Below are 72,089 nucleotides of genomic sequence, written 5' to 3' on the forward strand. Positions count from 1 at the left end.
TTGCTCTGTTGAGGAGTATGTTTTGGACTTCTGTGATGCGTGCCACTATGTTGATTTTAATGACGTGGCGCTTAAAGACATTTTTCGTTTTGGACTTAATGAACCGTTACGTTCTCGTTTGCCTGGGGGAAAAAGTCAGTTCTCGCTAGTACAATACATCAACCACGCACTGTTACTAAGCAGATCATCTTTTACCGTGGGGTTTGTGGACGACAAGCCCCACAAACCCACATCACCACCCACATCTGACTGTTTTCATGCCCCCACATTCATGTCTGGGATTATTTATGCTACGCCAGTGCCTGCTCCCACCATGTCTGCCAAGCCTGTCACGCCAGTGTCTCGTCTCGAGCCAGCCTCTTCGCTCACGAGCCCGCCAGCCGCTTCGCGCTCAAGCCCGGCCGCTTCACCATCAAGGCCACCGCGCCAGTGTCTCGCTCCGAGATGGGTGCCACGTCAGAGTCTCGCCCCAAGATGGCCGTCATGCCAGCGTCATGCCACGTCAGAGCCTCTTCATGCCACGCCAGAGTCTCGTCAGGCCACGCCAGAGTCTCGTCAGGCCACGCCAGAGTCTCGTCCTGCCACGCCAGAGCCTCGCCAGGCCACGCCAGAGCATCACCATGCCACGCCAGAGCATCGCCATACCACGCCAGAGCATCGCCATGCCACTCCAGAGCATCGCCATGCCACGCCAGAGCCTCGCCATGCCTCCTGCGGCTGCGGAGCTTGGTACACCACCAAACCACAGCCCTGGTCCTCCAGTACACCAGGACCCCACGCTCCAAGGCTCAAGTCCTCCCACGCTCCACGGCCCAGGTCCTCCCACGCTCCACGGCCTAGGTCCTCCCACGCTCCACGGCCTAGGTCCTCCCACGCTCCATGGCCCAGGTCCTCCCACGCTCCACGGCCCAGGTCCTCCCACGCTCCACGGCCAAGGTCCTCCCACGCTCCACGGCCAAGGTCCTCCCACGCTCCACGGCCCAGGTCCCCCCATGCACCACGGCCAAGCCCTTCCCATGCTCCACGGTCCAGGCCCGCCTCTGCCATGCCCTGTTCCCCTGCACTGGCCCACCATCCCTCCCCCCAAGACTGCCTCTGCTCCACCCTCCTGAACTATAGTTTTTGGTTTTGTTGTTGGGCGTCAGGAGCCGCCCTTTAAAGGGGGGTATTCTGTAATGTCATGTCTTGGTTTGGTTTTGTTTTATGTTCACAGTTTATGGTTTGTTTTCATTGTTATGCTTTGTTTGTTTTGCCATGTCTTTTGTATCATGTGATTTCCATTGCCCTCATGTGTTCATGTCATGTGCTTCCCCTGTCTCATGTGTCATGTTCTGATTGGTTGTTATTGTCATGTGATCTCAATTCTGTCTTTCCATTGGTCCATTGTCTTTCATTGTTCACAGGTGTTCCTTTTTTGTCATTAGTCCCTTTGTATAAATAGCCCTCATGTTTCATTGTATTCTTGTCTAGCTTTGTTGAATGTAACCTGCTGTTTGGAGAGTGTCAGTGTTCATAGTCACGTCATGTCAAGTCAAGTCTCGTCTTTGTTCATGTTTGTATTTGGATTTCGGATTATCACTAATAAACTGCACATGGGTTCAACACTACGCTCGCCTCCAGTGGACTTCATCCCCTACGTTACAGGAAATAACTAATTCTGGAGTTTCATTTAAAGAGGAAGAATAGAGAATATTCAAAAGGTGTCTAATATTATGAAAATAATGTCTATTTTTAATAAAGCCTGTTTGGTCTGTAGAAATTATAGTTGGAAGGACCACCTCCAGACATCTTGCTAGGACTTTAGCTAATAATTTCACATCTGAGCAAAGTAAGGAGATGTGGCAATAGTTACTGCACTGAGAAGGATCTTTATCTTTTTTGAGAATAAGAGAAATGATAGCCTACCTTAAGGAATGAGGGAGAATACCTGAGCTGTAAGACTCATTGAACATGTTAAGCAAAAGAGGTGATAATTTGTCAAAAAAAGTCTTGAAAAATTCAGCAGGAAAGCCATCCGGCCCTGGGCATTTGCCATTCTGCATTAGACTAAGAGCAGTTTTAATTTCATCCAATGTATGAGGGCCTATCAAATTTGAGGAGATATCAGGATCAATGCAAGGCATATTGAAGGAATTAAAAAAATTATCGAACTGGGCCACAGCTATGCTTTTCGAAGTATATAAGGAGGCATAAAAATTCCTGAACTCATCATTAATAGTTAGTGGATTAACTGAAGACCCAGCAGAGGTGGAAATTTGAATAATGAGATGTGAGGCTGCAGACTGACGCAACTGATGGGCAAGCAATTTACTTGATTTATCACCGAATTCATAATAATTGCAACGAGTCTTATGTAAAGCTTCAGTTGCCTCATTTGTAGTAAGTAAATCAAACTCTGTCTTTGTTGTGAGAAATTGAACAAAGTCATCTGAATTTGTAGAATTAACACAATTAGACTGGAGGACTGCCAAAGTATTCAAAAGATTAGCTCTCCTTTCTGTCATCATTTTTCTCTTATATGCTGAATATGAAATGATTTCTCCCCTTAAATAAGCCTTGCATGCCTCCCAAATTGTCTTAGCTGAAACATCAGGGGAAATATTTGTGGAGATAAAAAGATCAATACGATCGTTAATAACAGAAATAAAATTAGAATCATTGAGAAGCAGAGAGTTAAAACACCAAGGGGACCTGGACACTGAAAGGCTTGGTAAAGCGAGGTCAAATGTAACAGCAGCATGGTATGAAATAACAATATTATTATAGATACATGAGCTAACCAGTAGAAGCAATTTGTTATCAACAAGAAAATAATCAATGCGGGAGAAAGTATGATGTACAGGGGAAAAGAAAGAAAACTGTTTTGTGCTAGAATTAAAGAAACGCCAAACATCAGAAATAGCATATTGCTCCATGAATAACTGAATTATCCTGCTGGACTTAGACTGTGCACAGGGCTTAGATGAGGAGCGGTCAAGAACAGGGTCTAAGCAGCAGTTAAAATCCCCCCCAATCTCCCCCCTTTCTAATACTTAGATGGTCTGCAGGCCTGAGGTGTGTTTCCTGAATAAAGGCTATGCTAGTATTTAAATGTTTCAAATAATTAAGAACTTTATTTCGTTTCACAGGAGAATTCAATCCTTTGACATTCCAGCTTGTGAATTTCAGTGCACCACGAGGTGCCATCTTGTTATTCAACACAGGCGTGGATAATTAGTTCATTGAACATGATAAGATTTCTGAGACCCCCACACCCCCACATAAACATCCCAGCCAATAGTACATCTTGCTTGTAGCATAAGAATACAAAGTGCCATAATGATTGCACACAGATTGACAAAAGGTAGAAGGGGGAAAAAAAACAAAAAAAACAAACCCACCTTTCCACCACCCTCCCACCAACTGACAGGAACAGCAACTGGAGCCAATTTACCATAGCAACAAGTTTCCTAACTCCTTATCCTCCTATAAAAGGTACATAACCTCAGTAGTGATCTTTAGAGATTACTGACAGACAATCAAATGTAATGTAAAATCCAAGCACAAACTTTTAAAGAAAATAATAATAAAATTAAATTTTATGGGCAAAAGGACAGTAAAACTAGCTGTCCAAAATTAGCACAGTATGTATGAATTAAGCTTAATAAATCAATTATAAGGGACTTTGTGGTGAACAAGTTCAATATAAAACAACTCAACTTTGTTTAAACAAAAAAAAATTTCAACTTTCAAATTTAATGAACAATCCAATGTAAAAATCACTAAACAGCCCACATTATCCTTAAAACAAGAAAATAAATGCTGTAAATAAAATGAGATTTGAAGTCCTTACAGTTAGCAAGTTTGTCAAGTTTAGCCAAGTGTCCAGACTCAAATCCACGGGGCCGACGACCCAGCTATTTCCTAAAATAATGTGGGAAAAAACGCCAAAAAATGATCAAGACTGCTCATATACAGTCCGTCAAATTTACTATGAGTCCAAGCTCTGGATGAAGTTGTTGGCTTCCGCAACAGAAGCCAGCCATTTTTTCTCACTGTTTGGAAGTGTTATTCGCAGTCTAGCAGGGAACAGAAGCGCTGGCTTGAGTCCACGTTTGTACAATGACGACATCAAATCTTTATACTCTGCGCGAAGTTTCAAAACCTCAGGGCAGTAATCCTCATAGATACAAATTATGTGTCCTTCATACAGCAACTCACACTTTTTGCAAGATTCACGGATGACCAGGTCCTTCACTTGAAAGCAATGAAATTGCAAGATGACGGGTCGCGGTCTCTGCCCAGGCGTTGGTTTAGGTGCGAGGCTACAATGAGCTCTGTCTAGCTCGGGTGGCGAGGTTAACACCTGAGATCCAAGGACATTGACCAGAAACTGAGAAAAAAATGTACTCGGGCACGGCCCCTCGATTGACTCAGGTAAGCCCAGGATTCTAATATTTTGATTACCGAGTATTATTCAAGATTACCGATGCGAAGATCATGATCTGCCACTGTGGACTGAATGTTATCTAGCTTCATTCCCAAACTTTCGAAAGATGCTTTGAAGTCCACGGCGATAGATGCTCTGAGATCATCATGTAAAGCACTGATCTCGGTTAGCGTAACGCTAACACCCGGTGAAGAGGCGCCTTCTCTGTCTTTATCGACTTGTTTGCCCTGTCCTTTCGACATTTCAAGATCGATTGAAGTCACGAAACGGTTACAAAACAAATGCTGTCAGATTTCAACGAAAATGTTGAGGTTTATAAGGATAAACTTAAAAGTTTTGGAAGCGAGTCGCGCACACATCTACTCCTCATGCGCCATAAACGGAAACCCAAAAAAACAAGGGTGCTATATTTTAGCATGCTGCCCACTAGGCATTGGTGCTGGCTGTTCAGCCTTAGTTTGATAAATATTAGAACCCTGTTGTTTAAGATCCATGGTGGAAAGAGAATCCGATGGCAAAAATCCAGCTGTCAGAATCCGTTCCCCCACCCCCATAATGAGAGATGTTTATGTAGTGGATTAAAAAACTGGGTGTGGGTCTGGATGGAGTTTAACAGGCATCAGTTTAAAGATTTATTTTTTGGTGTTTTTGCCTTTTATTGTGATAGGACAATATGTAGATAGGAAGCAAAGAAGGAGAGAGAGAGGGGGACGGGATCAGGAAAATTCCATGAGCCGGGACTTGAACTCGGGTTGCCCAAAGCACAAGAGTATTATATGTCAGCATGCTACCCACTAGACTATTAGTGCCAACTACTTATCCTCAGTTTGATAAATATTAGAACCTCATTGTGTAAGAAATATGGGGGAACAGAGTCCAATTGCAAAAATCCAGTTGTCAGAATCCGTTCCCCCAGCCCCATAATGAGAGATGTTTATGTAGTGGATTAAAATATGCTGATTCTATTCTGAGTGTGAAAGGAGTTTAACTAGCATCAATTTAAATATTTATTTTTTGGCTTTTTTTTTTTTTTTATTGTAATAGGACAGTATGCAGACAGCAAGCAAAGTAAGAGAGAGAGGGGGATCAGAAAAAAGTCCACGAGCCAGGACTTGAACTCGGGTTGCCAGGAAGCACAAGGGTACTATATGTCAGCATGTTACCCACTAGGCTATTGGCATTAACTAACCATCCTCAGTTTGATAAATATTCGAACATCATTGTGTAAGATCCATGGGGGGAAAAGAAACAATCCTGCTGTCAGAATCCGTTCCCCCAACCCCATAATGAGAGATGCTGATTTAGTGACTTAAAAGACACTGATTCTATTCTTTGTGTGGATGGAGATTAACCAGCATCAGTTTAAAGATTTATTTTTTGGCATTTTGCCTTTAATTGTGATAGGATGTTGGGAGTAAGTATCAAAGTTATAAAAGTAATAAAACCTACTCAACTTTTTGATACTGGTGTTCCCATCATGCACTGGGGTATGAACAATTAATAAGGTTGCATTTTTCACTGTTTTCCAGTTGTATTTACACTGTTCTATCTTTGCTTTTGTTGTTAGGTTACTGTTCTATCTTTGCTTTTGTTGTTAGGTTGAGTAACTTACTAATTTGTGACATTATTCAAAATGACACATTCATACTCAGAAACTATCCACTGATTGTTATCGTTATTGTGTGCCAAGTATTGAGGTCTCTGTGTTCGATTGGGTACCTCCATACCTATAGCCTATTGTGTATATATGTTGTCTTATATTGTGACGAGCACTCCCAGAGGAATCAGCGTCGCCCTGGCAACCAACGGAAAACACCTGCACGTCCTTATCACCGGCTGATCGGTCACAGCTGCTCCCCATCAGCCAGCACACTCTTAAGGAGCACACGCTGCACTCAAACGGCGTTCTCGAACCGAATGCAAGGCTGGTCTAACCCCTGTCTCATCTCTTTACAGAAAGCAGCGAATGACCGACAGCCCAGCCACTTTGGAGCACGTTTGGACACCCACTTTCACCTCAACTGGCTTGGAAGAGCACAAAGAGCACACGGGAAGCACCGGCCACCAGAAAGCGAAGCAACACATTTCACCAGGCACCCCACAGTTCTCAATAAATCCACCCTCCGGGGTTTTTGATTTCACGTACCTTTTGTCGAGTGATTCTTCACCCCGTGACAGTGGTGGAGAATGCGGGCAAGAACAGTGAGGAATCACCGACAAGGTCACTGCTCCAACTCCTAATTTTTTTCCCTCTTCCTCTGTTTGTGTCACCAGCACCACGGTGGAGGACGTCTTACAACGCCTCGCTGAAGTAAGCATTCGCCAGCAGCAAATAGCGGAACACCTCGCCATTCGCCTGGGCAGGACGGAGGATGAACTCGCCGCCGTCCGGGCGGCCGCAGCCCAGCGCGTTCCGCTACCTGAGCCTCGGGCACAAGCTACCCACCTGTTACCCAAGATGACAGCTGAGGACGATGTGGAAGCCTTCCTTCAGGTCTTTGAAAACACCGCCCACCGTGAGGGATGGCCCGAGGACGAGTGGGCACGTGCGCTGGCACCCCTCCTCACCGGTGAAGCACAGAGGGCTTACTTCTCGCTCCCCTTGGCAAGTGCCGACAGTTATGCCGAAGTTAAGCGAGAGATCCTGGCGAGGCTGGGCCTCTCCCCTGTGTGCACCGCCCAACAGTTCCATGAGTGGGAATACAAGCCCCGGGTGCCAGCCCGTGCCCAGGCGGCTGAATTCAGCCGCATCGCCCAGCACTGGCTGCTGGAAGGGGACCCCACCGCAACCCAGGTAGCGGAACGAGTGGTGGTCGATCGCCTCCTGCGCGCACAACCTCGCGCCTACCGACAGGCCGTCGGCATGAGGAACCCACATGACGTCTGGGAACTAGTGGAGGCGATCGAGCTGGCGGATGCTGTCCATCACAGCGGAGCAGGGGACCGGCTGCCGCCATTTCCCCGGAGGGTGGTCCAGGAGCGACGCCCGCTCGAAGGCAGTTGAAGCAGTTGAGGACCACCGTCTACCACCCCCAAACCGATGGGCTCGTGGAGAGATTTAACCAGACCCTCAAGCAAATGCTCAGACGCGTGGCGGCGGAGGACAAGCGGGATTGGGACCTCATGATCCCCTACGTGCTCTTTGGGATCCACGAAGTTCCCCAGGCCTCAACTGGCTTCACCCCCTTCGAGCTCCTGTTTGGCCGGCAACCTCGAGGCCTCCTGGACGTGGCCCGGGAAGTGTGGGAGCAGCAGCCGGCCCCCCATCGTACCATCATTGAACACGTCCGGCAAATGAGGGAACGGATCGACCGAGTGATGCCGTTAGTCCGGGAACACCTCACCAGGACCCAACAGGTGCAGCAATGTCATTACGACCGGGCGGCCCAACCACGGGAGTTCCAACCGGGAGACCGCGTCATGGTCCTGGTCCCCAGCTCCGCATGCAAATTTCTGGCCTCCTGGAAAGGACCCTACTCGGTGGTGTAGAGGATTGGGCCAGTCACCTACCGCCTGAGACAGCCGGGACGCCGGCAGGCGGAGCAACTCTACCACATCAACCTCCTGAAGAAATGGGTGGGGACCCAGGATCAGGTAGCTGCCCTAAGCCTCACCGAGCCCGTGGTTGTGGATGTCAACCCCCACCTTTCGGCTGCCCAGAAAACGGAGCTGCAGCACCTGGTCAGTCAGTTCCAGGATGTGTTTTCCTCTCAGCCCGGGCAGACCAACGTGCTTCAACACCACATCCAGACGCCCCCAGGAGTCGTCGTTAGGCAACGGCCCTACCAAGTCCCGGAGGCTCGTCAGCAGGCTATTGAAGAAGAGGTCCAACAAATGCTAAAGTTGGGGGTAATAGAACCGTCCCGGAGTCCGTGGTCCAGCCCCATTGTGATGGTCCCAAAGCCGGATGGCACCCTCCGCTTTTGTAACGACTTCCGTCGCCTGAACGAAGTCTCCGAATTCGACGGGTACCCCATGCCTCGAGTGGACGAATTGCTGGACCGCCTAGGAAGGGCCCGGTACATCAGTACCCTGGACCTCACCAAGGGCTATTGGCAGGTACCGCTCTCCGACGTTGCCAAGCCGAAGACCGCCTTCTCCACTCCCAGTGGCCATTGGCAGTACCGGACCCTTCCCTTCTGCCTACACGGGGCTCCCGCAACGTTCCAGCGGATGATGGACATCCTCCTGTGGCCCCACCAGGCCTACGCGGCCGCTTACCTGGATGACGTCGTGGTCCACTCCGAGGCATGGGACGAACATCTGGATCATCTGCGGAGGGTGCTCTCGGAGCTCCGGCGGGCTGGACTTACCGCCAACCCCCGAAAATGCCACCTAGCTCTCTCTGAGGCCAAGTACCTGGGCTTCCAAGTCGGCCGAGGACTCATCCGGCCGCAAGACAAGAAAGTCGAGGCCATCCACGCTGCCCCAAGACCCCGGACAAAGACCCAGGTACGAGCCTTCTTGGAGTTGGCGGGTTATTACCGATGTTTAATCCCCAAATTCTCTTCTTTATCCGCCCCCCTGACAGACCTGACCAGGAAGGGGCAGCCGGAGAAAGTATGCTGGACCCCGTCGGCGGAAGAGGCCTTCTCCCAGGTTAAAGCAGCACTTACATCCTCGCCGGTACTCCGCGCCCCGGACTTTAGCTGCCCCTTCCTGCTGCAGACGGATGCCTCCGACACAGGACTGGGAGCAGTCGTCTCCCAAATTCAAGAAGGTGAGGAGCATCCGATCATTTACATCAGCAGGAAGCTGTCCCCTGCCGAAAGGAAGTACGCCACCGTGGAGAAGGAAGTCCTGGCCATCAGGTGGGCAGTCCTGGAGCTCTGGTACTACCTCCTGGGCCGCAAGTTCACCCTGGTAACCGACCACGCGCCCCTACAGTGGATGGCCCGCGCCAAGGACACCAACGCCAGGGTGACTCGCTGGTTCCTAGCGCTCCAGGACTTCCACTTTGAAGTTCGCCATCGGGCTGGGTCCGCCAACGCGAACGCCGATGGCCTCTCCCGGATCTGGACAGCTTACGCAGGTCTGTCAGGGGTCATTCCCCACCCTCCCCTAATTTCACCCCTACTCTCTAAATGTCTTCACAGGACCAGAACGATGCTTGGGGGGGGGAATGTGACGAGCACTCCCAGAGGAATCAGCGTCGCCCTGGCAACCAACGGAAAACAACTGCACGTCCTTATCACCGGCTGATCGGTCACAGCTGCTCCCCATCAGCCAGCACACTCTTAAGGAGCACACGCTGCACTCAAACGGCGTTCTCGAAGCGAATGCAAGGCTGGTCTAACCCCTGTCTCATCTCTTTACAGAAAGCAGCGAATGAGCGACAGCCCAGCCACTTTGGAGCACGTTTGGACACCCACTTTCACCTCAACTGGCTTGGAAGAGCACGAAGAGCACACGGGAAGCACCGGCCACCAGAAAGCGAAGCAACACATTTCACCAGGCACCCCACAGTTCTCAATAAATCCACCCTCCGGGGTTTTTGATTTCACGTACCTTTTGTCGAGTGATTCTTCACCCCGTGACAATATGAAATGTAACATGAAATCTACCGTATTGTTTACTTAAATGTTTCTAAGTAAATCATATGCTTTAAAAACATGGCTTAATGTAGTACTACATTGTTTGAGTAAATTGTACAAACAACTGTTGTGTTTATGCTGTATGATAAAGATCAGGACGCACGCATTAATTATATTAACAGGAAACTTTACTCTCCATTTTAAACACAGAACATGAGCTCTAGCTCGCCAGTCGTCACGGTAACATCCACATAGTCGAAATACCCATATCTAATTGGCAGATAGAACAACCAATAGGAATAAGGCATATATCAATTCAGACATGTGATTGGCTTTTGCTTAACACAGGAACACTACATCTCCCTTTTTTTTTCTTTGAAAGAATGCAATTTAAAGAGAACTACTGCACTCATACTGACCAAAGAAAACATTCTATTATGCCCGAACTGGAACGTAGTAGACTGCAAGACTGTAATACAAACTAACTGTATAATCACATATTCAGAAACTGTCACATATACAAAACACATGAATTGTAATGAACATTGTGTGTTTGAAAGGGCAGCGATCCGCCTACACCCTTGTACAATCACAGATCCAGAATAACTCTGGGCCTTATCTGGCGTCCATATCTGGTGATGTAAGTGCCAGATTTGGGTGGCTCATCAGTGTTAGTTGTATGTGTAATGTCATTGTGTGGTGGACTGTTAATTGGTGTTGCACATGGCTCAGTGCCATCATCAGAACTGTTGCTTCCAGGCTCTTTTGTGTCCAACAGGTGACGTCTGTTTCGTCGATATTCCTGACCATCAGCAGTATGCACATGATATGACCTTTCAGTGTTGGCTGCTCTGATAACGACAGCCGGCTTCCAGTATCCATGCTCCTGCATTCGAACCGCCTGTCCTTCCTTGAGCTGAGATAAGGGCCTAGCTGATCTGTTGTAGTAGCACTTTTGGAGCTGTTGTTTATGCAGTCTCTTCGCTCTGACATCCTTACAGCTGACGACTTTTGGCGAGAGTTGCTGGTTGGTATTGGGCAGGGTTGATTGCAGGCGACGACTCATCAACAGCTGAGCCGGGGACTTGAAACCATCGACAGGGCTGTTGCGATATTCCAGGAGACTGAGGTATGGGTCCCTTTTGTCAACTCTGGCTTTTTCCTGCAACATCTTTGCAGTCTGCACAGATTTCTCTGCTAGTCCATTACTTTGCGGGTGGTATGGACTTGTGGTGGTATGCGTAAACTCCCATGTTCTCGCAAATGTCTCAAACTCACCCAAGCTGTACTGGGGGCCGTTGTCTGAAATTACAGCTTCCGGAATGCCATGTCGTGCAAAAGAAGCTTTTAGTTTGTTTATCACAGCAGTTGAGGTTGTGCTGCTGAGCTTGTCCAGCTCAAAATATCTGCTGTAATAGTCAACTGTCACAAGATAGTCCTCATTGTTCCAGGTGAACAGATCAGTAGCCACGACTTGCCATGGCCTATCCGGAACTTTGTGAGTGATCATGGGCTCTTTAATGTTGGAGGGACGATGCATGAGACATACTGAGCATTTGCTGATGACGCTCTCTATTTCTTTCCCCATCCCAGGCCAGAACATGATATTGCGTGCTCTCTGCTTGCTCTTTTCGATGCCCATGTGACTGGCATGTATACGGGACAGCATGTCTGAGCGAAGGCTTGTGGGAACGACTATCTTTTCACCTTTGAAGATTATTCCATGTAGGTATGAGAGCTCATAACGGTGGTTCCAGAATTCTGACACACTTAAGGGACATTTTCTTCTCTCTTCTGGCCAACCTCGTTGTATGACTTTCTTTAGTGTCTGGAACTGTGGGTCCTTTTCAGTTTGAGCTCTGATCTCCTCCAACTTTGAGTCACTGACAGGAAGGCTACTGTACACTGTATGTACTTGAAGATCCATTCCTTCACTGAGGCTCGTATCTTGGTCGGAAAGTGACTTTCTGGACAACGTGTCTGCGACAGGGATGTCCTTGCCTGGTCGATGTACAATGATGAAGTTGTACTTCTGGAGCTGAAGGATCATCCTTTGTAGCCTTGGGGGAACCGATGCCAGGGGTTTTCGCATTATTGACTCAAGGGGTTTGTGGTCACTCTCAATGATGACTTGGCGGCCGTAGATGTATTGATGGAAACGCTTACAGCCAAACAATATGGCAAAGAGTTCTTTCTCAATTTGAGCGTAATTAATTTCGCTTTCAGAGAGAGACTTTGACGCATATGCGATGGGTCTTCCTTCCTGTAGTACTACTGCCCCGAGCCCGTACTTTGAGGCATCAACTTGCAACCTGAGCTCCTTGAGAGGATCAAAATAGGCTAAAACTGGACCTGGTTCACATGTGAGCAGCTCTTTTATTCTCTTGAAGACTTTGTCATGCTGGACGTCCCAGACAAACTCACTTGACTCCTTTAAGAGCTGTCGCAACGGTGCGTTGACATCAGAGAGGCCAGGTGCAAATTTGGAGAGGTAATTAATCATACCTAGCACTGTTTCAAGTTCTCCTTTATCTTTAGGTGGCTCCATGTCTCTCACAGCAGTGACCTTGGCAGGGTCAGGCTTTATTCCCTCAGCAGTGAGAAGATGTCCAAAATAGCTCACCTCTGTAGCACAGACGACGCTCTTTTCTGGATTGAGCTTGACTCCTCTCTCTCTTGAACGCTGTAACATAGCACGGAGGTGCTCATCGTGCTCGGCTTTAGTCCTCCCGAAAATAAGAATGTCGTCGACTATAGCCATGACTCCATTTAGGCCTTCATACTTTTCATCAATTTTCCGTTGAAACTCATCTTGGGCTGAAATCAGTCCGAAGGGAAGGCGTCGGAAACGGTAGCGCCCAAAGACTGTGTTAAAGGTGGTAAGTCTTGATGATTCCTCAGTAAGCTTAATAGCCCAATAGCCTGATCGAGCATCTAGAACACTGAAATATTGGGCACCAGATAGCCTGGATGTTATATCTTCAAGAGTGGGTAGAGGGTAATGTGGCCGCTTGATGGCCTTGTTAAGGTCCCTCGGGTCTAGACACACCCTTAACTGACCAGTGCGTGGTTTTTCGGCCACAACCATGGAATTAACCCATTCAGTTGGTTCTGTGACTTTGACGATGACATCCTGTCGCTCCATGCTCTCAAGCTCCTCTTTAAGACGACTGCGTAATGCGTGAGGAATGCATCTGGGTGGATGGACTACTGGGGTTGCGTGCGGGTCCAGGTGTATGGTACACTCGCCAGGAAACAGTCCAATCCCCCTGAAGACATCTGCAAACTCATCCAAGACTGGTGCTTTCGTCTGTGTCTCTGTAACTGACAGTACAAGCTTTATGAGGCCAAAGTCTATGCATCCTTTCAGACCTATGACAGGGGGCGCACTTGTGTCGACTACATAAAATGTCATAACCATCTCAATGTCTTTATGCTTGCATTTCAGGTCGCATTTGCCTTTTACCACCAGGCGTTCACCACCATAGCCACACAGGGGGCGAGATGTTGGCTGCAGAGAGCGTTGGGTGCTCAATTTTGTGTACTCATACAGAGGAATGACATTCGCTGAGGAGCCAGTGTCCAGCTTGAACTTAATTTCATTTTCTTGATTTGGACCAATTTGAATGTTCACAAAAACTTGTTCGGTGTCTGAGCCCTGTTTGCCCTGTGTCAGTGAGTCAATAAACAGCTCATCACACTCTTCAATCTGGTCTGTTTTGTCATTACTTATTGTGTGGACAGTTTTCTCACAGCTGGAGCGGCAGACTTTTGCAAAGTGGCTTATTTTCCCACAAATTTTGCACACTTTCCCTCTTGCAGGACAGTAAGATTGATCAGCATGCGGTTTGTTTCCACAATATCTGCATACTTTAGGGCTTGCTGGAGTTGCATTTCTGGGTTCTCTCAAGTTATCACTGTATTTCTTTGTATATTTTGCATTACGTTGCTTTGGAACAGCACCTCTTGATGGATTGCGCGAAATTGCGTGCACTGCATGTTCACGTGAAGCACTCATGTTGCTTGAAATAGTTTTTAACTGTGCTTGAGCCAACTCGTGAGATCTAGCGACATCTATCGCTTTTTCAAGCGTTAACTCGGAGCCCACATTCAAAAGTTTCTCTCTCACTTTTGGTGAATGTATCCCGAATACAACGCGGTCGCGGATCATCTCATCACTGTTTGCATAATTACAGTCTTTGACAAGCAGCCGTAGGTCTGTCACAAACTGCTCGAAGGGCTCGCGTTCTCCCTGCACCTTTTCGTGGAACTTATAACGTGCAAATATCACGTTGGCTTTGGGCTCAACATATGCACTGAAGCGGTCATAATACGACTTGAAAATCTTTGCTTCGTCTGCAGACAGCGACCATGTATTGAAAATGTTGCGGCCCTTCCCTAGTGAAAAAAAAGTATACTAAGTATACTTGCAGCAAGACTAATTATTAGTATATTTCAAGTGTGTTAATGATTAGTTCATTTAAAGTGTGCTATTTTGAAACAACTAATTTTGTACTAAGTATATTTAAGTTGAAATTAAGAAGTATTACAATACAACTTTAAGTATATTTAGTATACTTATGTGTGCTAAATTGGAACAACTTCAAGTATACTTAGTACACTTTAAGTATATGTCTGTGTAGGAATTAATTACATGCTTAATTAGTGATATTAAAGTGTACTTAAGTTGGGTTATAAGTATACTTTATTTGTGTTAAAAGTATATTTTTTTTGTTATAATATACGTTGTATTATAAGTATACTTTATTTCTGTTATAAGTATACTTTTATTTGTGTTATAAGTATACTTTATTTCTGTTATGAGTACACTTTGTGTTATAAGTACACTTTATTTGTGATTTAAGTACATTACAAAATAATTACGAGTGTCTTCAGAAAACACAAGCAATATACACTGAATATACTACTTTACAGGTAATAGTATATACTGTATGCTCAGTACCTTTGGCTTATTCCAAATATTAAACATTACACACTTTGCAGTCAATAACAATACACTTTGTTATTACTTATACTTTGTTTAATATAGTCAACATGTAAAGTGGATCAAAAATCATCTTTCATCAAAGCTGCCCTAAAACCTTCTTCATATGATAACTTTGCTGAACTTTTTTGATCCACTTCAAATGTTGACTAATGTACTTTGAATTGTAAGTTGAATGCATTTGTTTTCAAGGCCATTAAAATAAATAAAATGTAACAACATCACTAATGAAGAGACATATTTCATTGACAAATCCAATAGTTTTTATTTAAACTTAGATTCAGCAAAACTTACCATGTTTTTCATTAAAGAAACAAAAAATATATATATTGGACCATGGTGACCCTCTATACACAAATACAAATTACACATTATATTCCATTTTCTGATGAGCTTCTCATTGTGTCTGATGGCACAATGATGACAGCAGAGACTCGTGAAGAACAGCGCTGTTGACAGAATATACCAAAGATATAAGACAGCATGTTCAACTCTTTATTCACGTTTACAATAGTCTGTCTAAATCCTACATTGACCCAATACTATTTTTGAACAGTAAATGAGGATTAGCAGCAGGGAACTGTATCAGTATGGCATGTCGATATTGTTTTCGGTACATAGTCAAGCATAAAACACTTTATGAATTAATATCGTACAGAATACGGGCCGATTTTACCAATCATCTGAATGTTTTGGTGCTGCATACAAACATGTGCCATAAACCACCACACAAAAACTCAAAAAGGAGATATCAAGCCGAAATATTGCTCTCCGTTTGTTAAAGAAAAGAAAATAAAGTTTGTTAACTGGTAGACTACAACTCACCTCCCAATAGCAGCACTTTTCTCCGGTTCTTTCAGGATCGCGTAGGCCATTAGATTAGCCGGTTGTCGTCGCCATCAAGATCAGTCTGCGATGTCACTTGATTGAACTGGTCAGAATCCCCAAGATTGAGCGATGTATTGCGCTTTCAGTGTTTTATTAAATAAATTATACATTGCGACATTATACTTCACCTGAGTGACAGAGCGAGGGGATTCAGACAACGACCGTGACGTCAGCAGCTCTGATTGGCTGAAGGCAGTGAGCAACAAAATCTGATTGGTCACAGACCAAGTTGAAGAGACATTTGAATTCCGATAAGTTTAACCACTCGACATATTTTTTTTTCGCATTACTTGTGCTGCTGGTGTGTTGTTTAATATAGATTTGTGTGTACGATTGTAAAATGATTCTGCCAGTGTAAACTTAATAAACATTTACACATATTTGGAAATTGTATAGGCTACACTGCATATACTAAATGGGCTTGTAATGCATTCATACTGAAATAAATAGCACAAGTAATATAATGAATTCCAAGGATGAAGAAATAAACTTAAAAATATACTCAAATTTAACATTAGATACACTACAACTTCAGGATATTAAATAATGTATTTTTTAAATATACTTTCAGTGCATTGTTACAATGATCATTTTCAACACACTGTTAAAATATACCTCAAATATATTTTTATAAAGTGCAAATAAATACACTTTTAAAAAATAAACTGAACTTACACTTCAAGTATATTTTTCTAAAATATATTTTTAGAAAATATACTAAAGTACAATTATTTTAAAGTGTGTTAAAAGTTGCATTGTGAAAATATGATACTAATATACTTTTTATATATTTAATGATAGTACATTTTTTGTTAGTATATTTGCAGTGTACTATAGAAAAAGGGAATATATTTAAAATACAATAAAGTATACTTTTTTTTCACTAGGGTTTTCTCCGACCGATAGAAGATAACTACATTCCTCGTCCTCACCCTTTTTCTTAAGGGGACCGCTGAACATCAACTCTGCGTGCTGTTGAAACTTGCGCCATGCTTCGGGCAGGTTAGTCGCCTCCCAGTTCATCGTGGGCGTCGGAACTCCAGCTGTATCCATCTTTGTAATGTAATCCGTTTACTCTGACACCATGTTGTGTTTATGCTGTATGATACAGATCAGGACGCACGCATTACTTATATTAACAGGAAACTTTACTCTCCATTTTAAACACAGAACATGAGCTCTAGCTCGCCAGTCGTCACGGTAACATCCACATAGTCGAAATACCCATATCTAATTGGCAGATAGAACAACCAATAGGAATAAGGCATATATCAATTCAGACATGTGATTGGCTTTTGCTTAACATAGGAACAACAACGAGTGAGTAAAATGTATTTGATACAGAGTATTGCAAAAGTAAACTTTAAATGAGTAAATAGAATTACTCAAACTCTATCTGACTCTAAGTTTTAAACTCTAAGTTTAATTAGTTTATTCTCTTTGTTAATTAACTTAACTTTGTAGTTTTTACTTAATTCCACACATGTGAAATGTAGGCTACTTAAAAAATATTAGTGCAAAAAATTTGCAAAAGAAAAATTAAATAAAGTAAATTGTCTTTGTTTTTTCAGTGTTTACTACATTATATTTATTAATGATTGAGTTGTAGCCTTGATTCTAATCCAAATGAGATTCTTTGGTATTATTTTAACATTGCTGAATGTGAGCGACAGACTCACCAAGAATGGTGCACAATCACACCAGAGTGCAATGCTGGTTTTATGAATATAAAACAATGCCATGTTAAAGTAATTTTGAGTTTCAATGCTTTGAAAATGTCATTGTCTGATCTGTGATTCAATAAAATGAAAGAATCGTTTAAAGGTCCAAATACTTTAAGTTAATAAGTATTCAAGCAAGTGAATGGAAGAATTCATGCCTCAAAAGAACAAATGTCCAACACAACAGCAAACACAGACCGAGGGCAAAGAAAAGACAGACTGAGTATGTGCAGAATGTCTTTTATTTCTTTCATAATTCATTTTTGAATGCAGGGGTCCTTGGTTTTTCCATGGCTGCTTTCATACCATAGTTAACAGGGTTAACGTTTTATTCAGCATTTATGTGACATTTACTCTAAACAAATTCCAAAAGGCATATGACAGAAGGAAATAGGTGTTGAAGTCATACTTAGTTCAACATCGTGTTTCTCAAAAGTGCAGAAGGTCAGAATAAAAGACCCCTCAAATCTCACTTTTCTTCCCATATAATGGACTCGGAAGCCTTTATGCGAGAGACTCTCTTCTCGCGGTTCTGCTGAAGTCTGCGGAGGACAGGGGCGCTTCCACTCTCCCCCGCCCAGGGCGAAGAGCTCGAGACCGGCACGGCAGCGGGTGAATCTGAGGAAACATTGACTTAAAGTTTTAGTTAAGTGGCTGTCAGGGGCGGCGCCAGCCGATTTTGCCGGGGCTTCAGCCCCGAATGTTTTGAGTCAAGCCCCGAATGTAATGACAGTCACTGAGCAAATATGAAACTGGACAATAGCCTATGCAAACCCCCGAAATCATAAGTTGTTTTATTTCATTGTGCTTTGGCTTTGCATATACTGCATACAGCCTGTAAAAATAGACCTTAAAAATAATCTAGCCTATAGACCAATTTGGTGTTTGCAAACAGCGATGACGTTTTTTGTGGGCGGAGCCTAGCTGGTTGCAGAAAATGACAGTTGAGCAGTAGAAGTCTATGGAAGCCACGAAATAAAAGAATAAAAAAAGTTAATTTTGAGTTTATATCTCACAATTCTGACTTTTATTTCTCGCAAATCTGAGTTTACATCTCACATTTCTTACAAAGAAAAACAGAATTGTGAGATATACTCGTTATTCTGTCTTTTCTGAATTGCAATTTATCCCGCAATTCTGACTTTTTCCCCCTCAGAATTGTGAAATAAACTCAAAATTGCGAGTTATAAAGTCCGAACTGGGAGTAATAAACACGCAAATGCAAGAAAAAAAAAAGTCAGAATTGTGAAATAAAAATTATTATGTTTAAAAGTTATCTATGTAAAATATTATAGGTTTAAATTATTTTAATTATAATTATTTCATGCTGTAACTGCTATGTATGTATGTCCTCTGAACTGCATATGTGAATATTATGTAGACTTACTGTTTACATCAAATTCCTGCTTTAATAGTAGACTAATCCTTGCAGGTGTCATCAGTCCAGGCTGTGAAACGTCTCTGTTTATCTTCAAAGGACGTTTTCAACGATGGTTTTCTTTAAAAATGAAGGCTATATTTTTTGCATTCCGATTCCAACATCCAGAGGCACAACAAAACATTTTTCTCTTATTCTGTGGATTTTGCACATTTTCCTTCAATTGCTACCGCTATTTTTCTGCAACCAGCATGCGCGCGCAGCTGCAAGTGACGTAATTGTGACGTCTGCTCCAAAGTGGTCTATAGAATACATTTCTTTGCTGTCGGTAGCCTATGGGCTACACCGTTTCTTCCTCTCTGTTGAATATGCAGCAGGTAGGGGAGGAGCTAGCACAGTCAACCGCAAGAGTGCGAGACAGTCAGCGAGCAGGAATTTCAGGTTTGCGGTTTCTTAACAGTGCTCTCAAAATATAATTTTTCTAAACAGATCTCTCTATTAAAATACGTTAAGCAGTTCAATACCGCTTTTCTACAGTATCCGACCATACACCGGCAGCGCTTTCTCTCTCTCGCACATTTGCGCACGCGATCAGCTGGTGATCTGGTGATCAAAATAAAAGCTCAAGGATTTATCTTTTAAAAAGAAATGAGTACACAAGTATTGTAAAAAAGATGTTTGAACCCTTTTTAATGTCCAGGTACAAGTCAATGCTGTTTCTTTGTTCAATTTGCACACTGTACATGGGTTGAAGCTCTTAATTTTGAGTTTCCAGAGTGCACCAGATTGATGCATTTAACCTTAAAATGTACAAAATTTTCTTCCGGGGGGCATGCCCCCGGACCCCCCTAGAGCTGGTACATCCAACAAAGTTTTACAAATTACAGTGTCAAATAATGTACATTTTCTAAACAAGAATACGACAACAAAAGCTCCTTTCGTGTCAGTAAAGCTGTTAATAGAAAATTAAAATGTCTTTGGACAAATATAGATTTGGGCTAAGCCCCGAATGTTTACAATGTCTGGCTCCGCCCCTGGTGGCTGTGTTATAATGCAGCTCACACAAACATTCATAACCGATCAATAAACGAGGAGGCAGCTTTTAAGCACCACTGTGAAGGATAATTGCTTCGAAGTGCAACCAATTTAACCAGTAAATCTGATTCTGATACAAAAACCCTTTTAAAGTTTACTTATAAACTATACGATACTAATAAACTTCTATTTTTTTTTCATCTTTATCCCAAAATACAGTAAAAATATCTGAAAATTCTAAGATAACCTGAGAAGCAATATTGCATAAAACATTATTATCTTTTTTTCAGAGAGTGTATTTTAAGTTTGGAATATATTTTTCAGTTGTTTTAAGCATAAACCTCACTTCATGTGGACTTAATATTTTATTTCTTATTTACTTGAATACACTTGTGCCATTTGCAGGTTTAGCCTACTAATGAACTCTTTATGTCGAAATTAAGACTAGTTAATTTTTTAGCTTTAGACTATCTTCCGTACACATCCATTTACGGCGAAAGAGTAACCTCTGACCCAATGCATGGTGTATTGATGAAAGCGGAAGCACAGAGGATAGAGTAAAACAAAACGCTGGTCATGAGTTAGAAGTATAAAACAAGAATTTTTAAAGAGAAATGTTGGAGGATTTCGATATAAGAGAAGAGGAACTTGAGTTTGTTGCTCAGCCCTATTTGTTTGAACCGCATGAGGCGTCTAAGCTTACGATACTCCTACATCCCACGTCGTGTCAGAGGTCACTCTTTTGGTGTAAAACGATGAGTACGGCCATCTGCCGGAAGCAAGTTATTATAGTTTATAAGGTTTTAAATATAGATATTTTTCTTACAAAAACCCATCACTTCAGAAGGCATTTATTAACCATCTAGTATGGATTATTTTATGATGGATGGATGCACTTTTTGGGCTTCAAAATCTCACGCCCTTTCACTAACATTATCAAGCTTGGAAGATCCAGGATATATTTTAATATAACTCCGATTGTGTTTGTCTGAATAAAGATAGTCATATACACCTAGGATGGCTTGAGTGTGAGTAAATCATGAGATAATTTAAATTTTTGGGTGAACTATCCCTTTAACTGAAAAATCACCTGTATATTTACATTTACATTTATGCCAGATGCTTTTATCCAAAGACACTTATGTTGCATTGAAGGTACACATTTTACATTTTATAAAATTAGATCACCTGCAATTAAATTCAGAATTCACTGTTTTCATCTGTGTGTGCTGATTTTTTCAATAGTAAACTGTAGGATTGACCAAGTACATTTAAATGAATTAGCAGTTTAAAGGGTTAGTTCACCCAAAAATGAAATTTCTGTCTTTAAGTACTTGCCCTCATGTCGTTCCACACCCGTAAGACCTTCGTTCATCTTCGGAGCACAAATTAAGATATTTTTGATAAAATCCAAGGGTTTCTGAACCACACATAGGCAGCAATGTCATTACACCTTTTGAGGTTGAGAAAAGTATTAAAGACATCATTAAAATGTCTTGTGACTACAGTGGTTCAACCTTAATGTTTTGAAGCGACGAGAATACTTTTTGTGCACAAAAACAAAACAAATATAACAACTTTATTTAACAATTTCTACTCTCCCCTGTCAGTCTCCTACGCAGTTGACGCAGTGAACGCAATGCAGCGCTTCCGTGTTTACGTCCGAATGCCGGCTCAGTATTGGCCAATGCTGTACATGTGAGCACCAAAAATATCTTAATTTGTGTTCTGAAGATGAACGAAGGTCTTACTGGTTTGGAACGACATGAGGATGAGTAATTAATGACAGAATTTTCATTTTTGGGTGAACTAACTGATAGATTTTATGTTGGTCTCAGCATTGAAAGTATGTGGACTGAGGCTCCTTTTTTTTTTTCCTCTGTCAAAGTTGTATACTATGTTTCAAACATATGGTTTTCTATGTACCAGAACCATTTCCATATAAGGCTCTACTAGGAGTAAATGTGAAACAGGGAATGGTCCCTGCTTAGGAGAAGGTCCTTGGGATGCTAAGGGACCTCATGGGTACCTGACCAATAGATGACCATATTTAGACTTGTTTTTCTATATGTATCACATTCCTATACCATGATCTATATGATGTATTCTCTTTCTCATTGGCTGAAACTATACTACACCCCTTGTACTCTTTCTATATATTCTCTCTTTTCTTATCAATAAAATGAGACTATATTCTCCCTCAGCGCTGAGTGATTGCTCATTCAATTGCCAAATAAGAGGTCTGGGATGAGGCACGAATTAGGAGCAAAAACCTAACAATTTGGGGGCTCGTCGGGATTTCTCCAGACAGGTAAGAAATAAAATGCTTAAGTGCATCTTACTGTCTGTTGAGAAATTGATCCTTGTATTTTTGTGCCGCACTTTTTTCATATTTGTTAAAAGTGGATATCCTCGTATTTAGATAAATGCGGGAAGAGTGAAAGAGGATTGATCACCCTTTCATTTTTTGGTGTTATCCTCACGGATTATATACGTGGGAAGGGAATAGATGAGTTTGAGTTGAAAATTTTTCTCTCTCTCTTAGTCCATTTCATGATGATATCCTCAGGTCCTTGTTGGCAGTTGAATGAATAATACTGAATTTAAAATTTTTCTTTTTGCTAAAAATACTAAAAAGTTAATATAAAGCTGCAGACTTTAATTTGTATTTTGTCTGAAATTGTAAGGCTTTTCTTTAAGCAAAGGAGAGATCTTTGTTGGCTGTTTTAAATGGGTGAAACGATTAGTCGACCGTTGATGGGGGAAACCCCGAGGGATTTCATGAATCGCAATAATAAAGCGTTTTTCACAGAACCCTATCTCTCTAATCTCGCGGGATGGTCAGAAGGGAAAATACAATTAGATCCGTTTCCCCGCGATGGTTCTTTTAAAGATGAAGATATGCGTGGTGCAAAAGATATGATCTTTGGTTCTTGGGGTGACCCAGGATGGCCAATTGATTATATGAAAGATGCGTATAAAGTTTGGATGAAGATGAAAACTTATTGGGATAAGGGTCCAGAGTTGAAAAAACAAGACAGCTCTCTCTCTCAGTCTCAGTTGAAACCTGATGCGTCTCTTCCCCCATATGAATGTGTTGTTTCTGCTGAAATTCCAAAGCCCTTGACCAATCGATTGTATCCGCAGTTGCCGTCCACAACTGAAGTTTTTCCGTTTGTACAGCTTCCAGATGGTTACAAAATTACTCCTCTGAGTGTTACGGAGGCAGTGGCTATTTGCAAAGATCTTCCTGATCCGGCTAAGTCACCACATCAATTTGTGGCAGTGCTGCAACGGTTAACTGCCTACAGTCAATTGACGGGACGAGATTATCGTTTTATTTTGACTAAAACACTGCCTGCGGAAATCACAGAGGAGGAAATGATTGAAGAAGTTTATTATTTAAACCCCATCTACGATACACCGCCTGTTCGTCGTGTTGTATCTCAGAAAGCTGGAGATTCGAAGCCCCTTGATTTGTCTAAACCTTCACGAGTGCTTCTAATTACTGATTCGGAGGAAGACGAGGACGAAACAGGTGATTGGATTTGGGCCAGCTCAGGTAAACTTAAAGATTTTTTCAAGCAATTGACTGCTTTTTTGTTAAAAGTGTCTTCTGCTAAACAAGACATCTCGCATGCAGCCAATACCAAACAGAGAACTGGTGAAAGCCCTGTTGCATTCTTTAACAGATTTAAACATGCATGGGTTGAGGAATCTGCGATTCCTATTGAACAAAATTGTCCATTGTTCTTAAATACGTTCCTAAATAATATGAACAAAGACACTGCGCAGTTAATTCGTATAACAACTCCGAATATTACTACCATTTCTGTTGATGAATTAGGACGACGCTTGCGTGAGCTTTCCTCTGCTGGAGCTTTTGATGTCTCCAGGGGCAAAACTCCTGCAATGCTTCAAGTGAATGCTGCTGTGAATCCTCGTCCACAACAATTTGGAAATGTGAGACGCTGTTTTTATTGTGGCAAGCCAGGACATCTGGAACGTGACTGTAGGAAAAAGGCTTGGGATTTGAGGCAGAGGTCAGAAAAGCAGAAGAGGAAGGGCTCTGGTGGTGGCTTGAAGCAAAAGCCCCCACTTGCGCTCCCTTCTGCAAAGACTGACAGACAAAATCCAGTGTATCCCATTTCCTGGCAACAATGACTGAGTTCGACTGAGCCCTCTTCTGATAATTTTTCACTTGATTTCTTTGAGTTATCCGAATGTGTCAACTGTTTTGCCATTTATTGAATTAAATGTTGACCATAAACCCTATGTTTTTCTCATAGATACGGGGGCGTCGATGTCATCGTTATCCTCTCTTGTCTATGAGGGCTCGATTACAGGAAAACATGTAAACTCTGTGGGAATCAATGGTGTACCTGTGAGATGTGAAATGACACCAACATTTCCAGTTACTTCTAATGATATCCCATCATTGTTTAAAATGCATGCTTTTGCGATAATACCGAGTTCACCATTTTCTCTTCTGGGACGCGATCTCTTACATAAATTAGGTATTCAACTTAATTTTAATGCTGACTCTCTACAACTTATTTTTCCTGCAGCCTTTTCTCTCACTGTTGATACAGGAAATGCTCTCCTTGAGGATGATTCTGCAACTGAGCTCAAACAGGAAATTGAGGGCGTCAACCCCAAGTTGTGGGCGGCCCATAAGGATGACGCAGGATTCATTGATGTCCAGCCCTATGTTGCTAAGCTAATAACAGACAATTCTGTGTATCAGAAACAGTACCCCCTCTCAAAAGAAAAGGTGGAGGGTATTCTTCCTGTTATTGATAAATTACTGGCTCAAGGCATCCTGGTGCACACTCATTCACCTTATAATACACCAATTAATCCAATTAAGAAAGCAAATGGTTCTTGGCGTTTAACTCAAGATTTGAGAAAAGTTAATGAGTTAGTAACACCATTGTCTCCTATTGTACCTGATGTGCAAACTATAATTAATTCTATTCCTTCTGAACATTCATTTTTTACAGTTCTGGATATTTCCAGTGCTTTCTTCAGCATTCCTGTTGATCGCCAAACACAGCCATTGTTTGCTTTTACCTTGGAAAATTCACAATTAACGTGGACAAGACTCCCACAAGGGTTCAGGGATTCTCCGGCTGTTTTCTCTGCTGTAGTGCACGCAACGCTGAAAAATGCCAAACTTCCTCCAAACACCTGTCTGCTTCAATATGCAGATGACATCCTCATCACTGGTGCAACTGAGGACATGTGTGCTGCTGCCTCTAAAATTGTCTGCAATATTTTGGCAGAGGCTGGTTTCAAAGCATCAAGAGAGAAACTACAGTGGGTACAGAGGAGGGTCGAGTACCTTGGACATGAACTGTCACAGGGCAAAGTGCAATTATCTGCTGACAGAGTGAAAGCTATTGCTACTTTCAAGCACCCATCGACACGGAAGCAGATGCAAAGCTTCCTGGGACTGGTTAATTATTGCCGAATATGGGTGCCCAACTGTTCCATGTATGATAAAATCCTACGAACTGCTACTCTGGGGGACACAGAGGACATTACATGGACAGCTGAGATGGATCAAGCATTCAGACATTTGAAATCCTCCCTCATGAAACCTCCTGCACTCGGCCTCCCAAATTACTCTCAAGACTTTCACTTATACGTGCATGAAAGTGGGGGTACAGCCGCCGCAATCCTGGCCCAGGAACATGGGGGTACTTTTCGTCCCATAGCTTATTTGTCTAAAACTCTTGATTCAGTAGCCAGGGGACTTCCTGCTTGTTTGCGTGCAGTGGCTGCCACGGCGATCATGGTGCAAGATGCTGAAAAAATTGTGTTATCACATAAATTGATAGTGCATACCTCTCATCAGGTAGGAGTCATTATGAGTAATATTTCTACTCAACATATGACTGCTCAACGCCGCTCTGGCTATGAGGCTATATTATTAGCTACTGCTAATTTGATTTTGAAGCCAACTTCTGTTATTCATGGCCCTACTGTACATTTGCACAGGTTGCTGACGCAAGGTGAATTTGAGAGTGATGACCACGAGTGCCTGGACAGAATCCAGATTTCGACTGCCTGCAGGCCAGATGTTTCTGCATCTGTCCTGGAGGAGGGGAAGAATTGGTATATTGATGGATCCTGTTTCAAGCCAAATGATAATGTATACTTGTGTGGGTATGCTATTGTTGAATTACCTGATCGTGTAATTGAGGCATACTCTTTGCCATATAAGTCAGCGCAAGTTGCAGAATTAATTGCTTTAACGAGAGCTTGTCAATTGGCAAAAGATCAGTGTGTTAATATATACACTGACTCTAAATATGCGTATAGCATAGTACATGATTTTGCTAAATTGTGGGAAGAAAGAAATTTTAAAACCTCAGATGGAAAGCCAATTGCTCACCATAGCATTGTAGCGGAGCTCATTAATGCAGCACAACAACCATCAAAACTCGCTGTTATTAAAGTAGCAGGACATACGTCAGGAGAAACAGATGAAGCCAAAGGAAATAGATTTGTAGATGAAGTAGCGAAATGGGCTGCTAAAGAAGTAATGTTAAGTCCACATGTAAGCGAAAGGGGCACAGATGTGCCTATGATGAATTCATTATTGACTAATGATTTGGACATTAAAATATTACAAGCTAACCCTACGCAAGCTGATTTGACTTACTGGTCAGACAATGAAGTAAAACCAGATCAAGTTGGACTCTTGAGAGACAAACAAGGTAGACTTGCATTACCTGCATCTGCGATTGTTATGCTATGTAGACATTATCATGGTGTATCACATGTGTCAAAAAAGAAAGTGATACAAATGTTGAATCGATCTTATTGCATAGCAAATATTCAAAGAAATACTCTGTTGATATTGGATGCTTGTCTGGTGTGTGCTCAAACTAACAAGCACAAGGCAACTAAACATGACGCTTTACCACATCCTGAGCTACCATTCCAACACTTGCAAATTGATTTTACGCATATGCCTCCTTGCGGAAATAATAAATATTTGCTTGTGATTGTTGACAGATTTTCTAAATGGCCTGAAGCTTTTCCGTGTGGAAAAGAAAATGCACAGACGGTAGTTAAAGTTCTGGCTAAGGACATTATACCGCGTTTTGGTATACCAATGGTTATCGATAGTGATAATGGAACACCGTTCACTTCCAAAGTCACGCAGTTGTTAGCCAAGGAGCTTAATATTACCTGGAGATTACATATCCCATTTCATGCTCCATCTAGTGGACAAGTTGAGAACATGAATAGGGTTATCAAAGATCGTCTTAATAAAGCGTGTCTTGATACAGGCAGAAATTGGGTTGATCTGCTGCCTGCCGTATTGACAGAAATTAGAATGTCACCATCAGCAACAACAAAGATGTCTCCGTTTGAAATCCTTATGGGTAGACCTTTCCCAACCCCATGGGTCAGAGGTCGCGCTGGCAATTTTTCCACAGGTGACACGGAGGTGATCATCACGGATTATGTGGATTCCCTAATTAAAACTTTGAATAGCATCAATGGTGATGTGTCTCTCTCTCTCCCTCTTCCTGCAGAAAAACCCACTCATCCTTTCGTTCCAGGACAACAGGTGCTGATAAAGTGTCTGAAGCCCACAAAACTGGGTGAGCCAAAACATCTGGGGCCCGCCACGGTGATTGCTGTGACGAGAACAGGAGTGCTGACTGACTTCCAGCCGCAGTGGATCCATGCCAGTCGACTGAAAGCAGCTCCATCCCAGGGGAACGTTCTGGTCAATGAGGAGAAGGAAGCCAGTGAGCCAAGGAAAGATCCGAAGGAAGGTGAACCAAGACGTTCAACGAGGAGAAGAAGAAAGAGATTGCTAGAGATCTAAAACCAGCAATAATTATCATTGAAGCTCTCTAGCCATGATTGCTAAATTGACATTTTACCTGGTTGTGCTGACAAATGTGTTTATTCACATACAAGCTGCTGTTAGCACTGGTAATGAAACTTGGGTACATTATGAAGAAGAACCACATGCCTTTGCAGCTAATATGTGGTGGAGATTAGCCAACTACACTGCCAAATCTGAAGGAAAAACAGGTGACTGTTATGTTTGCACCAAAATGCCACATAGTGCTTCTGGACCACATGTAGAGGTTAAATCACCAAGGACAGAAGAAGAATTAGAATGCCCTATTTTTGTTAGCATTACTGGAATGATGGCTCCAAATAGAAGTGCAATATGGAGTTGTGGAAAAAGTAGAATAATGATGCTTGCAACGCAAGTACATGCTAAAGTGACAACCATTGGCTCTATTCCAGACTCACTGTTATGTATGGAAAGAGAAACTGGAACAGTGAGACTGGGGGTAATTCCTAAAAGTAAATGTAATCGAACATACCATCATTGTGAGATAGAAAATATGTCTTGTTGTATGAGGTGTATTTTGCATTATCCAAAAGCTAATATGACTGAGTGTTCTAAAGGAACACCACATCCTATATCTACTATGATTGCTTATGGATGGGCTAATCCTTTTATTCAAGATGTGTGTTCTAAATATTGTGCACTTGTGCCAGGTCAAAATTGCTACAGTTATGCTCCTGCTTCACGGGGAACTAGAGCTGTAAAAGATTGGTTTTGGCTGTGTGGACATAGAGTCTACACTACTCTTCCAGAAGATTGGAGTGGAAGATGTGCTCTAGTAACTTTGGAAGAATATTCCATGGTTATTAGACCACACAAACCTCACGTTATGACAAAACAAAAACAGAAAAAGAAACGCTCCCTCTCTAGCCGCAGTTCAACTAGTAGTTTGAGTAGAGATAATCCAGTACCAAAGCAACATCGACTCTGGACTGGTACTGAAAGATTCTTTGAAGCAGTGTTTCCAGGAATAGGTGTCTCTAGTCTTCAAATTGAAGTTGAGGTTACAAGATATGAGCTAATTTCATTTATCAATACTACAAGAGACACATTGGCTGGTGTTCAACAGGAACTCCGAGGGCTCCGTTTAACTGCCCTGCAAAATAGGCTGGTCTTAGATCAGTTAACTGCGGCAGGAGGAGGAGTTTGTGTTATTGTTGGTACTTCTTGTTGTACTTATATCCCTGAAAATGATGCAGATGGTCATTTAATTTCAGAGGGTTTAAAAAATATGACTAGAATTGCTCAAGAATTACAAGAACGAGAAGTTACTGATAATCAAAGTGGGTTCTTAGCATGGCTCACAGGATGGCAACAAATGCTTGTATCTGCTTTAATTCCTATAGGTGTGATCCTATTAATTATGGCATTTATTATCTGTTGTATCATTCCATTTATTAGAGCTTTGATTAATCGTGCCATGAACAACTTTGTATCCTCTCAATATGCTTTGATGAATAGACCTGTTAAATGTTAATAATTTTGAAGGAAAATGAAGGAAATGTTTGCTGAAGAATGTTATGATTTTGAAAGTAAAGAAAGTGATTATATTTGGATATGAAAAAAGTAATGCTGAGACTTGGGTGTGGCAATTTTATTGCCAAAAGGGGCAATTGATAGATTTTATGTTGGTCTCAGCATTGAAAGTATGTGGACTGAGGCTCCTTTTTTTTTCCTCTGTCAAAGTTGTATACTATGTTTCAAACATATGGTTTTCTATGTACCAGAACCATTTCCATATAAGGCTCTACTAGGAGTAAATGTGAAACAGGGAATGGTCCCTGCTTAGGAGAAGGTCCTTGGGATGCTAAGGGACCTCATGGGTACCTGACCAATAGATGACCATATTTAGACTTGTTTTTCTATATGTATCACATTCCTATACCATGATCTATATGATGTATTCTCTTTCTCATTGGCTGAAACTATACTACACCCCTTGTACTCTTTCTATATATTCTCTCTTTTCTTATCAATAAAATGAGACTATATTCTCCCTCAGCGCTGAGTGATTGCTCATTCAATTGCCAAATAAGAGGTCTGGGATGAGGCACGAATTAGGAGCAAAAACCTAACACTAACCCTTTAAATTAAGCTGTTCAGGTCTGTGATAGAGTAAAGGAAGAGACGGTACCTTTGGGTTTAGTTGGAGGAGGTGGGGTCCCTTTTTCGTCCCCCATGGCCCGCCTCCTTCTCTGAAGCACCATCTGAAGCTCTGCCTCCCCAACATTACGGCTGAAGCGTTTAGATTCCACCCTTCGAGGGCCAGGCCTCTTCATGGAAACCTGAGGAGAACCAGCCAATAAAGTTACATTAATACAATAAGACATCATGAGAGGTGATGATAGTGATTTTACAGTGGTTAAGGAGTCCCAAGCATTCCCTTAATTGTGATAAAATCACCAACACATGACCCTTTTATAAAATGAATACAAACAGTACTATGATTAAACGTACCAATATTTAATAAATCACAGTATAGTTTATTAGCTTATGATGTTTGTTACAAGTACAGTTCAAAAGGTTGGGGTCAGTAAGATTTTTTTTAAGGAAAAAAAATACTTTTATTCAGCAAGGATGAAGAATTGATTAAAAGTGACAGTAAAGACATTTATAATGTAGAGATTTATTTATTTATTTTTTAAATAAATTATGTTGTTTTGAACTTTCTATTCATCTGACATTCCTAAAAAAAATGCATCACGGTTTCTACAAAAATATTAAAAGAGCAGCACAACTCTTTTTAATACTGATAATAATTTTAAGAAATGTTTTTTGAGCAGCAAATCAGCAGTGACACTGAAGACTGGAATAATGATGCTGAAAATTCAGCTTTACATCATAGAAATGAATTATATTAAAACAGAAGACATTTATTTTAATTTGTAATAATATTTCACAATTTTTGACTGTATTTTTGATCAAATAAATGCAGCGTTGATGAGACTTCTTTTAAAATAAACATGAAAATAATCATATTAACCATGGAAATTTTAACTAATGCATCAAATGTGTGTATGTGGACTTTTTAATCAATAGTCAGTTTAATCCCAGATTTTTTTTCCTATTTGAAAGTATATGAACTATGTATAACCACTAGTATATTTCATTTTTGACCTTGCAAACAGCTATAGCCTGACTAATAACAGTTGCTGTTGTAATCATACAGTAGTTCAGGTTTTAAAATATATTATTTTACCAGCATCCCCTGTAATTCCAGCACAGCTGACTTCCGGTTTTCAGACCTCTGCTCCTGTTATACAAATGTCAATATTTTTGATTAATAATATTTTGTCATTTCTGAACAGTTACACTGTGAACATATAATTCACAAGCAATGTAGCAAGTGGTTAGGCATGAACTAGTTTCACAGAGAGAGAAAATAGGAAACCTCTTCATTCTTTAAAATTCAATAGTTCTCAAGGGCACTGTACGTTGCAGGATGACCTGAAAGACCATTATAATGTGCAATTGCAGAAAAACAATCTGAAATAGTGTAGTATCACTAACCTTCCATGCAGTTTCATCCTCTGTTACAACCTATAGAGAAGAGAAACCAAATGTCAAATATTTCAGTTTGTACTTCTATCAAAATTAAAGGTCTCCATTGGCACTGGCACAATCAAGCACAATATTTAAGGCATATTATTTTTAAAAAAAAGGTCTATTTTAGTATATAATTGAAATGATTGCCCTACTGTATATTTGTTGTGCACATTCTCATACGGTTTCATTTCCTTCACACGTTTGATTATTGTCATACAGATGATGCCTTGCTCCACACAATTTATTTCAGCAAAACATGTTATAATTCAACTGTGACAGACCCACCTGTGGTGGTTTGAGAATAGGTTTAAGAACAATGCCTTTCTTGATTCTTTCCATCATTTCATCCACAGCTCTGGACTTCATGTCCTCCGTAATTGCGGGTTCTGTGAGAAAATCAACACAGTATTCATTGAGGATGGAAGAGCAGGGTTTTCTTTCCTTGATTCAACATCAACTTCTAAATTACTCTATTGTTTCTTCCTGTCTGCCATGATGATTTTGCATCTTTCTATCTGGAATCACATAGTTGAACATAAGGTATGATTGTCTTACTCGCAGTTTGAGTGGTGCTGTCTCCACCCTTTTTTCTATTCCTCAAGGCCTTCAGCGGGCTAAATATACAATTGATTTGCCATTAATAATATTTTGAAGCATTTATGTTGTATATGCTGTAACATATTTTTATGTTTGGAATATCTCAATATCAAAAGGTATTGAAGACTCACTCAGTGACAGCTGAAGATGGAGGAGGTGGTGGAGGAGGTGGAGGTGGTGGAGGAGGTGGAAGAGGAGGTGACGGCAGTGATGGTGGACTAGCTGGATTTTCATTCGCCACTTTCGATTGGTCATATTGGATTGAAGGAATTTTCTTTATTTCTCTCAGTTTATCCTGAAGCACCATGACTAGTTTAAAAATAAACATTTCAATTAAAATATACATTTTTTTTATAAATAAAATTCAGTCTGTTCAACAAAATATAGCACTATAGAACACTGTAAACCCTAATAAGTTGGCAGAAGTTAACAAACTCCAAGACTAAGTTAGTGGAACTTAAATATTTGGATTTTTACTACACAAACATGCCAAATGCAATATAACTAAAATGTTAACTAAGCTAACTCATTCAATTGATTTAAATGTCATTAACTCAAATCTTTTACAATTAGCTACTAGCTAGCAATAGCACACTTGCATGTGCTATTGCAATTTTATTATAACTTATATAATTATATAAATAGCAAAGAAATGAACACTATACATGTGCATGCATGCATGCAGTCTTTAAATTATGCAGTCCATCCTTGACCTAATCACAGGCTCTACTGTTCACCACAAAGTTAACATTAAAAACTGCAACATAACAGAATCCCCTATAAATCCCTTCATAACAGAAGTTTCACTAACACATCTGTCTGTCCCTATATTAATGGGTCAATGATGTGACGGGTCATTTTTTATCCAAAGGCCTTAATAATAATAAAAAACAAAGATATGACATCCAAAAGGTTTTAATTATATGAAGTGTCAAAAGGTCATTCAGTTTAACATTAAAAGGCCAATACATTTCATTTGTGATTGAAATATCTTAAAATGTAATAAATGTATATATTTTTTATTCTGGCATGATTTTATAACATCATATATCAACATAGTGCAAAATGATATTAAAATTAGGTGTAGAAGTCATTGCTTTGTTATGAGAAAGAATGTCAGGAAAAATACATTTCATTGATGTCATTCGGAGTAACCAATATAAAGGGACCATTTTGGATCAAGTCATGCGGTCAATATCATGTGACAGGATGTGACATCATTCAGACATCTGCAAAGGACCACATGGTCATGAAGTAAAGTAACTAACTCTCTCTTAACTATTTGTTAATAATTCATGTTTTCACTTGTTCATACGCATGTCCCGAAACATCAGGTCATTCGGTACAACCGCTATAAAACATGGAAAATGTCATAATATTTTAAAAACTTGTACTAAATATAAAATGTTTGATTGTCCTTTTAGAGATAGCTAGATATCAGTCTGTTAGCATTGTTTAAAAACATTTTCATTCAGTGTCATATGGTAAAACCAAAATTTTGGTTAAACCCAATGACTTTTTTGGTGACAAATTTTGTCCGTCTTGTAAAAAATGACAAAAGCAATGTTAACTGATTATATAAAAAAAAACAATCTCATTGTTAACACTTAATCTCCAATATGATTTTTTTTACACTTTTAAAAAATGTATTCGTTAATGACCCTAATATTGTGCAAAAACATAAAAGAACACCTAATTTCAACATTAATTCTCCTTACGCAATCTGATGCAAAGCATGCTGGGAACTTAAATTCTGCTGCACTCATTTTGTTTAAGTTTAGCTTAATAAAATCAGTTACTGAGTTCATTTAACTTTTTCTATTAAATGTGCTAAAGAGGATGTTTTGTTTTATACATTTTTGCAATATTACTTGAAACTGTCTTTACTAACTGATAAAAGACTATTTATTAGGTGCAATGAAAGGAATAATATTAATATACATCATCTGTGCACGAGGTAGGGCCTTAAAAACATCAGCCAATCGTTTACTCGATCATCGCATAAACGATTGGCCCTCTGGCTTGTCAATCAATGCTGTAGGGTCTGCACAGTCTCAAAGATGAGCAGGTCCCACCATAAACTGTGTTTAAGTCCCAATTCACGGAACTTCGGTTTGTAAATCTTACATCTCATCCGGCCCGGCAGACACTAATGGATCACGAGACTCTTTTTATGACTATTTCGATAAGTCCCAAAACTCTCCTCTGTGACTTCAAAAGGAGATGCGAACACCACGGATCAGGTTTCGAGGAGACAGGGCCGAATTCCAAACGGTCATAAAAAGAAAATACACGCACCCACAGACACACACACACATACAAAGCCCTACATAAAGACTGTATACACAAATATTATACCTGCAAATATGAATGTATCTGCCACTATGGTGCTTGTTGCATGTATGTGTTGCTAATGTAGAATCGTAGAATTGACTGTAGTAGGTTAGTTTTCATGTTAAACGATAGTATTAGAGTAGAAAGTGTATCTTCTTTATATGACGAGAGACACCTGTCGAGTTTGATCTCTCCGTAAAGCTGTGAATCCGAGCTATTCACTCATGTACGTTACATTTCTGTCAAATGCATCATTCAATGTTTAATAATACTATGAAGAAAATGCACTGATTCAACATACCATAAATTAACTCGTTGGACAGGACAAAGGGATGTGGAAAACCGCCAAATTGCAACGCTATCATTGGAGAACGTTATCAAGAAGGCGTTCTGGCCTGTTGTCCTTAAAATACCATGACACACGTCTTTTCGATGCACAAGTTTTCTGCACGAGTTCCTGCCGTCAAGACGGACTCTCTTCTTTATTTTCCGGTCATATTACAACAGTTAAACCTTCGTTTGAAACTTCGCCGAAACAACCTCCGGAAGAAGAAACAACTATCAAACCGAGCGCTCCGAAACTCTAAGCACCCAACGAACCTATGCAAGTATAACGTTTTTACGATTTTAAATGCTGAGTTTCCTTGCTGGCTCTTAAAGGTGAACTGTTGCAATTTGCCCTGCTTTGATTATCTCTTTCGTTTCTGCCTTTACTTTCACTTGTATGTATCTGTATCTACTTGTGTACATTTATCCGTATAACCTTTGTATTACCCGTGCTGTATATTAAACATATCATATCCACGCTTTTATTCACTTGCTCCTTCAACCACAACCGAGTCACTTTAACGTTCTGATTCTAATATCCTTGCTTTACGTTTGGATGCTATTCTAGAAATTGATCCTTGTGGCCACAGGGTAATATTTCTGTCGTAATAGTCTGTGAACTTATCGGTGTGCTGGACGGACCGGTAGTTCTCTACATAATTATTAAAACAGAACTAACCATATATGTGATTGATTATAATTCGTTGTAGTTAATTCACCATATATGGTTAATTCCCCCTTGGGTCGGTATGTGCATAATAATAATTCATAAAACCTTATGAATTATTATATTCATATTCCACCCATAAATTGATTAATAACTGTGCAAATCGTCACACTGCCGTGACATTCCTTGTGAGAGACGTGTGCGGATTGGCCCTCTGGCTTGTCAATCACTGCCATGACGTTCCTTGTGAGAGACGAGCGCGGCTGTGCGCTCCAGTAACTTTCCACACTCCACAGGCGCTGCATGCAATGTTTTTGTCCGGAGACAGGAGTAACAACTGCAGATTATGAGTTACCTGCAGTGAGTCCGACATAATGAATTCACCAACACGACACAGCGAATGCCAGTGGTAAACACTCGTGTTCCAATCATAGACTGTAAAAAAATATGTGCACGAGTTTTAGGAGGCGTTCTCTTGAAATGAGCTGTGAAGTGGGGGGTTGTTCTTACGCATGCGCTCATTTCAAAAAGTCAGTAACAGTCTTTGGTTTCTCAGTCGACAAAAAGATCCTCTTTAGCACCTTTAAGTACAATGAACTTTCAGTAATATTTTAGCTAAATAAACTCATTTAATTTGGTTTATGTCAGTGTTTGGGTTTACAGCATTGGGGAATTCAATTGCTCGGCAATGGCTCTTTCAAAGCTCTGGATACATGATAGATGTCTCAAACATGTTTAATGTAAGCATCACCTTATATTTCTCAAATTGTCTCAGATGTTTCTCCTAAAATTCCATAAAAAAATAATTTGGTAAGAACATGATGAAAAATATGAAACTTTGGCTGCAGACTTTAATATCTCGGCCAATTTGAGTTTGAGACATTGTTGAGATCTCTTCTGAAACTTATGAGGAGACAGATGTGAGATGACATGGGCCTTTAGTCAGATGAAAAATCTGAGTAGCAAGAGAGCAAAAGTCTCGGTCCCACTTTATATTAAGTGGCCTTAACTACTATGTACATTTAAATTAATCATTTGATACAATGCACTTATTGTGTACATACATGTTATTACATTGTACTTATATTTTAAAAACACATGCATGTAATTACATCTGTAATTAATTTCTGTTATTACATTTATAATTACACTGTTGACCCATCCCTTACACCTTAACCCACCCTTAAACCTACTCATACCACCAAAGCTTTCCCTAACCTTACCCATATCTCACCTCAATAGCAGCACAAGTGTTTTGCAATTCAATATGAACCCAATAAGTACATTGTACTTATTTTTTGATGTAAGTGTATAGTAGTTAAGGCCACTTAATATAAAGTGGGACCAAAGTCTCTAACTGCCTCCATTTCAACTCACTGATGTCTTGGTGAAACATTTGAGATCTCAAGTGTTTTTTGTCTTTACATTTGGAGACCCTTTCATGAAATCGAAGGTACTTTTTCAGCATTTTCAAATAAGACCTACTTTCCTTCTGAAGTGCAGTAACAGATTGCTGTGAGTCTCTCAGCTGAGACTCAATCTCGCTCTTCTCTTTCTCGCTGATCTCCAGCTTTGTTCTTACTGCAGTCAGATCTGTCAGAGCATTGAGATCCTCAGCTGCTGTCTGTGACATCTATATTGTGTCAAATTAGAAAAAAAGACACCATTAAACCTATTTTTTTATAAATAAAAATATAAAATGATTTTTTTTAATGCACAGCTGTTATTTATTTGCACATGATGTAAAGAACAGAGGAAACTGGATTGGGTAACTTCATGAGCTGGAGTCACACGTTTGCCACCCACATAATCATCACAACTGCCTGTCTCTGACACAAAATCTGGAGCGTTATCATGCGCAGATACACTGACACACTCACCTGGTTTTGGTAACAGAGTCGTATCTCTTCCAGAGCTTTGCTGATGTCAGTCACTTGACTCAGGGCCTGTTGTAGTTGTTTCTCAGTCTCTGCGTTCTGAATCTGTCTCTGGGTTTCTCTCTGTTTCACCAGCATCTGTGGAGGTGACCAATCACTTGATAAATCACCTGATCAATTGATCAATATCCATACAGCAACTCTAATATTCTATTAAACAAATAATACAAATGACTGTCTGTCTATCCATCCATCCATCTTTCCATCACACCAAACTTTAAATCTCTCTTTAAATAACCTTCAGACATTTTTCCTCATTTTTAAACATGCTAACATTCAATGCTCATTTTGACAACCTTTCCTACTTTTCCTTTTAATTGTTGAGCTTAGTGGGCATGTTAATTATTCATGCAGTGAATTATCTGAAAGACTTTCATTCAATAGAACAAAACATAAATTGAATCAATTCACACAGCAATTAAAAAAAAAATATATATATATATATATATATTGGTTTGGGAAACCAAAAATCAAACCATCCATTATTTATGTAAAATTTTAGATAACAAGAAGCATGCTTGCTGAAAAGCAGAAACGGCGAGCAGGAAAGGGAAGTGAAAGTTTGTCATGCATCGTACTGTTTGGACTCTCACTTCTCACCTCCATTTACTGCCCTTTCGTTCAGCTTGCAAGAAACGCGGACCTAAACCACCAGGCGCAACCCCTGTGGAGGTACAATTATAGGAAAAGTGCATGTACTTGATGAGTAAACGGGCGAGTCTCTTTGTGCAATGATGGCCACTTTTTTCTCCCTTTCAAATTAGTCCGTCATTAGACCCTCTGTGACTAGAGAAAAACACTGAACAAGGAAAAGATGAATGTGTTTTCAAAACAGAGGGAAAACAGACAAATGGAAGGGGTGGTGATAAAGAATGTCATTCAAGCTGTGTGGTGTGTGGCCACTTATTCAGACTGAGTTTGAGTGGTGCACGAACCATCGGGGGTCCCTTTCACAGGTGAAGGCCCCCTGTTGGGACCCCCATTATGTCTGTGTCTGCAAATGGGGAACAATATATACAAAGCCGACAAAAGAGAAGGCAGATAGGAAGTGTCAAACAAGGACAGAGGTTTAAAGAGCTGCCGATTTTCAAACTGCCATCTCGATGGGTGCTAATTACCACAGGAAGAGACGAGGGATGTAAAGACAGATGCCACTTTTATGCGGAGATGCTCATTTAGACTGAATGAACGCTAAATCTGCTGTATTAACAGAGCCAGCGAGACTGGCATGGTCAATGAATGTGTGCTTGTCTGTGTTATCTCAATCCAGTGTTTTCTTTTCTTTGTTTCATTAATGTAAGTCCATAGTTGTAAGTGTGAATTGACCCAATCCAGCCCAAAACTCCCATGGCCCTTGTACACACTCGACTAAATCGGAAGATGCTGCACTTCCTTCCATCGACTGTCTATTGATTCAGATATTGCCATGTTGTCTGCCAGGGCTCTTAGGCCTATGAGTGAGAAGTGTGTTTTTATGTCCTGTCTTGAGAACAAACATTTGATAATTGTGATTAGATTACGTTAAATTAACATACCTTGTCACTATCTGCTTTGCCTCTTGCTTTGTAGACTATCGCCATTTCTATTTGTTTTGTTTTTTTATTCATTTGAAATCTATTTTATTTTCTACTTTATTTCTTACGTATCTGTTATGATTAGCTATTTTGTGATTATTTTGAAGTCCTTTTATGTAAATCACTTTGTGTAGCCTATGAAATGTAGTAGCCTATATGAATAAACTTTGCCTTTAAAAACTTGAATAAAGTCCTTGTCAGCAGCTTCAGAGTTAGGTGTGAAATTCGCCGCGGAATCAATCCAGTCGGCTTTATGTCAGGAAAACAGGTCTTGTCGCATCGGCTTGAAGTGTTCACAGCAGTATGAATGGCGATATCTATTGACTTTTAAGGTAATCAGCTAGCCTAGCTTGCTAGTTTTTATTGTTAATATTTTATTAAATTTTAATATCCAAAAGTTAGTAGGAAGAATAAAAATTATCTTTTAGATATCAATCTGCATGCGATGGACGTCGGTTCTGCTCATATTTGGTTGCTCCTTTGAAGGCATCTTCAACCCAAGCCGTCAAACTGATGTCATTACAGAAGGGGCACCGTTGCACAGAGGAGGAGCATTTTCAGATTTTGATTAAATATTACGAAGCCAAACTATTTTTTTGTGTGGATTGACTTGCACGGATGAATTGTTCACCACAAAACTAGCAATTTGAGCTAACAAAATAAATAAGGTCAATTTTGATTTCATGTGTACTTTAATGGCAGTTGACAAGCCAACTTATGGTGTATTGCCACCACCAACTGGACTGGAGTGTAAAGCATTAACGTGAAGAATGAGAGAGAAAGGAAAAAAAGATAGTATTAATATGAAAATCTAAATTCTCAATTTCTAATCCTGTTATCTTCAGAAAACTAAGAATTTCTCTCATAATACTTGTCTGTCCTGAGGCACAACTTAAAAGATTTGATAGAATGAAATTAAATAATCCTATGTTTCTCAGTTTCTTAAATAACTCCTCTCTTTCTTTGGTATATACTGCACAATGTAGAAGTACATGCTCAATAGTATCTGCTTCAGTGCATGTAGTACATAATCCTGACTGATGTTTGATTGATTCAAACCAAAATGTCCTATTCGAAGTCCTGCCACTTTATATTCACGAGTTCTTTCATTCTTTCTTTTATTTCTGCTTTACTTAATGCAAGTTGTACCTCAATGTTCATAGGTTTCATTGTATGTTTGGCCAGTTCATTTGCTATTTCATTTCCTTGTACTCATACATGTGCAGGAACCCGAACCTCTGGACTATACCCATTTCCTGAATCCTAAGCAGATTTATAAGTACCTCATAGATTAAATCCTTTCTTGATGTTGATGTTCACTAACTAAAGTTGACAAAGAATCAGAACAAATTACTACCCTTGAAGGCTTAACTTCCTCCACCCATTGAATAGCTAATAAAATTGTTATTAGCTCTGTTGTAAATACAAATACAGAATTAGTTATCCTTTTCTGAATGTTGATCTGTAATTTGAAGGCATCTTGAGTAGCTAAAACAGCTTTATATTTAATGAAGCACATACAAAAGACCTGAACTGAAAGCAATGCAACCCGTTTTACAGATTAAGGAAGTTTGTTGCGTAACCCCCTTCCCTAGTTTCGGTTGAGAGAGAAATGGTTCCCAATGCAGATTTCGCTCATGTTCACGCGAAATCATCTCATTCACCAACAGGTTTGAAAGTGATCTCTGTGTGGACCTTCTTCCCTAAAATCTCTTCGAAATTTCTCGAATGAGACAGCAGCTATAAATTGTTATTTTTAAATGCTGGCAACCCTTATACTATCATGCCGTTATTGTTTTCATGCAACCAAACAATAAGAATTAATTACCATTTAAAAAATGCACCGTTTCCTGTTGGTCGCGCGCTCTTTTGAACGGCCTTCACACGAGAGTCTACAAGACATTACATTTCTACAAGATGGTGTCAAGCGTTTCTGCCTAAACAGAAGATAATGTGATTTCCGGTTCGTTTCCGCGATTTAATTACGGTCAAATAATGATTAATTTACGCGGAACTCAACCCAAACAGGGGTGGAGCCAGGGGGTGGCCAGTGGTGGCCTTGGCCACCCCTTTGGCCACCCCGCTCACAACTGCTGTTTCTGTCTACTTTTTTTGTTGACAAGTATTGCGTTTATTTAAACGCAGAACCATTTCTTTAAGACCACAAAAAAACGGGAGACTTTTCAGTTGCGCACTCCAACTTCACCTCAGCGCCAGGCGCAAGGCAGACGCGCGCGGAAATGATACAGATGCCGAATGAGCTTCAGCAGAGCAACAGTGAACGGCAAACATTATATATAGCTTACGTTAATGTTTCTCAACTGGTGGGTTGCAAGGTTGCGCACTTTTCAATCACGCAAATACGCTGTAGGCTATATTACTCACTACAAATAAAGCACAAAAGAAACTATGAGCATGCAACATTGTAGTTCTGTCATCTATTAAGTCATGAAATAACTAAAAAGGCTATTAGAGCTGCGTTAAAACTGTGCATGCATGTATGTAGGTCCATTTAATAGGTATGATAGAACTGTTGCAATTATTTATTTTGACAATATAGAAAGTTAAACATTTAGTGTTTACTTTTTTTGGTTAGTTTTTGAAACAGACAAACTCAGAATTGTTGAAGATCATTGATTATACATACAATTCAATGAAGGTTGATTAATCTTTGAACTACAGTATGTAGTTTTCTGCATGACTCATCCATGAAGATGCAACAATGGAGAACAAGCTATTGGATTCATGGTTTTGAGAACCAGAACTGACTGAACAAGTTGAAATGTGACCAGTCACGGAAAGTAGGGACACAAGTCGATTCTGGGGCATTTTGAGTTATTCACAGATTCTGAAAGTGCAGTCTCCAAAATTGTGGCCATTTGAAGGTAGGCACTCAAAAAAGCTCTAATGGGAGAAAAACCCCTTTAAAGTTTCTGCAGTTCTCACCTATTCTCACCTGCTGGGAGTGACAATAGGGCTCATTTACATCTCATTTAGATAAGCCATACCCCCTGTAAAGCTGCATGGACCGCATACTATTAATAATAAAGGATAATGTGCATTGTATATGTGAGTAATTTATCTTTTTTGACTTTTATAAAAATGATTTAGAGGCTGAAAATGATTTAGAGATAACATGTTGCAAGACACTCCTTTAAAATCTGGCCATCATTTTTTTGTTATTATTTTAATGTTTATGTTAAGTTTATGTTATTTGCTGGTTTTCTACATAAAACTTGGTGAATTGATTTCATTGTGTAGCATTAGGACTTTTTGAACAGGATTCTGTGATAACCGTGATCATTTTAGTCACTATAATCATGAAATGAAATTTTCTCACCTGAGAAGACAAAAGAATCACATAATAATGACCTGAAATGACTTGCATAATAATGAGGCCTTTCAGTCAGGTAGGCTGTGAAAAAACCCTCTGTGATGGTGTATATCAAACATACAGAAAAAACAGCAATACTGTGAAATATTATTACAATTTCAAATAATGGTATTATATACCTTAAAATATAGCCTAATGTATTTCTGTGATGCAAAGTGTCTGAACAATTATGTTACCTCTGTGGCATTTCATATAGGCTTTTAGCTTAAAAGCATGCACATTTCAAGAAATATTGATGGATCCTCATATGTTTATGTCAATTTTCTATACAGAGGAGTAATATTCAATATTTATTGTCATCACTATGAGTGCTGGATACTATGTTTTCAATTCATACTTGCAGCCGGAGGGTGCTCTGTGCACATTTAGTCCACAAATTCATCCAAAGAAGAATAGGAACCAGGAACTAACGGCATGTCTTCTAATCTAGAGGTCGCTAACCATGGCTTTAACATACAGATCAACACGTTTCAAGACAATAAATACACGAATGAGACAATGAATGCATGTATTGCCTCAGTATTTGCGTCTGAATAGCGCTGGCTCCGTGGGCGTGGACGCATTAGTGGATAATGAGCTGAATCACAGACTTCTGACATGGCTGTCACGTAAATAATGACGGATGACGGCTTCACACACAGATGGTCAGTCACAGATAACACAACGAACACAGCAGGAGAGTGGTGACGCAGGGACCTCGATGGGCGATGAGAGTCTAGATAAATGGTGACTGGTGAAGTGCGTCCGTGAAACAGTGCCGTGTAATCCGTGGGTGAAATCCAGAGAACAATCCAAACGAGGAAACAGGAAACAGGAAACAACGACGAGAAATCCAGTCCAAGGAACAAACAACACGAGCAAACACGAGACAACAACACCAGGACTCCAAACAACGATCTGACAAACATGAGACGAAAGACAAGGCGTTATATAGGCAGGTGTAATTGCAAACAGCTGCCGCTGATCAGATAATCAGCGGCGACGCCCACACAAACAATCAGGTGACACACTACAGAACACACAGACACCAGAATGAGACAGCGGATTCATGAACCGTGACAATGGCTCTCTTTTCATACAGATTACATAAACACAGAATGTTTGTTTTCGATTTGACTTACACGATTTAAAACCTGACATTTCAACGTGTCTTTAGACATAAGTGTATTTTTTTTGTGATTAGTATTCATAAGTTACAGTTCATTTTCTGAGAACTATCAGATTGGACTTTGTTCAGAGGGAGAGGAGAGATCACGCATCATGTTAGTTTTCTTTATTTTTCAAAAAGCACAACTTTTTGTTTTTACTCTGAGTGTACACAAATAAAAGAAGACATTCTATAGTTTCAATTGATATATTACTTATGTCTCTATGACAAAAAATGATGGAGTATTTTAAATCTGTTTTGCTGCAATGTGCACAATAAGTAGCCAAGAAACAAAAGCCGGCTATCCAGTATGGAAATACACACAGACAATGACAAGCCCCTTACTGCGTGCTAGAATCTCCAAAAAACAAGCTGATTTCAACCTCAAAATGTACGCTTTTAAATATACTAAAACTGCTATCTCAAACATGGAGAGGCTTCTTCGTGATCTCAACTAACAGATTCTGCAAAAAAAAAGAAAATCACCAATTTTGAAAAAAAAAAAACGCTTCTTTCTCATTTTGCTCGATAGTTGTGCTGCCGACTTGTGTCCCTGGTTTCCGTGATGGGTCACATATCCAGTCTAGCTGTTAAATGTTAAAACGGCTTGCCATAGAGCGGATGCATCGCGGAGCCACGGCGGGTCTGCGATCTGCCTTCGTTGCGGATCTGCCACTGCGCACAAATAGACGCCGATACGGGTCCAGAGCCTCCAGAGCTGTGTGGAGCACATATTTGTGATGGTTGGATGTGGATGGAAGCACTTTCTTCAGCTCATACTCACTGAACCCTATCACTGCCATTATAAAGCTTGGATGGGTCAGGATATTTATTAATATTTCTGCGATTATGTTCATCAGAAAGAAGAAAGCCCTATACACCTAGGATGGCTTGAGGGTGAGTAAAGCTTGGGCTAATTTACATTTCAAAGTGAATTAATCCTTTAATGCAGTACAAGAAATGACAACCATCTGTAATCTCCCAGTGGTTTACATTATTCGCAGTTTAGTATTACGATTGATTTACAACAAAACAAAAATAACGACTTTATTTGACAATCTCTTCCCTGTCAGTCTCTTATGCAGTTGATGCAGTAAGCTCAATGCAGGCTTCCCTGTGTACGTCCGAACGCCGACTCATACGTAAACATGGAAGCCTGCACTGTGCTTACTGAGTCAACTGCATAAAGGTGATGATAAACAGAGCAACTTTTTGTATAATGTTGGGCAATTTCCCATTGAGAATGAGCAACAAATTTAGAAAATAGAAAATAGAAAATATAATAAGCAGGAGTATAGAACCTAGTAGGCCAATGAAAACAGATGGGTTTTTAGAAGAGACTTAAAAGTGGTCAAGCTAGAGGCCATTCGGATCTCCACTGGCAGGTCATTCCAGAGGCGAGGACCTATTACAGAGAAGGCACGGTCACCTCTACGCTTAAGTCTGGAGTGAGGGATTAAAAGAAGGTTCTGGTCACCAGATCTTAGGCTTCTCGAGGGGATGTACTGATGCAGTAGTTCAGATAGGTAGCCAGGTGCTTGATTGTGTAATGATTTAAAAACAAACAATAATATTTTAAAATGTATTCTAAATTCAACGGGCAACCAATGAAGGGCCTTTAATAGTGGAGTAGCGTGATCCCTTTTTTTCTTTTTTAAAAGAAATCTAGAGGCAGCATTCTGCACCAGTTGAAGACGGGCAATTTGAGCTTTGGAGATGCCACAATATAATGAGTTACAATAATCGAGACGTGACGTAATAAAAGCATGCACCGCCATCTCTAGGGTCTTAACAGTGAGGAAATGTTTAATTTTGGCAAGTATACGGAGTTGATAAAAACTGGACCCGAATCACAGTGGAAATTTGTTTATCGAATTTTAGTGAGTCATCTAAAATAACACCCAGATTACGTACATGTGAAGACCTAAAAGCCGATAGGGATCCCAGGTCAAAATTACATGCTTTCGTATTTTCTGAAGGGCCAAAAACAATTACTTCTGTTTTATCCTCATTTAGGGATAAAAAAATTTGAGATAACCAGGATTTAACCTCCTCTAGACAGGATAAAAGATCAGTCATGGCCAGTGGATCATTTTTCCTAAAAGGTAAATAGATTTTTGAGTATCATCGGCATAAAAGTGAAATGACACTCCATGTTTCCTAAAAATAGATCCAAGAGGTAACATATATAATGAAAATAGGGAGGGGGCCAAAATAGAGCCTTGAGGAAGGCCACAGGGGAGAGAGGCAGCGGAAGATAAAAATTCTCCTAGCCTAACCACATATTTCCTGTCAGATAAAAATGACTGGAACCACTTTAGCACTGTCCTAGAGATACCCACCCAAGATTTCAGTCTATTTATTAATACAGAATGGTTAATAGTGTCGAAAGCCGCTGATAAATCTAAAAGCACGAGGACCACAGAGTCACCCGTATCAGTGGCTAAAAAGATGTCGTTTAACACTCTCAAAAGAGCAGATTCAGTACTGTGGGCAGCCTTAAAACCAGATTGAAAGTGCTCAAACAGATTATTTACAGCTAGGAAAGACTGAAGTTGGAAAAATACAATCTTTTCCAAAACCTTGGAAATAAATGGTAAAACAGAAATAGGCCGATAATTTTTTAACACAGACTGATCGAGTGAAGGCTTCTTGAGGAGTGGTGTGACAGTAGCCACTTTCAGATGAGCAGGAACCACCCCAGATGAAAGACATTTATTTAAGAAGGACACTAGACCTGGTCCAACCGAATCAACAATATGCTTTAAAATTTAGGGTGGATAACGTCAAATGAAGAAAAGGATGGTTTCAACTTGACAATAATGTCTGAGAGTGACTGAAAGGAGACGAGTTCAAAATCGTCCCAAGATACAGACAACTCCGGGGGGAGAGGCAGCTCAATAGGAGTAATATCAGTTACCAGCCCTAGTTTAATTACTTTTTCCCTTAAAAAACCTCGAGAAGCTTTCACAAAGAGCAACAGAGGCAACAGACGATGGGTGCTTCTCAATATCCCTCCTCGTCTCCTTGCTCCTCCGTCCTCCATCCTATGACCCGGAAAACGATCGAGCTCAGCCATCTTGAAGGACATATCAATTCTCTAATTGCACCACGAGGAGGCGAGGATCGAGGAGTGAGGAGGCTTTCTGAGGAGTCATGAGCGAGGATACACCAGTGCATCCTTTGCGGAAGTCTTTCTCGTCGAGAAACCTGATGCAGGCATAAATTCTCCTCCCCCTTCATATCTGTCACAATAATTTAAATGTATGTTTTACTTTTACAGTTTAAATAAACTTTATACCTCATATATTTCAACAGGGCATCTTGCTTTATTAATATTTATTATAATTTTTTAAATAACCAAACTTTAACAACATGTGGATAGATTCCTCGAGTGCAACTGATGACGCTTTGAAGTGACGCTAAAGAGAGCAAGGATATATCATTTCACTTGATTCAATTCCTCCATCCTCGCACCTTTTCCTTGCGTCCTTCCCTCGCATCCTGAAGGGGTGGAGCTAAGACGCGAGGAAAGGAAGCGAGGAAAGGAAACGAGGATGCACAAATAAGAATTGAGAAGCGCCCATAGTATTGACCGGGGGATTGACAACAGAATTGATAACAGAAAACAAGATTTTAGGTCTTGACTGATTAAGCAGTATTAAGTTTGAATAGTAGGTTGCTTTTGCAGCTTTGGCAGCTCTCTGATAAGCCAATAAACAACTGTAGTGAGATGTGTAGATTGTCCTTTTTCCACTTACGCTCGGCCTTTTTACAATCCTGCCTTAGCAGCCGAGTCTCAGCAGTATGCCATAATTCAGACTTTGGTTTGTGCTTAAGTGGCTTTAGAGGAGCGGTCTCATTCAGTACATCGAGCCAAGCGCTATTTAGCACACTCAGATGTTCGTCCGCATCCAGGTCCGCTAGTGGGGAGTCCAGGAGTAGATGAGAACAGGACTTAGTGAAGCACTGACTAAAATTTTCACTGAACTGAGGTGAATAAACCCGGGTCAAAGATGACACTTTAGAAGAGACATGAAGTAGACCGGGAAGAGACATAGAAAATAAAATAGGCCTATGGTCTGAGAGCAAAGAATCAGAAACTATAATATCAGAAATATCCACTCCGTATGAGAGAACAAGGTCCAGAGTATGACCATGGATATGAGTGGGATCTTTAACCCATTGGATCAGGTTAAAAGCATCAATTTTATTAAGAAATTCCCTTGACAGAGTGTCTGACTGGCAGCAGACATGAATGTTAAAATCACCCACCAATAAAAAACGGTCAAATTTAATAACAATGTTACCAATAAAATCAGTGAATTGCTGTATAAAGTCCTTAACTGAATGTGGAGGACGGTAGATCACTCCCAAGCAGACAGGGCCGTTCCAGTCAAGATGAAGAAGTTGGGCTTCAAAGCTGGTGTAAATGTCCACAGGGACGGCGCAACAATGCGCACGATATGAGTTTTTCATCACAGTCACTAACCCACCCCCTCGTCCACTTTTGCGAGGTGAGTTAAAAAATGTACAGTCAACCAGGACCAGTTCAGAAAAAGGGGTTAGATCACCATCCTTAATCCATGATTCAGTGATGAACATAAAATCCAGGTTATGCGAAGAGAAGAAGTCATTCAGCAGAAAAGTCTTGTTTACTGCTGAACGAGCATTGATTAAAACCATACTGGGTGGAGGGACAACTCCAGAGGAGAGTGAAACTTTGCCCAGCGGCCGCAACATACCAGGAGCCCCTCCAGCTCTTCGGAGAAGACGGACGGTCCGAGGAGGGCCAGCCTGCGGGACGGAGGGTGGGAACATGGGAAGGACAGGTTGAAGCCACCGGTGAGCCTGATCCAGAAGACGCCAGATCATGGAGTCGCCATGGAGCGGCTCGCGAAAGGTGCTTGGGATACAGCCCGCATGCAGACGGGCTTTCAGCTTAATCGTGCGACCACCCCGAGACCCGCGTTTCCTCTTGCACTTCCTCCGTGGGTTGCTGAGAGGCCAGCGGCGAATACACTCCGGAATGTCAGTTTGACCACTCCCGTACGGTTTGTTGAAAACACACTCCACATCCGACTTGTAAAAGTTAAAACATGTTGATCTAATATCTAAGAGAGACTGGCGATCATAAACCACAAGGGCACCACAGTTTGAGGACCATACATACAGCCAGACTAGAAGGCAGAGGAGCAGCTGACGGCATGCCGACACAGGCGCCATCCTGCCACGTCACAAGATTGAAGTCTTTGACGTGGCAGATTGAAACACGCTCTTTTCCCTTTTCCCATCACAAATCAGATCGGAAAGGCAGTTATATTTAATAAAAATTAAGAAAATATTTGAAAAGTTGAAATAAAGTGTCTAACAAGAGTTTATTATAAAGTATTTATTGGGTTGGCAATAGATTTGCTCCTCTCTGACTGGTTGCTGCTAACTGTCTGCCCTAACTGCCCTAATTAGTTGACCTGTGTCACACCAGGTTGCCCGTTGATGGCAACATTGCCCAGCAACATTGCTCAAAAAGTTGCCATGTGTATCATCACTTTAAGAGACTGACAGGGAAGAGATTGTTAAATAAATTTGTTATTTTTGTTTTGTTTTTGCGCACAAAAAGTATTCTCATCGCTTCATAAAATCAAGGTTGAACCACTGTAGCCATGTTGGCTATTTGAGAATGTCTTTAGTATTTTTCTGGACCTTGAAAGTGGTAATTAAATCGCTGTCTATTGAGAAGTCAGAGAGCTCTTGGATTTCATCAGAATGTCTTAATTTGTGTTCCGAAGATGAACGAAGGTCTTACGTGTTTAGAAAATAAATAATAAAAATAAATAAAATAAATGCATTTCCGATCTGATTTGTGATAGGAAAAGGGAGAAGAGCGAGTTCAGCAAAAGGCGGATTTGAACCCACGTCGATCGCATCAAAAGCTACATTCATGTTCCTTATGCCCTACCGCCTACGCTACTACAGACGTTAAATAACTCTTGTCTTTTTAGTATTTAACTGAAAACATTCAATAACTTAATTACAGCTTATACGCATTACATTGGACGGTTGTTGGTATTTTAAGCAATATATGATGTAAATTCCCTGTTTTAGGTTGACGCATGACAATTTGCTAGCGTAAAAAGATATAAGTTCACACTCCTTTTCTCTCCGCTTCACTGCCGCTGAGAGGCCGCCATCTTGTTTGAATTTTTTCTGAAATCTCCGAACCGGTCACGTGATCGGCTGCTAACATTCTGATTGGAGGATCTCAAAAAAATGCCTCCGACTGATCTAACGTATCCAGATATAAATTTGTTGCTCATTCTCAGTGGGAAAGTGCCCAAGCAACGTTGCTTGGCAACATTGCCTGACAACATTGCTCAAAAAGTTGCCACATGTATCATCACCTTAACTAGGGCCCTGTCCCAAATGGCACCCTAAACCCTCACGGTCTTCCTCTGAGTCCGCACTTTCACAACGTAATGCCACTTTGACTGCGGGGTAAAGTCCTCTGCGTAGCTCACAGTCTTGTGGGCCCAGCAGAAATGCATATCAAGGGCGCATAGCAGCCACAAAGGGTCCCTACGGTCTTGTGAACTTAACGGACATGCGCATGCAGCGGCCATTGTAAGTCCACAAGACTGAAAGTGCACATGAAGTGTGCCATTTGGGATAGGGCCTAGGACACGGCCTTCTTTACTCATGAAAATTGCCAGATTGACCACATCTTTTATTCATGTATTCAGTGGCTTGCTGTCTTTTATCAGACAGCTGTATTTCATCATACTTTACAACAAAACTGTCCTTCATAAAATAGACCATATTCAGGTTAGACACCGTACTGAATTTAACATGGATGAAAACAAGGCTGTGAGGGATAAACTAGACTAAAGTCTTTACAATGGCGAGCACTGCATAAAGGTCGTTTCAAAACTGTTTTATGGAGTTTTTGTATGCTGGAAGTTTAAATTTGCATAGCTCAAATTCTTTGACAGCAGACCTCGTATGTCCTTTCAAAAACATTTCAAACCGCTGAAACTGATTCATTTGACGCTTTGTTCACAGATATACAGAACTTTTCCAGACAATGTTACAGCTACTCAAGTCAGCGAACTGCTGTAGCTCATTTGCTGTCATTTTGACAATACATGGCCTCTAAATGAAAACAAAGGCTGTGTCTGAAATAGCATACTCTCTTGAGTAGGTACAGACGTACTACATTCGCCATGTTGTCATTATTGTGTGACTTACCAGCATCAGATACATTGCTTCACTGCCATTCACAAATCCTCTCCCGTGGCCTCATGGGATAGTAAAGTGTCCATTGTATGCACACTTCAGAATCTTGCCAGAAGTAGTAGGTCATCCGGGTACTTTTTGCCTACTCTTTTATGAGTACTGTGAATTCAGACATACTACTTTGGTCACATACTGTTTTTCACCTACTATATAGTAGGAAAGTATGCAATTTTGGATTCAGCCAAATTTTAAATTAAAAGCAGTATGTGTGAATGAATGGCCAGTGAGCTGCTGTAGTTTTTGGGTGTCTGTGTTGTGCTATCTAACTTCAGTCATCCTGACCCCACTGTCAAATTAGATTATTTCTGATTTCTCCAATTCAAAGAGTACCTGGTGTGCAAAAACTTCAGCATGCTGTCTGAGTCCTTGCTCCATTTCAAGCTTCTGAGACATCTCTGTAAACTCTTCTGTAACCAGCTGGGACACTGGGGACAGAGAAACTACAGTGAATCTGTCGTTCTGTATGTGCTAATCAGTGGTAAAATCTATTCAGGTGACTCACCTCTCTTGATTTTATTCACAGTCCTACTCTGCTTACTGAACTTCCTCAGAAGGGCCTCTTTCTCCCCAACTTCCAACACCAACTTAAGAATAGAAAAAGAGTTTGAAGTTCAAAGTTTTTGGATTTAAGCCCACAAATAATTAAAGTAGAGCACAGACAAGCCCCATAACAATCTGTAAAATTGAAGGGAAAAAACATTGTCTTTTGAGGCAAATTTTGTCAGAATGCTCTGACATGAACATGTACCTTTATATGAACATACAATTACAGAATCTGCAAACACCTACATATACCTTGCAGAATCTGCAAAATGTTAATAATTTTAACAAAATAAGATGGTAAAAAAAGAGTTATTGATTATCCAGTTAATGACACACAGTATTAAGAATCAGGCATATGTAAACTAAACTTTTTAACAGGGTCATTTTTCTAACATGACCATATTTTATGCAGAACCTGATTTCACCAAGTGCAAAACATTCCTGGATCAACATTCCAATCGACCAATCAGATTTGAGGGACAAGTTAAAAGTTTGTCAAGTTTAGGCTTACAACCAGGGTTAGGTGCTTCTACATCAGTGTTATTCACCTATCATTTCCCTGTGATTTTTGGGATAACTTGTGGCCAGGGTTAAGGGAAGGGATATGGTTAGTTTTACATTTTCGGACAGGAATTTTGGCGAAATCAGGACGCCCATATTTTATCTGGGCTTTCATGTGATTATGATCCCATTTGCAGACACTAGGCCATTATACCTTTTCTGTCAAATCTTCCTTCTCTTTCTTAAGAAGCTCCACCTGCTCACTGAGTTGAAATTTCTCCCCAAGTAACCGGTCTACAGAAGACTGCAGTTCTGTAATTACAAACAGATTGGAGAGAAAAAAAAAGTGCCAAAATCCTTACTTTATCTATTCTTGGACATCCTTATTATGGGAATGTATATTTTTAATAGCTTTCAAGGCTTGTGTTATTTAGAAATGAGGTTATGGGTCCCACCTCTAATTTGGTTCTGACTCATGAGAAGCGGATCTTCACCACCCTCTTCCTCAGGGACCAGCTCAGAGCTGGGATCAGCCTCGAGGATGGAGAAGTTTTCTGGCATTTCTTGAATCAAGGGAAGTATAGCTTGGCTTTGCCTCTTTAATGTCTTGAAATCTTTTGTCACCTGTGGGTTCAAAAGTCCCAAAGATTGAGAAAGGGTGGCATGGTGACTTTTTTACAGTGTTAAACCTCAATATGAGGTTTGTCTCGCCATTTTCTTTATTAATCAAATATGAACAATATCCTGTATACTGTATAATATTTGAAGGTGAATGAGTATATGGCACCATTGGCCAGGTCCATAATCCATTCTTGAGTTAAACTCAGTTTCACACTTAAAAATAAAAGTTCCAAAAGAGTGTTTTCACCACAATGCCATAGGAACTATTTTTGGTTCTCCAAAGAACTTTTCAGTGAATGAATTGAAATGTGAATGATTTTTTTCTCAATGCGAAGAACATTCTAAAAATCTAAAGAACCATTTTCCACTATAAAGAACCTTTTTTGGAATGGAAAGATTCTTCCTCTTGGAACTACAGATGCCAATAAAGAACTTTCATTCTTAAGAATGTTGGATAAATGACTCAGTTTGAAAAACATAATAGAGCTTGTAACCAATATGGGGGATGTGAAAATAATCAATAGAACAAATACAAGCTGTTAGACTTATGGGAAAAGGGAAGTATACCTACCTTCAGTGCAAAGGCCTCTGCGGTCTCCCTGCAGGACCGCTCAATCTGAAACTGCATCTCTAAAACATCCAGCTCCTTGAGCAGTTGAGAAGAGGCTGAAAGTTATTTAAATCTAATTAGTGACACTTCATGTAGTTTATATTGCATTGAGTTATGCCAAGGTTTAGCCATAAATGTTTTTTTTTTTTTTTTCCACAGTAGATGAGTTGATATGAGGATATTGCAATACTAAAAGACTCCCATAGATATCTCACCCTCCTCCATCCTTGACAGCTTTTTATTCGCCTCATCTCGCTCTTTCTCCAGAATCTCGCACTGTATAGCAGATTATACAATGACAAAGTCATTTAAAAAAAAATTGCATAAAAATCCATTACTGAAATATGGGTGCAGCATTTAAGCAAAGAGATCTGTTTGCAGAGATTTAATGGCTATGTTTGAAATGGAACACTAACATAAGAGGACAAATAATGCATGATTATGTGCATCATATTGTATTTTTACACTCACAATTGCAAATTTATTTCTCATATTTGTGATATTAGTTCTTGTTATTTAGGCATTGATTGTAGTTGCAACAAGAAGGGGCCTGATTTTATTCGCCTCGACTTATTGTTTCTATAATATGAGGTACGGATATGCTGTGTTAAAATGCTCTGGAATAGCAAATGACCTGCTACATATTTACAATAGAGCACGCTGTAGAAAAATAGAAATTTTTAACCTAAGAAAAATTTCTATCATTGCCGATAGACAATAAAGTTTCTCTGAACTCTGTAGAATACCATATCCCATGATGCAATCTGCTCAACCAGGACACAGCTCCGTTAAGCATGCAAAAATGTCATGTGACATTAATCTAGCGTATTGTTTAAAATATGTTGCATGTTTTATATACTATTTTTTTAAAAAGACACATATAGTGTATACTGTGCCGTATAAGTAATGCTATCATATGCATTCTGAACAAAGCCAGATTAAGTTGAGCAGAAATTACCTCAATGTCTCTTTCATCTTCTGAAGACAGGGCGTTCTCCTCCTCAGAATCTAAGAAGACAACAGCTGAAGTTTTCAGATTGTTCATGCATTTCATCTATATTTATAGTATTAGTGAAAGGCAGCCATATTAATCTGAAAAAAAAGCATTCTGAATGTTTCTTTATTGAACTTGTGTGCTATACATGTAATGTTATTATTACAGATAACTGTAAAATTGGTCATTAACGAAATTCTGTGGTCAAATGTTTTTGTATGACCATTGTTCCAAGTAATTGGACTAATGACTGACTTTTATCGGTTACTATTAACATACAGCTATGGAAAAAATTAAGAGACCACTTAACATTGATTTCTGAACTTGGAGTGGTCTCTTAATTTTTTCCATAACTGTAGTTAATTACTCAGCTTATCCTGTAGAATAAAAGAAAATTTTTAGAGTTTAGAACGAACATTTCAAAACAAGAAAAAAAATGTATCCAACCTGAAACTATTTCATCCGATCCAAGATTCCACATCATTTCTCAAGCTTCTTGTTAGCGTCTAAGCTTCTAAATCCTTCTCTGCTTCTGTGTCTGTCGCTCTCTGTATGACAGTGTACTTGGTAGGAAGAACTGAAACTAAGGTACCGCTCTGCTTTTAATTCTTCCTATTTTGTTACGTAAAATGATACAAAAGTCCATTCTGCGTTGCCCTTTATGGTTAACTGAGTCAACAATGGCTGTTTAGAAAAGATTTGATAAAGCAACATTCATCATGCTTGTCCTTTGTGAAAGTATGGGCAGTCTTATTTTAGTGACAATGTTGTCTGAACAAATGTGAACATGTTTATGCACTTATAAGATGATTAATTCTGAAGCATTTAAGGTCAGGATGTGTGTTTCCTGATCTTGGCTTTTTGTATCATGCTTTAGCTGTTAAGCTTTTGCACTTATAATGTCCTGCAATGGTTGAATTTTACAGTGTAGAATTGATCGTTAGTTTTGTTTTCATGAGGTTGTTGAAGTTGCTAAACTACTGATTCATAGAATTTAGTTGCAATGCAAAGAGCGATTATAATTAATGTCCATATCAATGCCATGCTTTCTCTTGCATAACCAGTAAAGAACAGATTTGTCTGGTATCTTGAAAGCTATAGATGGTTTCATGGTATTCAACTTAGGAAGAAAGTGTAATGCTTCTCGCAGTTCAAAGCGCTTTTGCTACGTTCTACACCTTCCGTTTTCAATTTACGAAACAACTTAAAAGGCTTTTTCGTAAGTTAAATATGGAAGGTGATCTGGCGGTAGTTATTTTACTTCATAATGTGTTAAATATGGATAACTCCGATTGTATTCGTCTGAATGAAGAAAGTCATATACACCTAGGATGGCTTAAATCATGGGGTAATTTTCATTTTAAAGTGAACTAATCCTTTAAAACTATTACTGATTCTGCCGCAGAAGCCAGCAAATTTATGCGCAAGCACTATAAAAAACAAAGACAAGGATGCGAAAAAAGAGAGTTTTTAAACATTTTTGATGTTTTGCTTGTAGAGCTGTCACTGTAATATGAGTTCTGACACATCACTCCTTCCACTGAGTACTTTTTGCAACTCTTCAATGAGCGCAGAATTGTGACGAATGTTGATCTAGAGTGCGTTAAGTCACATAAATTCTGATTTGACTTTTCAGACTGGGGTCACATTGCAAAACATCTTGTATCGGATTTAGGACCACATATATGGAAGTGGCCCTAATCGGAATTGAAAAGATCAGATTCTATGTGGTTTGTGCTGTTCACACTATTATGGCAAAAAATGTCACATATGTCACATATGAACCAAAAAAAAAAAAAAATTAAAGCTGCAAGCAGCGATGAAAGGGCTCTTGCACCCGTGCCTTCACCACCCAGGTAGTTTTAGAAAAACAGAGCGGTGGGCAATATGTATTTAAAGGGGACCTATTATGCCCCATTTTACAAGGTGTAAAATAAGTCTCTGATGTCCCCAGAGTGTGTATGTGATGTTTTAGCTCAAAATACCCCACAGATAATTTTTTTATAGCATGTTAAAAATGCCACTTTTTGGGGTTGAGCAAAAACACGGCGTTTCAGTGTGTTCCCTTTAAATGCAAAGAGCTGCTGCGCTCGGCCTAAGAGGGCGGAGCTTCAAGAGCTCATTCTCTGGTGTCAGTCAGGAGTTAGTCAGGACGCACTATAATTTCAGAAACTGCGAATATATACTGCATGGAGATAGAACAGGTATAGTTTAGTTCAATTACAGTTATAACTTATATTGTCTTCTTGTTTTTATTCACTATATTAGTACAAGCCTGTTGTACCGGATCCCATTCGACCTTACCAATGAGTTTTATGACGTTTATTGTACTTCACACAAAAGATGAAGTGTCCTTTTTCACTCTAGAAAATCACTGAAAGAGCTGAATAAAACACAGTGCAAGTGTGCATTAAAATATTGTCATCTCTCTCTCTCTCCCTTGCATTATCTTAAACATACACAGCGAAGTACACAGAAACACCTGTTCGGGTGGTGCTTAATAAACTGGGCAACTTTATATCCGTAAATCAACTCCGATGAACTGTAATAAAGTGCTCTCACCTTCATTACTGCCTTATCCAGTATCACTCTGGAGACCAGGGCCGGATTGGGACTCATTTTCAGCCCTGGAGTTTCATGCCTTAGACCGGTCCACTTTAATTCACGACTGACAATATTAAAATAATGTAATTAAAACCTCAGTATATAAGTGCAATAGTGCACTGTTCTCTACAGCCTTGTAATTAATTGTATTTTCCAAAAATATCTTCAAAAATTATAGTACAAATAATGCTAAAATTTGATAAAGAGTCATTTTTATTGTTATAATAATAATTTTATAATGTGAACCATTGATTAATTCTCTAGCCATCTAGTGGCTGCAGTTAAAAATTCATGTTATTTTAATTTAATTAAGTGTTTGCTTTCCAGTAGATGGCAGCAATCGTCCACTAAACCCAGGCACATTTTTCTATCACTATGAATGAAATTGAGAAATGTAGATCTTTATTAAAGTCGATTTGACAAAAAATTGTGCTATTTTATATAAATGTATATACTTAATTTATTACAAATTGAGGCAAATAAATAACGCAAAATACCATAAATCCTACAAAATTGCACAACTTTACTGTAAAATATTAAAGTATTACATTTGTTTAAAAAAAGTTACAGTATGTTACAAAATCACATTTTACTGTCTGGTTATGTAAACTAGTTGGACAAAAAATTGAATATTGTTGGCCAATGTGTAATAGCATAGCAAGCAACATAATAGGCCCTATATTTTATTATTTGCCTACTATTATTACAATATGAGTAATAGCTGCTTTATCTTTTGTGTGTTTCCCCTCTTCCTTTTTTATTATTTATGCTACTTAAATCGGCCTCCGGTGGCTTAGACCTTTTGCCTTAGCATAATTTAGTGTTGATTTAGAACTTGTCACGCTCCCCCTACAGACGTCACCTCATCCCTTCTTCTCGTATACTTTTGAGTGAGTTGTCTTCTCCGGGCGCACACTCCGAGTCCCTCCTGACCAGGTTAATTTACCCATAGAGTGACATGATATCATTGATGTTACGTACAAATGAGCGGTAAAAACCCGATCGCGCATTCGTTAGTTTGTTTTTTTCTTGCACGGGTGCCCCGTGCCACCCCTGGCAAGATGCTGCACTGGGCCGTTGCCCATGTCGTCCAGGCCTAAATCTGTCACTGACTGGTTTTAAGGAAAAAGTTAGACTACTCAGCTTAGTACATTTGGCCACGTCAACATGACAACACCGGCCCTCGCGGCCAAGTAAACAGACCGGCCCACCGGGAATTCTCCCTGTGCTCCGGATTAGCCAATCCAGGCCTGCTGGAGACTGTAAGATAGATCACGATCAGTTTACTGATCTATCTTTGAGTAACAAATTTTTTAACACAGTCTCTGTTTTGTATTGTCCCTTTGTATTGACATTCATTCACAAAGCAGTCCGGTGTAAAATGATTCGCACAGACATAAACGAATTTCAGTAGAGTTGAGGGAGCATTTTCTTCTAAAACAAAATTAATCCAACTCGTCTTCAGCGGCTCAGATTTAGGGAGTAAATGGAGAAAGCTATGTGAATTAATCCATCCAGCTACAGAACACCGAAAACCGTTAAAACGGCAGTGTCTGTCAACATTCGTGGGCGGGGCCTGTGGCTAATGTGACGTCACATTGCCGGGGATCTGGAAACGGCTTGTTTTCAGAGTTGGGTATAACACCTTACTGTATTCTAATTACTTTTCCTGATAATGCAGTAATGTAATGCATTACATTTTAAATGTATGTAATTTGATTACAGTTACTGATGTCAATAAAATTACGTTACTTGTGTTACAAGAAAAAAAAAAATTAGGTAAAGTGCTGTAGTACACTTAAGTTTGTAGTTGGGGGAAGGAAGAGGTCAGGGTCGACGAACAACTGCTGACTGAGCCTTTATTAACTTTCAAAAAGGTTCAACATAAAGTCTGTGCAACGCACAACAACAAAAATAAACAATCCCCAAAGGGCTTCACTCCAGGTTCGGTATACACCATCCACAAGGGCTTCTCTCCAAGTTTGGTATACACAATCCACAAGGGCTTCACTCCAAGAACCTCGACTCGACTCAGTCAGCAGTTCCCCTCTCTCTCACACACTCCTGCTTCTCACGGCGTTTTGTCCTGTCTCCGCGCCAATCACTGGAATGAGAAACAGGTGTTCGTGATTTGTATTCAACCCACTCACTTACCAAGCGTCTCCCGCTATTCTCTCCGGTTGCAGACCTTGCTGAACCACGCCCCCCTCACCACATACCCCCACCACCCGACTCAGCCCCCCCCCCCCCCCCTCATTTTCGGAGAGGAAATCGGCCACAGCCATCCGAACACCCGGCCTGTGGACCACCTTGAACTTAAAAGGCTGTAGAGCCAGATACCAACAAGTGATCCGCGCGTTGGTATCCTTCATGCGGTGGAGCCACTGCAGGGGAGCGTGGTCTGAACAGAGAGTGAATTCCCGTCCCAGGAGATAATAGCGGAGGGTGAGGACGGCCCACCTGATAGCCAAACACTCTTTTCTACGGTACTGTACTTAGCTTCTCTCTTAGAGAGCTTACGGCTAATGTACAGTACCGGCCGCTCCTCACCCTCTATCTCCTGGGACAGGACAGCACCCAGCCCTCTGTCCGACGTGTCAGTCTGCAACAGAAAAGGGAGAGAAAAGTCAGGAGAGTGAAGCAATGGCCCGCCACATAGAGCAGCCTTCACTTGGGTCAGTCAATGAGCTGGTGAGGGCCGAATAATTAGGTACAAACCTTCCATAATATCCCGCCAGCCCGAGGAACTGTCTAACCTCCTTTTTGGTCTTGGGACGCAGACAGGTTGCAATCGCTGCTGTCTTGTCAATTTGGGGACGCACCTGCCCATGTCCCAAGTGGAAGCCCAGATACCTTACTTCCACGCGCCCAATTGCACACTTCTTCAGGTTGGCCGTGAGCCCAGCCCCTCTCAGCGATCTCAGGACGGCTCTCACATGCTGCATATGCCGCTGCCAGTCATTACTATAGATAATAATATCATCTAGATAGGCAGCCGCATACGCAGCATGGGGCCGGAGAATCTTATCCATGAGTCGCTGAAAGGTAGCCGGTGCCCCGAACAGCCCGAACGGAAGCGTAACAAATTGGTGTAATCCGAACGGCGTCGTGAAAGCTGTCTTTTCTTTGGATAAAGGCGACAAGGGGATCTGCCAGTACCCTTTCGTTAAGTCCAGTGTCGAATAAAATCGAGCCGCACCTAGCCGGTCAAGCACTTTGTCCACCCGCGGCATTGGATACGCGTCGAATTTCGACACTGCATTCACCCTGCGATAGTCCACGCAGAAACGAACCGAGCCGTCGGTCTTGGGAACCAAAACTATCAGGCTCGCCCAGTTACTGCTGGACTCTTCTATTAGTCCCATTTTCAGCATTGCCTCTAATTCGTCCTGAACTACTTTTTTTTTATGTTCAGGTAACCTATACGGCCGGCTGCGAATAACCACGCCCGGCTCCGTCTCGACATGGTGCTGAATGAGGTTGGTACGTCCCGGCAGGGGAGAGAACACGTCTGCAAATTCTGTTTGCAATTTAGATAAATCAGTGAGCTGGGAGGGCGAGAGATGATCTCCTCCCGGGATCAGAGCGAGGGATTGAGTTTTTAAATTCGCCTCTGGCCCGAGATCATCCTCTCCGCTAATCACCGTCGCCAGTATCATGAATTTCGTTTTTGGCCTGAGATGGTCCATCCTGCCAAGCCTCCCTGAGGACATCCAGCACCCCACGGGGCTGGCGTCCAAAGAGAAGCTCGAAGGCGTAAAACCCCGTGGAGGCTTGCGGGACCTCTCGCACTGCGAATAACAGAGGTTCTAACCACTTATCCCAATTTTTGGCGTCCTCTTGAACGAACTTACGAATCATGGATTTAAGCGTGCGATTAAAACGTTCCACCAGCCCGTCCGTTTGTGGGTGAAAGACGCTGGTACGAACCGATTTAATGCCCAATAATTCGTACAGTTCGTGTAACGTGCGTGACATAAACGCCGTGCCTTGATCAGTGAGGATTTCTTTTGGAATCCCCACCCGGGAGATTAAGCGAAACACTTTTAGCAGAAATGTTGCGGAGAGCCACTGCTTCAGGATATCGCGTCGCATAATCAACAATGACTAATGCAAAGCGATGTCCCCTTGCTGATCGTTCTAATGGCCCGATGAGGTCCATACCAATTCTCTCGAAGGGGACCCGCATTAATGGAAGTGGGCGCAATGGCGCTTTTGGGGTGGCCGGTGGGTTCACCAACTGGCATTCACGACAAGACGCGCACCACCTGCGTACATTCTCGTGAATGCCCATGCCAGAAAACCCGGGTCATGAGACGATTTAGTGTCGCTGCCTGTCCCAAATGCCCCGCCATCGGATTAGAATGAGCCGCGTGGAAAAGCATTTCCCTGCGGCTCTTTGGCACTAATAACTGGGTTGTATCTTCTTTTGTTTGAGTGTCTTGGGTCACTCGATACAACCTGTCTTTTATAATCGCGAAATATGGGTAAGCAAGCGGACGTCCAGGCTGGAGAGGCTGACCATCAATCATACAGACCCTATCAAATGCATGTTTTAATGTCTCATCCCGAGACTGCTCCAGGGGAAAATCATCGCGTTCCGGAAGAATTAGTCTTCCGGCTTCACTCAGATCCCCTGCAGCAGAACTCTCCGGTCTCTGATCAGTCTCTCCCACCTGAACTCGCGCTTGCTCACCCCGCGTTCTTTTCCCCCAAGAGGCATCCGAGCATAAACATCCCAATAATTGCTTGAACGCAGGCCAATCCGTCCCCAAAATTATCGGATGCCGGAGGTGCGGGTTAACTGCCACCTCAACACTATGCTTTTGTCCCCTAAATTTAATTATGACGGACATTATAGGATATCTTACCACATCCCCGTGCACGCACCGAACCCCAACCATGCGGCCTGTATCCAATGCCCCAGATGAAATCAGGCTTTGATGGACAGAGGTTTGGTTGCAGCCCGAGTCCACCAAAGCCTGATAGGTACCCCCCTTGATACTCACAGGTATTTGGTACCCGCCAGCCTGACCGGGGCGGCCTGTGGATCGTCGGGGACCCGGATCACCGTCCCGACCTCCATAACCGGACATTTATCCACAAAATGATCCGGATCCCCACACCGCCAACAGGCCGGCCCAGACCTGCCCGCCACTCCAGTGGCAGAGAGTGGGCTGAATAGATGGCGCGGAGAAAGGGGAGAAGCAGGAGTGGGGTCCGTCCCGGCAGCAGGGAGTCCCGGGGCGGAACACGAGGTGGGCCGGGCGGACGAGACCTAGGAAGAGGGACAGGTCTAGAGAGAGAGGGGGACACAAGAGAGGGAGAGAGAGAGGCAGCTGGAAGGGGTTCGCCGACCCCTTGGCACGCCACCAGGTGATCCTCCGCCAATTGGATGGCTGAGTCCAGCGACGTGGGGCGGTGGCACTGGACCCACTCGGCAGTTTTTTTCGGGAGCCGAGTGATGAACTGCTCCAGTACCACGCGATCGATGACCAGGTCCACGTCGCTTCCCTCAGCCAGCAACCATTTGCGGCACGAGTCCCGGAGCTGCTGGGCCATCGTGAAGGGCCGGCCGGACTCACCCAGGTCGAGGGAGCGGAAGCGCTGTCGGTGCTGCTCTGGGGTTCGACCAACCCGCTGGACGATGGCCCGCCGTAGGTCATCATAGACCAGGAGGTTCTGGACTGGGAGCTGCTGTGCCGCCACCTGTGCTTCTCCTGAGAGGAGCGGGACCAGCCTCATCGACCACTGGTCCCGCGGCCATTTACACGCCTCAGCGGATCTCTCGAAGAGCTCTAAGAAAACTTCTGGATCATCCAGTGGGCCCATCTTGTTTAGGGGCAGGTGGACAGGCACAGCGGGCTGCTCGGTGGGCTCCCGGGGAACCCCCCGGTCAATCCAGCTCCGGAACGCCTCGCGGTCCTCCTGCTGGGTCTGTAGGATGGCTTGAAAACACCGCTCCTGATCGCCTCTTAGCTCCAGCAGGGCCTGTTGTTGTTCGCGGTGCAGGACCGCGAGGGACGCGATGATGTCCGCAAATGTGGCGGAGGACGAAGATTGCATGGCGACGTGCTCCCGTCTTCCTTCCCGGGTTTCGGCACCAGTGTAGTACACTTAAGTTCGTAGTTGGGGGAAGGAAGAGGTCAGGGTCGACGAACAACTGCTGACTGAGCCTTTATTAACTTTCAAAAAGGTTCAACAGAAAGTCTGTGCAACGCACAACAACAAAAATAAACAATCCCCAAAGGGCTTCACTCCAGGTTCGGTATACACCATCCACAAGGGCTTCTCTCCAAGTTTGGTATACACAATCCACAAGGGCTTCACTCCAAGAACCTCGACTCGACTCAGTCAGCAGTTCCCCTCTCTCTCACACACTCCTGCTTCTCACGGCGTTTTGTCCTGTCTCCGCGCCAATCACTGGAATGAGAAACAGGTGTTCGTGATTTGTATTCAACCCACTCACTTACCAAACGTCTCCCGCTATTCTCTCCAGTTGCAGACCTCGCTGAACCACGCCCCCCTCGCCACAAGTGCATTTCTAAAAGAAATCATGTTTGGTGTGGATGCATCATTATGAATCACAGGAGAATGCGTGGAGGAGGATACCCGCGCCCAAGTCGAGAGCGGTCCAACCTTGCCTAAACAAGCTAGATTGGATTTTTGTTTAGGATCGGGAGGGAAGGTAACTTCTGAACAATACTGTTTTCAAAAGTGTTTTCAGCAATTATTTCCTGTCTTTAATGCAGTTACATACAAACATAAACAGTTAAGCTATCACAGACATACATGCTACACACAACAAGGAATGTTTAAGCTGTGTCCGAAACCACTTACTCGTTCACTGTGTAGTGAACAGCACATTCTAGGGCCCAGTTTATGGCCGGGCCCCTCTCTGTCCGTAACAGCGGACAAAGGTTTGCTACATTTTGATTGGATCTTGGTGGACTAACACAAACAAACTGTCCAACGCCATCAGATAAAGATGTAAAGACAACATCCAGACCTCTCTTAGAGGACAAGAAGAAGACCTCTTGTACCAAGCCTGGGAAGGACAGGACTTCTCATTGGTCCACAGGCAGTTTCTGCCCTTCACCCATCTAGAGACTACTTTTCTAAGGTTGGCCAGAGACCCGCCATAAAAATTCCTCGGGACCTTAGCAGCAATGGGTGAATCAAAGAGAGATCACAAAGATCCATCCAAATCCATTTAAAACTATGTTTGAAAACCTTAGAACTGATGCAAACTACACATCCATCTCATACTTATTCACAGAAATAAGTATTCTCAGTGACAGCTTTTTGTAGTCCAACATCTGAAACAAATTCAGCTGTTAATGTACAACTGAATGACAGTTCAATCTTTTTCCATCATGTTTAGTCTTTATTTGTTTAGAATATTGCCAAAGGTATTCTGGTGGTGGTTTGGAAAGTGAGAAATGCATTGGTAAACTTTAAAGACACTGTAAAGACTTCCAACTTTGTGCTTTATGCAAATTAGTTCCACAGGGGAAAGAAGGGTGGGTCACACTCTGTGTGTCCCCTCTGATGCCAGCAGCCAATCACAGCACTCGAATGGAAAAGCGCCAAAATGCAATCTCCTCCTCATCGGAAAGCGATAAAGGTACCCTTTCAACAGACACTCCTTGTTCTGAGTCCGCCCTTCAAAGGGGGAAGACATTAACAGAAACATTGTTCTGAGTCCCGGCTTGCGAAGCTGAGACACAACAGATACACCGTTCTGAGTCTCCCATCACGTGAGACATAACAGATATTGTTCTGGTTCTCAACTCTGTAAGGAGTGAGACATTAACAGATATTGTTCTGAGTCTGCCCTTCAAAGGGGGAAGACATAACAGATATAGAGTTCTGTGTCTTAACTCTGTGAGGAGTGACACATTAACAGATATACTGTTCTGAGTCTGCCCGTCAAAGGGGAAAGACACAACAGATACACCGTTCTGAGTCTGTCCTGCACGGGGACAGACATTAACAGACACAACACCGTTCTGAGCCTCTGATCCATCCAGAGAAACAACAACAGATCCCATGATCTGAGTCTACAGCTTGTGAGGCATCAACAGAGACGACCACGTTCTAAGCCTACAGCTTGTGAGGAAAGAGACATCAACAAACACTACGTCCAGAGTTTCCGTCCAGCAAGACAGTAACAACATCTGCAACAAGGTTAAGCTCAGGAGAGCAAACCTTCACTCCAAGGTACCTTCGTCTGCGTGTTCCAGATTGTTAAGGACCTTCTGCACCTACGCCAGGGCCTTATCTGTGTGTTCCAGATTTTAGGACCCTTTGGTGCTCCAGGAGATCAGCATCCCACAGAGCTTCGCGTTCAAGACTGTTGAAACAGTCCTCTCCCCACTGCATTGTCACCCCGCACAACCAGTGGAAGACGTCACTGTCATCGGACTCGACCACGTGGAATGTAAATATCACCTAACCAAACCTCTTTCCAGAGACCTTGGCATTGTTGTATATTATCAGTATATAATTTCTTAATTCCCATTAGATGTAATATAGCTGATGTTAGTTAATAACATCAGCTATATAACATCTCTCGTTTATTTGTTTGGTGCATAATAAGGTTCTCCACCTTATTATTTTCAGAGAAACAGTTTATCTTTCCATAAGATAACGTAACTCTTCCATAGCCACACCCAACTTAATCACTTGTATTCTATGTATCTTATGCACTTTATTCCTTTATCATTCATGGTATTCATTTAGTAGTTGTGTTAGTTATTCTTGTTAATCTTTTTGTTAATAAAATTTATTTTATTACACTTGTGTCTTCCTTGTGCTGATAATACAGAAGAGGTTCTACAAGTTAGCAATATCACCAATCTTTCAAATAAATCAGCTGACCACTTTACGTTGACTCTAAATGAATGAAAAGCCCCTCTTGAGAGTGTTCTCATACCACCAAGGTAAAAGACCTTGACTGGTGCCCTGAACTAGGGGAGGGAAGTGGTCATCTGATGTACTCATAACCACACCTTAAGAGACGTATGATCCAAAAATCACAACGTCAGCGGTGACTTGAGTACCAATCCCTATTTTACTTCGCGTCCTTGGATGGACAAAGTAAAAATCACTACAACTGATTCACTAATCCCTATATAGTGTATATCATTTGGGTGCACTATATCTGCAAAGAGTGAACAAAATGAAGTGAGTGAATTCGGACGCTGACGTATAACTGTGTGTCGGAGAGCTGGAGCTGTCATAGAAACGGCTCAACACATGATAAATCTACTTTTATCCTATGTTACTTTATAAAATAATATTAATAACAATCTTAATGACTTTATTTTGTAATCATACATACCATACGTGCCAGCTAGGTTTTATAGGTTTTCAAAGTTACTTGAATGTAAAGTAATTAGTAATCTGATTACTTTTTACATGCAGTAATCAACAGTGTAATCAACTTACAATTTTAATGTAGTAATTTGTAATTTCTAGTGGATTACTTTTTTTGAGTAACTTACCCAACACTGCTTGTTATGAGACACTGCTTATGATTTATGGGGATTTAAAAAAAAAAGGAGTGGTTGGATTTTTATCATTATAGAGTGGTTGTGTACACACTGCCAACACACATTTATAGCCAAACATTTATAACCTTGCAAAAGTGAATTTTGCATAATAGGTCCCCTTTAAGTATATAAATATAGGAGGACTACATTAGTCATTTGTATTTGCCACACTTTCTGCTACCAGCTGGTGGCGATATGACTAAATAACTAAATTTTGCCATGTAGATGTTTTCAGGTCAGGGCACTTATCATACGAGAAGTTTGAGGCAGATTGGACATTGTATGCTTGAGTTACAACAACTTCCTCTTTCATGATGATAATAGCATGCTTTAGCTCTCTATGTTTTACTATGTTTTAGAATGTTTCTATCATGTTTAGCACTCAGTTGCATATTTTTAGTATGTTGCTAATAGTGCATCACAGTGTTAAACACTTCACTTCCTGTTGCCAGTGGGTGGCGCTTTTACTAAAACTGAATATTGTCATAGATGTGTTCAGGGGCAGGTTGGACATTGTATGCCTCAGTTAAAACAACTTCCTCTTTCATGGTGTTAATCGCATACTTTAGCACTTTCAAACTTCAAAATATCTCAGTTCCTGTTGGGTTTTAAGGTAGTGCTCCCACTGACTTTTTTGTAGGTATTGGGCTGTTACAGGTGTCTACCGAATGTCATACTTGTATGTGAAATGTAGGGCAAAGGACATTGAAAATTTTATAGGTAGCCCTATCGAGCCAGTTTGCCACACCTAATACTGAAACCCATATCAGACGTAAATTTTCACCACTTCTGTCATGTGTGCAAAGTTTCATGAGTTTTCGTGCATATTTAGGCCCTCAAAAATGTGATTCATTTCAGAGAAGAAGAAGAATTGATGGAGCAATTACAATAGGGTCCTCACACCATTGGTGCTTGGGCCCTAAAAAAATCTGATTTAGGCCACATTTACCTGCAGTCTGAATGTAGCCAAAGAGTGAGCAGTTAATATTAGTGAGCAGTTTTTAAATAAAATGTATCATTCTGCTTGACATTAAAAAAATATTTTTCTTAAGTGTCTCTCAAAGTAAAATGCTTATTTCTGTTTTCTCAGGCAGAGAGAGATAATGCTACTGAGCATGTGCAGAGTAAGTGTCATCACTCTTTACACTGAACAAATTTAATGTTGCAGTTTCCCCTCCTGAAACCATCACTTTTTTTTTTTCTTTTTTTTCCATTCACACGGGTAGAATCGCACATATAGTCCTTCTTAGGCTTCCTGTTTAAATCTATTCTTCTTAATATAAGCTACACTCTACTCTTAAAATACACCATTGGGCATTTTAATCATGAATTAAGATATTATTTGGTGCTTTTATAAACATTTTTTTTGTGAGGATGTCCCCACAACATCAGGTCAGGTTTTGCTTTTCTTCTGGTGATATGTTTTGAAATTTTGCCCCCAGGATCACAAAAGCACACATACTCAGAACACCGCATTACAGTAATGTGTATATTAGGATTAAACATGACGTAAAGAGGCTGACTGATAGGAGGTCATGGGTGGGTCATTGGGTCATATTACCATACCATGTGAGGAGTCCGAATTATTGACTGTTTACCCGAACACAAACATACAGAGAACATTGATTAAATCAGTCAATATTAGCTGTGCAGTTTACAACATAAAGAGCCAGTGCTTTCTTGTTTTGAAACGCACAAACCGAACAACGCGACAGAAAACAGAGCGAGAGGGAGACAGAGGATGGGTCAGATTCAGCGCTGTGAGATGCGACGCGATGTGACAGGGCAGCCTGGAAGATATGACTGGCCCCTCAGTGACTTCACTGCGCTTGCAAACAAACCTAAACTTGGTGATGCCAGAAGGGCAGGTTTTAGAAAGGAGACTCTCACTTGCAGTAAGAGCTTGCTTATGGGCTATTTGTCAAAAATTATTATTTTATCTTTATATGATAAAAAACGGTTTGTCAAAAATAAATATAAATTTACATTATATTATATCATATTATATTACAGTTTCTTTCTTCTGCTGAACACAAATCAGAAGAAGAATCAGAAGATCAGAAAGAAGATATTTTGAAGCATGTTTGTAATCAAACAGTTGACTGTAGCCATTGACTTCCATTGTATGTAGGGAAAAAATACTATGGAAGTGGAAAATGGAAAATACTATGAATTCTTCAAAATATCTTTTTTTGTGTTCAACAGAAGAAAGAAACTATGGAAGCCCGTTTCCGCCACTAAAAAAAAACAAAAACCTCCACTAAAAAAATAAATAAATAAAAAGCCACTAAAAAAAAAAAAAAAAAAAAAGATGAATTGCGACTTTTTATCTCAGAATTCTGACTTTTTAACTCACAATTGCGAGTTATAAAGTCGCAATTGCGTGATAAAAAGTCAGAATTCTGAGATATAAATTCGCAATTGCGTAATAAAAAGTCAGAATTCTGAGATATAAAGTCGCAATTGCGTGATATAAAGTCAGAATTGCGAGATATAAAGTCGCAATTGCGTAATAAAAAGTCAGAATTCTGAGATATAAAGTCGCAATTGCGTGATATAAAGTCAGAATTGCGAGATATAAAGTCGCAATTGCGAGTTATAAAGTCAGAATTCTGAGATATAAAGTCGCAATTGCGAGTTATAAAGTCAGAATTCTGAGATATAACGTCGCAATTGCGTGATATAAAGTCAGAATTCTGAGATATAAAGTCGCAATTGCGTGATATAAAGTCATAATTCTGAGATATAAAGTCGCAATTGCGTGATAAAAAGTCAGAATTCTGAGATATAAAGTCGCAATTGCGTAATAAAAAGTCAGAATTCTGAGATATAAAGTCGCAATTGCGTGATATAAAGTCAGAATTGCGAGATATAAAGTCGCAATTGCGAGTTATAAAGTCAGAATTCTGAGATATAAAGTCGCAATTGCGAGTTATAAAGTCAGAATTCTGAGATATAAAGTCGCAATTGCGTGATATAAAGTCAGAATTCTGAGATATAAAGTCGCAATTGCGTGATAAAAAGTCAGAATTCTGAGATATAAAGTCGCAATTGCGTAATAAAAAGTCAGAATTCTGAGATATAAAGTCGCAATTGTGTGATAAAAAGTCAGAATTCTGAGATATAAAGTCGCAATTGTGTGATAAAAAGTCAGAATTCTGAGATATAAAGTCGCAATTGTGTGATAAAAAGTCAGAATTCTGACTTTATTTCTCGCAATTGCGACTTTATATCTCAGAATTCTGACTTTTTCTCACTACTGTGAAACGTTATTTCTCACAGTTCTTACTTTGCTTGCGTTTCCTTTCATTGCGACTGACCATCAGGATTACTGCTTTGTTATTATTATACATTAAATAGACCATCAGGATTGCTGCTTTGTTATTTTTATACATAAAATAGAGGACATCATAAAGGATTATTTTTAGCGCCGATTTACCAATAAAGAAATATTGATTTTACTGAAGGAGACACATAAAGATTAGTCTCCGGACATATGCATTATGCAGGAATATGCATATAGAATGTTTCCACGGTAACCTTGTACACAGCGTTTCAAGGAGAAAAAACAGCTTTTACTGCCATCTAGTGGGCTTAATTCTAAAACAACCAATACCTATCATGTTTCATTAACTTTGCAACTCAAGGGTAGAATCATGCAATTCTGCAAATTACAGTCGAGGTATTTGGACAGTAAAAGTTGTTTTTAACAGAATGGATACACTAATGAATTTTGCACAATAATAACAATATAATAATAATCATAATAAGAAGAAGAATCAGCTGTGGCAGAGGTGCAATAAATCAGACAAAGCTGAAGTGGCACATTTTATACACCAACAGCTTCAGACTTCACGGCAGCACGGCTATCGTTGGATGCACTGTTATAGACAGAGATACTGACCATCAGTTAATTGCGAGAAAAAAAGTCAGAATTCTGACTTTTTATCACGCAATTGCGACTTTATATCTCAGAATTCTGACTTTTTATCACGCAATTGCGACTTTTTATCTCAGAATTCTGACTTTATAACTCGCAATTGCGACTTTTTATCTCAGAATTCTGACTTTTTATCACGCAATTGCGACTTTATATCTCAGAATTCTGACTTTATAACTCGCAATTGCGACTTTATATCTCAGAATTCTGACTTTATAACTCGCAATTGCGACTTTATATCTCAGAATTCTGACTTTATATCACGCAATTGCGACTTTATATCTCAGAATTCTGACTTTATAACTCGCAATTGCGACTTTTTATCTCAGAATTCTGACTTTTTATCACGCAATTGCGACTTTATATCTCAGAATTCTGACTTTATAACTCGCAATTGCGACTTTATATCTCAGAATTCTGACTTTATAACTCGCAATTGCGACTTTATATCTCAGAATTCTGACTTTATATCACGCAATTGCGACTTTATATCTCAGAATTCTGACTTTATAACTCGCAATTGCGACTTTATATCTCAGAATTCTGACTTTATATCACGCAATTGCGACTTTATATCTCAGAATTCTGACTTTATAACTCGCAATTGCGACTTTATATCTCAGAATTCTGACTTTATAACTCGCAATTGCGACTTTATATCTCAGAATTCTGACTTTATATCACGCAATTGCGACTTTATATCTCAGAATTCTGACTTTATAACTCGCAATTGTGAGTTAAAAAGTCAGAATTCTGAGATAAAAAGTCGCAATTCATCTTTTTTTTTTTTTTTTTTTTTTTTTTAGTGGCTTTTTATTTATTTTATTTTTTAGTGATGTTTTTTTTTTTTTTTTAGTGGCGGAAACGGGCTTCCATAAGAAACTCATACAGGTTTGGAACAACTTGAGGATGAGTAAATAATGACAGAATTTTTTGGGTGAACTATCCCTTTAACACTATTCTTTTGTTGTCATTCAAGCACTGTTATTTTCATCAGGAAGTACAAATCTTGCTGCTATTGTTTTGCTGTAATTGGTATTGTCAAGGAGGCAATGATAATGGAACTGGGTTTTCATTGGTCATGATACCACTTTGCCTCTAGGTGGTGCTCTGTCCTTGTGAACCGCAACCTGTTGCTTGTGTCTGCCCTCATGAGGGTGATTCTCTCACTGTGAGCTAGAAGAATTAAGCTTTTGCTTTTATTAAGAGACTGTTAGATAAACACAGCTGTTTGTGTTATTGATTGAGCTGTATTGTGTTAATCATGTATTGTCAAGATTTACACAGAAAAAAAATGTTCAGATTTCTAACCGTTTCTAACATTTTTAAAGACATAAAACCAATTTGGCCTGTTCTGCTAGTGATCTTCACCTTCATGAATATATCCATCAATTAAAATTACATACAGCAATATGATCATTTTGACATTATCTGTTAAAAATTTTATTAAATTTATTGTAGAAAGAAGTTTTTAATTATTACCATGTTTTTAAAGAACAAAAACAGGACATTTAGCTGTGCCTACATTTACATGCAATCATGTTGCTGCATTAAAATCCATCTTAAAAAATAAAAAGTATTTTAAAATGTTTTATTATTATTATTATTATTATTATTATTATTATTGTTGTTGTTTTATTTAAAAACACCATATTTTGAACCTTAGTGTTTCAGGAAGAAAATTAAGTTGATTTTTTTTTTCAGCTGTAAATATTTGCATAAATTTGCATAATTTTATTCCAATTTGCATTATTTATTATTTCATTTTAATTTTATTTTTAACCCTGTTCTAAAAGTTATAGTAAGAGAAAAATGATGATTTTTTTTTTTTAAAAAGAGTATTTTTGACATTATCTGTAAAAATGTATATTAAATGTTTTTAATTATTACCATATTTTAATTAGCAAAAACGGACCATTAAGCTGTGTCCACATTTATGTGCAATGCTGTTGCTGCATTAAAATCATCCCTTTTTTTTAAAAAAAAAAAACAGTATTTTTAAACTTTTTTTTATTGTTTTTT

General features: G+C 40.6%; 1 protein-coding gene across 1 annotated transcript; it reads right to left on the reverse strand.

Moving 5' to 3' along the window:
* Nucleotides 1-17,783: 17,783 nt before the first annotated feature.
* Nucleotides 17,784-54,562, reverse strand: shtn2 (shootin 2). Its single transcript, XM_048184647.1, has 17 exons — nt 54,414-54,562; nt 53,931-53,980; nt 53,188-53,248; nt 52,934-53,028; nt 52,197-52,365; nt 51,956-52,053; nt 51,200-51,281; nt 51,028-51,122; nt 37,233-37,367; nt 36,838-36,985; nt 32,156-32,333; nt 31,983-32,041; nt 31,713-31,813; nt 31,392-31,421; nt 31,081-31,134; nt 30,016-30,166; nt 17,784-18,195 (listed from the first exon to the last, which is right to left on the reverse strand). Exons 1-17 carry the CDS (start codon nt 54,448-54,450, stop codon nt 18,047-18,049), a joined length of 1,692 nt encoding a protein of 563 aa, XP_048040604.1. The 5' UTR covers nt 54,451-54,562; the 3' UTR covers nt 17,784-18,046.
* Between the last annotated feature and the right edge of the window lie 17,527 nt (nt 54,563-72,089).

This window comes from Megalobrama amblycephala, linkage group LG3 (genome assembly GCF_018812025.1).
Source record: "Megalobrama amblycephala isolate DHTTF-2021 linkage group LG3, ASM1881202v1, whole genome shotgun sequence".
In the NCBI taxonomy this organism is placed as follows: Eukaryota; Metazoa; Chordata; class Actinopteri; order Cypriniformes; family Xenocyprididae; genus Megalobrama; species Megalobrama amblycephala.

What these genes read in the sequence shown, in the direction of transcription:
- shtn2 (XM_048184647.1), bottom strand. Translation starts at nt 54,450, where the DNA reads ATGATGTGGAATCTTGGATCGGATGAAATAGTTTCAG. An exon ending in CAGAGGCCTTTGCACTGAAG is followed by an intron (nt 52,366 to 52,933) that starts GTAGGTATACTT and finishes TTGAACCCACAG; the next exon opens with GTGACAAAAGATTTCAAGAC. An exon ending in TACTGCACTTCAGAAGGAAA is followed by an intron (nt 32,334 to 36,837) that starts GTAGGTCTTATT and finishes TTTTTAAACTAG; the next exon opens with TCATGGTGCTTCAGGATAAA.